At 32.5% G+C, this 55,198-nt stretch overlaps 5 protein-coding genes across 6 annotated transcripts in view; 3 read left to right on the top strand and 2 right to left on the bottom strand.

Moving 5' to 3' along the window:
- The first annotated feature begins 2,364 nt into the window (after positions 1–2,364).
- On the top strand, positions 2,365–28,534 carry LOC116771863 (titin). The gene is given in 6 exon segments (XM_061528196.1): positions 2,365–5,359; positions 5,436–5,695; positions 18,349–20,180; positions 20,380–22,828; positions 22,830–23,002; positions 23,005–28,534. Coding segments are annotated over 6 exon segments (11,922 nt in total). The 5' UTR covers positions 2,365–2,530; the 3' UTR covers positions 27,384–28,534.
- LOC133320283 (uncharacterized) lies at positions 27,560–28,534 on the top strand. Its single transcript, XM_061528197.1, has one exon. It carries the CDS (start codon positions 27,560–27,562, stop codon positions 28,277–28,279), a length of 720 nt encoding a protein of 239 aa, XP_061384181.1. The 3' UTR covers positions 28,280–28,534.
- A 651-nt stretch (positions 28,535–29,185) lies between these two features.
- Positions 29,186–32,063, bottom strand: LOC133320278 (uncharacterized). Its single transcript, XM_061528191.1, has 4 exons — positions 31,834–32,063; positions 31,675–31,753; positions 31,353–31,451; positions 29,186–31,214 (listed from the first exon to the last, which is right to left on the bottom strand). The coding sequence occupies exons 1-4, from the start codon at positions 31,932–31,934 to the stop codon at positions 30,378–30,380; spliced, it is 1,116 nt and encodes a 371-aa protein (XP_061384175.1). The 5' UTR covers positions 31,935–32,063; the 3' UTR covers positions 29,186–30,377.
- Positions 32,064–33,973: 1,910 nt separating this feature from the next.
- On the bottom strand, positions 33,974–48,730 carry LOC116771968 (CREB-regulated transcription coactivator 3). 2 transcript variants are annotated; one of them, XM_061528098.1, is made up of 13 exons: positions 48,527–48,730; positions 47,760–47,915; positions 46,244–46,413; positions 44,283–44,440; positions 43,375–43,474; positions 42,631–42,778; positions 40,715–40,858; positions 40,240–40,287; positions 39,021–39,128; positions 38,670–38,765; positions 36,511–36,603; positions 35,962–36,133; positions 33,974–35,396 (listed from the first exon to the last, which is right to left on the bottom strand). In XM_061528098.1, the coding sequence occupies exons 1-13, from the start codon at positions 48,638–48,640 to the stop codon at positions 35,233–35,235; spliced, it is 1,671 nt and encodes a 556-aa protein (XP_061384082.1). In that variant the 5' UTR covers positions 48,641–48,730; the 3' UTR covers positions 33,974–35,232. The 2 variants fall into 2 exon arrangements, with proteins under 2 accessions (XP_061384082.1, XP_061384083.1); XM_061528099.1 differs by lacking the exon at positions 47,760–47,915.
- A 527-nt stretch (positions 48,731–49,257) lies between these two features.
- The window catches only part of LOC133320291 (putative glycerol kinase 5), a 6,199-nt gene continuing 258 nt past the window's right edge, over positions 49,258–55,198 (top strand). Inside the window, exons 1-6 of the mRNA XM_061528231.1 lie at positions 49,258–49,466; positions 49,700–49,793; positions 50,094–50,263; positions 50,602–50,691; positions 54,473–54,587; positions 55,119–55,192. Of these exons, the coding sequence (XP_061384215.1) occupies positions 49,365–49,466; positions 49,700–49,793; positions 50,094–50,263; positions 50,602–50,691; positions 54,473–54,587; positions 55,119–55,192 (645 nt within the window). The 5' untranslated portion in view covers positions 49,258–49,364. The remainder of the gene's footprint in view (positions 49,467–49,699; positions 49,794–50,093; positions 50,264–50,601; positions 50,692–54,472; positions 54,588–55,118; positions 55,193–55,198) is intronic.

Here is a 55,198-nt window from a genome sequence, read left to right as displayed (position 1 = left end):
CTCATATGTAAAATTGTAGCTGAATAATATTTTAATTCGTAATACTATATTTATAAGTTGTTTATGAAAGTCTCTCGAGAAAGACCGTTACTTTCAATATGTGTACAATGTTTATGAAATTTTGTATACTCAGGCTAATAACTTAAGCGAAACGAAGAATGATGAATGAAATACATAGAAAAAGCCGACACATAACAACAATTGCTATATTATTCTAGAGAGTTCTATGTAGCACATTTATTTGATCAAGTATCTTTAATCGGACAACTGGTATACAAGGTTTAGTTTTTGTTATGGAAAATCATACTAATCCACTTATGTGAGTCATTTAAACGGTTTTTCATTCATAAAACGTCAGCGATACTTATCTGTCTGACGAAGGTTATAGGGCCTAACCGCAGTCAGTGATTTGAAGTTTGAATCAAAATGAAACCAACAAAATTTTATACTATTAGTAGTGATATTGTTATTATAGTATGCATCTGGCATTATGTTACATAAATGAGAGATTCTGTAGTGTCACACTGTTTAAATTCAATACCTTTATAATAATTATTTAAACAAAACAATACATATTTTTGATGAAAATATTACTTAATATAGTATCGACTATTTTTCTCGTCCATCCAATGCGTCCTATTACATACGAGCATGAAGAAGTATAACAACACAATACTTCTGTTAACATTTAAATAACTTTCTGACAACCAAGATCATGGAAGAAAGTAAATGATTTGGTCTGATACATTAGTGCTGTTATTTTTTATCCACATAAACGATATTATAATTTTATATGTATCTTATTGTTCTGTATGGGACGTATTGTACGATTCCTTTGTCCCTGTAATAACTTTCTTCTTGTGTCAATAGATGGTGTTAGATACGTAACAGTTGAAGAAAAATCTGCTAATTTGACGTCCTTAAATTAGGACAGAAGTTTCAACTTCGACGGTAGTTGTAAATTATAAAATTTTAGTCAGAACAAAAAAATGGAACATGCCTTAATATTAACATTGGCCAACAATAAATAAGATGCTTATAAAAGTGGGTCGTCTGCACCGTGTCGTAGATAGCTTGTACGGTTAGACCGGATTTAATTGAACATTACCAAAGACTTATGTAAATGCACCTCACACGTACTAGTTTCTAAAAGGATAATGTCCCTGTCATAAATATTTATTTTAAGGCCTTTTTTAAGATGCCGGGTCTTAAGGTGGTATATTTTTATCCCTCTAAAAGATTTTATTGACTTCTAAGAAATAAATGAAATAAGAGATTAGTAAAATATACATTTTTTGTCAGAATTATTTGAAATCTACATATTCCTGTAAAACTTTAAATGTTTTGCTTTAGTTTGTGACTATATTCCTATTCTTCTGATATTAAAAATTAATTTTAATTAATATGTATATATATTTAACATTATAATGTCTTTTCCTTTTAGCTTAACCGCGACTGAGTTCTCGCGATCGAATGTATGTCAAGGTAAGTTAAACTGAAAAATAAAACCCTATATGATTCGGTATATGTATATAACGAACCGTGAATGTAATATTTCTATATATTAAGATTGTTATTATAAATTTTTTTACCGTTTCTAATGCTAAAGGTCTCGTTATTTTATTGATTATCTATCAGTAAAAGTTATTCATTTTTTAATATAATCGAAATTAATACTTGATAAATGTACTTGAAATATTACTACTATACTATACTATGATATTAATTAATTTCATATGATATAGTCATATTTCCAATAAATTGCTAAAACATTTAAGTAATTCTTATAACATTTCATTTAAAATATTTAAGCAATAATAACTATTAGACTCTAATTAAGACGGATTTACTTAATTGACACTTAAATAATTATCAATTATTATTTTTCAGTAATGTAGTAATTAATGTACGGAATGATTTAAACAAATTTAATATTTGGTTTATTAAATTACTTACTCTTTTATTATATATCTACAATATCCTTATATATATTTATGATTTAATTTTACATCCACATTGATTTTTTTCTACGAAACCAAAGTATTTGTCAATAATGTTAAAATAAGTTTTTTTTCATTCAGATATTCAGCAATATGTTTAATGGATGCCGAGGGCAATTAGGTAACGAATAGCTGGAAATGTCTTTTGTTGTTCGTGTTCATTAAATAACATACAGTATTCCTATTTTGGTATGAGTCCAACAGCGAGATGTAAGCGCTTACGTGTCGCGAAGGTCTGGTGGGCGACAGTAGACGGCTACAGGGTGAAGGCGGTGAAGGGGGAGGAGGAGAGGGCCGGCACGAACAGAGGTGCGCACGCGCAGACTCCGCAAGACAGTCCGCCAGTGGCAAGCTGCGCGCACGACACGAACGACTCTCGCGAATTGTTTATCTCTATTTTTATTTACGTTACATGGCAATCGTTTAACTTTAGTGTTTTAATATAAGACTCGTGTTTAAGAATATTTAATCAATTTTTTAAGAAATATTTATTCAGATTATTTCGTATATAAATAAAATAAAGTGACAAAATGACTATAAAAAATAAAAAGACTAAGCAATCAAATGCTACCGAAGTGTCCACATCTAAAAGTGCATCGAGTAGTGTTCAGAAATCAAGCACGTCGACGTCTGTGCAGAAATCAAGCAATACCTTACAGAAGGTTAGCTCGGGTAAGAAGGTCCGCTACATTGACGTTAAGGTCGAAGAGGACGACCCGCTTATGATTACTGATATCACCGATCATGCATCTACGAGCGGTTCTATTATATCAGAACACTACAACAGCCACCCGCACTACATAATAACAGAGGCACCATCGATTTCCGACTTATCGCAAGTAAGATCTCATGAACATAATGTAAGCGACATGGCGCAAGTGAACACAGGTGAGTTTGTTTCGACTTCTGAGTTACAAGAGTCCTCTACATCTCACCAACAAAGCTCTAGAAGTGAAATTCATCAAACTTCATCAACATCTGTGCAACGCTCTGGTTCTAGTCACAGCCAGACATTTGATTCTACTGTTGACAACCAAACGCTTAATACCGCATTTATAGACAACTCCTCACAAAATGTTACAAGATCTAGTAACATCAGTAACAACAGTTTCTTGTCTAAATCCCAAGGAGCAAGTGCTACAGAATCTTTTATTGAATCAGAAAGAACGAATCTGATGAATACTCAAGGAAGAAGACAATTTCATTCCAATCGTGACAATCTTGCAAATAAAATTACTTCGTCCTCTTTTGATTCAAAAAATATGAATATTCGCGAGAATGAACGTTATAATTCGCCTGACTCTCGAAGGGCACAGACTGTTAAGTCTGACAGTTCAAATTTTTATGGTGGTCAAGGTACTCTTGATAAGAATGTTAAGTCGACAGAGTTTAGCACCACGTCTCATTCTAGTGAGACTAAAAGTAGTAACGTGACAAAGTCGTCATCGTCATCCTATGTTGTTGAAATTGTTGATGGAAAAGAACGGATAGTCGACAGTTCTAAAAGAGAGTGGGGTGATGCCCAAGAACACGCAACAAAAGAGGATTACGCTAGTATAAGCGGTACTAACATCAAGCCGGAGAGTGCATATAGTGTTCAAAATTATGATATGAAATCAAAGTATGATACTGGAAAACCTGGAATAAAACCAACAAGTGAAAAGACCGTTAAAGAAAATTCTAAATTTGTTAAGGATGGAACTCAGATCACGAGTCATGAGAGCCTTATTTCTCATAAAGATAATGCAATACAACAGCAGCATAGCTCAACTACTCACGAGGAATTAACTGCTAGGGATAATATTCAGTCAGATAGCGTGGATAGAAGACACATTTCTTTCCGTGACAACTCTCACTCCGATATATCCAACCAACATCAACAAATTATTTCAAATGAAAATCTACAGACTGATACTATTGACAAGAGTCATACTGTTTCAGAGAGTCGAGAAATTAATACTCAGTCTATGGAGAGTCAGAAAAATATAAGCAGCAAAGTAACAAGTGAAAATACCGTTAACACTAGACGTGATATGAATAAGACAGATTCATCAAATTTCTATGGATATGACTCCACAATACAAAATCAATTGAAAAAAGTAGGTGATATTCTACAAATAAGAGATACGGAAAACCTGAACTATTCCACTAAAATATTAAAAAGTAATACGAGCAGTGCACACCAAGAATCAACATCATCCTATGTCTTCGAGGTTGTGGATGGGAAGCAAAGAATTGTTGATAGCGCTCACAGAGAATGGGGTGATAGTAAAGATCATTCAACACATGAAAAGAGCCACTACATAAGTGGAACAAACATTAAACCAGAGCACGAATATACCCGACACGTTCTTGACAAAGAATCATTTTATGACACTGGAAAGGATGGCGTTCCTAAAAGTGGTTCATATGTAACAGAAGAATCTGCTTTATACAAAAATGGAAAGGAGATAGCGTCAACAAGTAACACATACGGTGGTGATTTTACAAGGAAACCTGCCATAACAGAGCATACTACCGACGGGGTCGATGTCTATGACCAACAAATACAACAACAACAAAAGACAACAACAACAAAAGAACAAAATCTGCAGTCTAATACAAATATATCTAAATCAACAGATACTCAAACACATATTCAGGATTCTGAAACCGTAAAGCAAAGCACCGATTTTATAACGAAAGAAAAACAAAATCTTACGAAAGAAACAACATCGTCCACTTCTCAATCTAAAGACACTCTAACAACGTATGAAAGGAGCACCGGTACTTGGAATGGTAAATTTATTTATGAAAATGAAGATGACAGACCGAAGCGCCCGAAACAAATGTCGCCTTTTGGGAAACCTGAGCAACCAAGGCATCATTTAAAGAGGCAAGATACGGAAGAAAATATCATATTATCATCAAAGGACATTAAAGATTTCACTTCCATAAGTGACCTTAGAAAAATTATTGAAACTTCACAGTCGAATAAAGACGTCAAAGTAAGCAATAAGAATATTGTTATCAGGAGAAATATTGATGACAAAGTTTTAAAGGAAATTATTGAAACTGTTAAGAAATATCCCTTCAAACGGATAGATAAAGTTACTTTCGGTACTAAAATTAACGAAGATGTTAAAGATTTATACGAAGGCATCGACACGGAAGAAACAACTATTATGCACACCACAACAGAGGGTGCATTAAAGAAGTCATTCGACATTGAGAAAACCAGGAGCCAGATTGAAGTGACGCGATACATAACTGAAAATGGTGTCACCAGAAAAGAAACAACCTATGAAGATGCAAAAGAAGATGAGAAGATTAAGACAGATGTTTTTGTCGACAATAGTGCGTTAGACATCAAAAATTTGGTAAGCGAATTGAACGTTTCAGTTGTTTTTAGATGAAAACTGTATTCTATGGTTGTTTTAATAATTAAATTTCTAGAAGGATGTCCGCACTACGAAAGATATACGCGAATACGACGTGGTTGACCGAGCTATAACGGACACTACGAGGGAGGACACCGTCGTCAGCACCGTCTACGATGAACATATCCTAGACGACAGAAAAACAGTGCGAGATGACAGGACCATCATCGAAGAGACTGTTCGTCGGGATGAGACCAGGCCAAAACAAGGTGGCCCCAAAAAACCTGAGAAAATCATAGAAAAGGAACAGTGCATCTGTGAAATCTGCACTTGTGGGTGAGTAAATATTTTTTATGACTTCATTTCGATGACTTCACCGTTTGCTCAAGGTTGAATTGCCATTTAGGTTTTTATTTATAAGCATCATACGTATAACTTGTATTGACTTAAGTTATTAGAATATATAGTGTAGGAACGGCGCCTAAATCATTACATTTAATAATCACAAATGCTGTTCGAGAAATAAAGAGTTAAAGTATTTAAATTTATTATTAAACAAAAATTAAAAACAATTTTTTTAAACGAGTTAAGAACAAAATATTTTAAGTGTCGTAATAATACATCCGTAACTACTTAATTTCTTGAATGTGTTTGAAAGTGAATATAATATATTACAACGTATTAATCACTTACATTTTTAGTGTTTTTTTTCATCAGAGCTCAGAACTGAAATTCTGTTTTTTTCATATAACTGAAATTGGAAATTTTTAATTAAAATTTTTGCGACTTTACAGAAGGTAACACAGAAGTTAGTTATTTGAATTAATAATAATATGTAGTGGATCGTAAATTGAAGACGTACTTATTGTGATGATTCCGTTCTTCAACTTATAAATTAGCATTTACGTAACTCTACATTTGACATTTCAAATGATAATAGCTTACGATGAGGTAGCAAAGTTCATTAACCTATCGTTTGTCTGTAGACACGATACGATTTTGGGAATCGTATAGTGATATGAAAACAATTTAATACACTCTAATTACGATTTCATACCTAAAATTAATATAAGCTAAATTCTATGAAACAGGAATACAACTTCAAATTTTTAATACGACCTTCTTTCGTAATGACAAAATGAGTCAAGTCTTATATAAGTTAGACGTAGGATGCTTTTAACAAACGTCATTTATCTTCAATTCAGAACTCGTTTAGATAGAAGACTGTTTAAATGAATACTGGAACGCTTAAAAAACAGCTGATAAAATACAGTGCACGAGAAATATTTTCCCCATGCGTCATCCAAAATACAGGAATTTTAATGTAACACAGTTAATAACTTTTGAAAATGAAGGCGTTTTTTTTTTAAATCTTCATATAAAAGTCTTGGTGATAGATAGATATAGGTATCCATATTTATTTAGAGAGTACCTATATAGCTACTGATGTCTTGCAGGATATTGCTTATACATATGAAGCACTTTAATTTTAATTTCTGCAATAACGATAGGAATCTAAAACTGTTACGTGATGGAATGTAAGAGGTAATTATTCACGGAAGATTTATTCGATTAATTATCTTCCTTTCATCTGGTCTTCAGATTTCCATCACATTTGTTTTTGAGAACTTTGTATAAACAAGTCTCTTTAAAAGGATTAATTCATGTTAATAGAGTGTGGATCAGGCATTAAAAATTCTATATCTTGTACTATTGACTAAATGACTGATAAAATTACACATATAAAGAAAGTAGCCTTCTAATCGCTCTATGCTATATATTTACAATTAACACGTTATCAGTGATCGAATTTTAAACATGGTTGTTTTAAATTACGTTATCGTATAATAGCTCTTTGTTACAAATAATATTTTTTTCAATATAATTTTCAGTAATGGCAACAAATGATCCGATTTCTAAATATAAATATGAAACAATATTGAACTGTAACTTAAGACTTTATATTTTTTTTTACTTTCACGTTCATATTAAAAGGAGAAACTTAATGATTTTAAATTCGAAAAAATTGCCGTAAGAAATAAAACTTTATTATTAGCTAATTTATTTTAGTAAGTTCGTTAGTTAATAAGTTACCAGTAAATAAATAGTTCTAGCAGCTCTACCGACTGTAGGGAAATATTCACAATTGTTGTCATAAACATCATTTATTTAAAGATATATAAATAAATGCAAAAACTGAATAACTATGCAAATATACGTATTGCGTTTGATATAACGTTTCCTTATAAAGGAAATGTTTATTATTGACATTTATATAAAGATTATTCGTAAAAGATATAGACTTTATATACTTAATAAAGGGATAATTCTTCAACTTTTCCGTAACCATTTAAGTTGAAATTTTTCTAAACCAGGATAATAACAATAAATTCTCGTTTGCGCTATTTAGATCGTTGACAACTTCTTAGTGGAATCGGAAGAAATCGCGAAACAAGTTTTAAAAACAAGTTAGGTTGAGAAAGTTGATATTTGAGATATATATATGTATATAAATATATAATAGAAAAGACAAGCAGAAAGATTTAATTAAAAGGAAACGTAATTTTTTAATATTTTGACGATAAACGTTAAAGAAAAAAAAGGGGTTAAAAAATTTGTTAGTTTGAATCCTTCAATAAATGCGAAATATTTATTTTTACTAATATACATGTGTTATCAGAGATAGGAATATATTTATATTATTCAGTTGATAACAGCTGTGTTAAAACAGTGCCATAATGTCGGATCTCCTATCTTTATGGGTACATCACATTAAAAATACTAACTTACTAAGCGATCATGAAATTTGATGGCACAGATATGGAATTCCACAGAGTAATGATTAGTTGATATAATACGATCATTATGTACAGAAACTATTGTTATATATATTGGTTATTGCAAAATTAATAATCAAAAATAAAACATCCTCTATTTTACTTAAAAAGTTGTACAATTTACGGCTGTATTCAATAGATAAAAGTCCGCTTTGTTATTTATTCATCCAAATGAACAAAGCAAAATATAAATATGCACTATATTTTATAGCACGACATCCAAAGTGAGTGTCTTCGAGATATCTCTGTCGCCATTTAATTGAGATACACTCAAATGACCTGACTGAATTTAATTACTTCTGATGTATACGTCTGTTGATTTGAACATTGCAAACTGGCTATTAATAAACATGCAGTAATAGATGACTAATTTAAACTTAAACATTCCCCCTCATTCAGATCGGCCTTTAATAGATGCAATGACGCAAAAAATTATACTCTCATTGTTTTTTTATCTCATTCTAGAACACATTTTGTTTCTCATTTAATAATAAATAAAGCAGATATATCAAATCTTAACACGTAATGTGATCTACACGAGTAAGTATTCTATGTCTTGGTTATAAAATACTCAGGAAGTTAAATCTATCAGACTAAAACAAAACGGTGATGCTATAACGAACACGTTGTAGGGATGATTGCCAAAGTTCTTTGAACTGATACCGAATACTTCAATAGCGAATGTAAATTATATTGCTATCGTAATATAAGTACCTTCTCTTGAATGTTAAAGTGTGATTACGAGAGATATTTTAAAATTTTTAGAATTATATCATTCGATAAATAAATTATCACCCGATTATAGAGCGAGATAAGTATATGATATATTTTTATTAAAGATAAAGATATAATTTATAGGGAAAGTTTCTTGGAAATGGTAGAATTCTGAAAGCAATTATTCGTGGGTCGACCCTTAATGCAATTATTGATCGTTTACATAGAAAACACAGGGAAAATTCTAGCCGTCTGATGTCTTGTAATGTACACGATAATGATTTTCTTTGCCCAAGTCAAGGTAGTTAGCATTTAAAAGGGTATTAGAAAAGCATAAAGTTCTATTTATTGGTAATTGATTAAAAAAAATGTACACATGTTTCTTCAAGGTAATCCGCTATTTAGCAATGCCCATTTTTTTATATACTTAAATATATTCAAAGGGTTACGAAGATTTTTATCAGCGAATGTGAACATTAGCAAGAATACAGGTTTAATACAAATTACCCCATTCTTTTTAAATTTATACATTGAAAATTACATCGTAAAAATCTTAAGGTTAAGGCACAATTTCATTTCCAATAAAATCTTTTAATTTTAATTGCAAACGTCATGATTAGGCATAGAATAAATATACGTAATACTTATAATAGTTTATAATTACAAGATGTACTCACAAACACATAAATAAAATGAAAACTATTTCTTCATGAACTGAGATAAGTACGAACGATTGTCATTGATAGAATTATTACGAGATAGAAGATATGATGCTGTGAAAAATAGGCCATTTCTTATCAAAATATAATAAGGAAAGAAAGAATATATAGACATCTTAAGTATTTGTTTGGGTAAACCACACCCATATTTGTATTAGATTAATATAAAAAGTATATCACCAATAGGTTATCCGCTACTGTTTCTAATCATTGATAATATAATTAATAAATCACTAGAATGCGTGTCGATAAAAATAGCAAATATTAATTTTTATACATTTAACAAATTTGTTTGGATGGCATTAACTCTGAAGGTCACTGGGCTGTGACAGGACTTGTGTTGATGGGTGTGCACTCATCGTGACAGTGTTTCGCCATTTTATATAAAGGTCTTTGTACTTTACAATTCCCTGGGTATAGAGGGATTGAGCAATGGTGTTGTTTAGTTGCATAGAAAATGTCATTTAAATTACCGGCATATCTTTATTTCATAGACTATGAAGGTATCATAAGGTGGGTTCTAGACAACCTAAATCTCAGGTGTCTATTGCGTGGGTATGTTTACGTCATTTCGAATAAAAGTAGGTGTAAGATTTAGTCAGAAAGGATAGTGTGAGGTTCTATTTGAGTTTATGTTTGCAATTTATATAACACTATGGCAATTTCCTAGTTTATATGAATGTTTAAATTTATTTCATATTTTATGATCGATATTATACGGATATAGCGCAACAGATATCCATAACGTGTGTCAAGAAATATAGAATTGTATTAAAAAAATGAAAAGTTTATATGTCTGTCTGTTATTCGTCACCCAACATAAACCAAATCATTTGAATAAAATTATATTATTATGTATTTATGACTACATCCATTTAATGGTTCACGGTACTTTCTGTTTCAAGGACCCTAAGACTTCAGAGTCAAAATTCTTGTTAGAGTCTAGTTACCAATATATATAGAATATATAATAATACATAAATATACCATTAACAATCTGTACGCATAATATAACATTATAAATTCATAGTACATACGAAGAGTAATTGTTTTTTAATTGGACTTCCATTACATCCTTACTTGATTGAACGATCAAAATCATTACCAGACACTTATATAACATATTTACTACTAAAACAAATGATTGTTTATAATGACTACAAAGGAGTATGTATCGTTTTATTTATCATCATTTTTGCTCATCTATCACTTAACAGCGATGTATCTTAAACATCATAATAAAACTATATTTAAATGTTAATTCATAGTTCAAAACACCGGCAGAATATTATTATTCCGTATACATATATAATGTTTTAATTTTATGAATAATTTCTTACAAAATACTAACGAATACAGCACTAGAACTTCCTTCAATATAAATATGATATGTTCAAAGTAATGTTGTCTATTGAAAACCCGTTAACTCTCCTATTATGTCAATAATAAATTGTATAGACTTTGTTTTAACTACGTGACTTTTAGGCGCCTAGGCGATAAAGCTAGACAGTGGGTATTCAAAACACGTACCAAAACGAGTTGATTCGACAGGCTGGATAGTCATACATGGTGTATATTATGTAAACAAAATAAGCGAGTTGTTAGCTGGAATATTTTTCCTTCGTATGTCAAAATGACATTAAAATTCACAACACTGATGGGATAGTTGACTAATGTGACGAAAAAAAAAAAATAACAAATTAAACCAACAATGTATAGTCAAATGTTATTCCGTTTTTTCTGTGTAGGTCAATAAGTCAGCTGATAATTTTCATACCGACGAGTTGTAGCCGCATACAAATACGTATGTCGTATGCAGTGTGTTCTGTAAATACATTTATATATAACTAAACAATTTACATAAAAGGTTTACATCCCTGTTTGCGTACTCTTTATCTTCCACAGAGCATATTATTTAACTATGCGCATAAAAATAGTATATATATAAAAGTTTAGTGGTAGGTAAATGTTAGCGAGTTTGTTAAACATCAAAAGCTATTATTAAGACTTTCTTTCCTATTAAATTTAATTTGTGAGATTAAAATAAATTGCTTCCTTTTTATAAAAGCAGTTAGGTTCGTTAGGAATAATTGTGACCAATGGATTTATGAGTTAATTTCCTTATAGAAACGTAACAAATTTGAAAAGTATACACATGTATTGTATAAAAGACATTTGTAACATTTCTGTGATCCTATTTTGAATACTACGAATATGTTATAGACAGGTTATCACAATTGTCACAAACATGACTGTGTTAGTCAAAGCCCAAATATAGAACGTAATTATTAGAACTATAATTACAGTAAATATTTTCTTTCCCAAAACATTTAGTGTATGCTCAACACAATCTTTCCCAGAAAATATTTCGCATCTTACATGCATTGTATGTTAATTGATTGGTGGGAGTGTTGACTTTTCAATAGCACACTTGAATAGTGATGTGTTGCCAAGCTAAAGAGTGGTTCGCTTTCATAGGCTTTGTATGGTTATTTGGTACTAAATTTTAGGGTATGTTCTGTCTTTGTAAAACCCATAATAATATAGGATAAATGCTCTAAATAATATAGAAAATTTACTTAACAGTTAGTATATTTTGACTGTAATTATACACCTGCTTTCATAACGTATTCAAATACATAAATTATGAGGCCGTTCTGAAGGACAAAACGGTCGTAAAATTTAGTCCGGAGCATTGTGTGTGAATAGTGAAAAAGTTAGATGAATTATATCCTGTATTATCCACGATTGTAACTGGGTTTATGATGAGGGTTTAACAAGTCTTGGTGATAGGAGTAATCAGAGTTACCGACATAAATACTAATAAGCCAAATGGCGTCGCCCACTCAGTCAATTGAGTTCGAGTGTTGAATTGACCTTTGCTGTGTCTTTGCCTGGTACTCTATCTCACTTATAAATATCTTAATTCCAAACTGCTTTGTTTGTTAAACAGATAACTTTATAACAAATGTCCTAATGTAGTCATCAAGACAGATCTATGCTCCCTTAGTCTTTACACTATTAACGTAATAATCACCTTTGATTTGTTTACATTTATTATCTGCTTATCTTTTGTAAAAGGAACTAGTTCCGTAATCTTTGTTAGTGTTATAAATGTGTAACAATAATATTTTGAGCCAATGTGCTAGATTATTTAATTTTATTCTTTTCCAAACAGCAAACAAAATATTGAACACCGTAAAAAACCGGTCTGCAGTATTTAATATTCATACCCAAAGTGTTATTTTAAGTAAAAGTTTTGTAGGTATGATTTTTTTTGACAGAAAGAAAACTCATTTGATGTTTAGAAATAAAACTTAGTTTGTCACCATCCAACACATGTTTTCAATAGCCATTTAGCGTCAGAGGAATAATAAAATCGACAAATTAGAAAGACGTGTCTGTCCGCCGACCTCAGGCTGGAGTTATTCGCGTCGGTGATCTCATCGCATCCAACCTCGCTTAAACTCGTTTCTTACTTGTTTACTCTATGTAAAACTTAACGTTTCAACTCACTCGGTTTTGCAGTCTGACGTAATTTTTACAACAATCAACTTTTTTTTTGCATTCCGAAACGTAATGGCTTGGAGTCCACAATTATAAGGCTTCTAGCGAGTATTATACGCCCTGGCTGGCAGAATACATTTAAACCGATTATTCTATATACGGAATTATAATCCCATTCCGTCAAATAATATATGGGATGACGTAATCATTTTATTATTCTATCTTATAGAATATGTATGTAGTATAATGTAAAATCATCATTACATACTTTCTTTTTATTGTAATATATTTTATCAAACTGCAAAACGTGAGGTATTAATATTATCAAATTTTCACATATCTCATAAAATTAAGGTGCACGCGGTAGATATGATATGATAAAACGAAATTCAATTCAATATTATAGCGATGTAAAAATCATTAATAAAATAAAATATAGGAGGTCAAAAGAAGTAGAAAATTGAATGCCAAGGTAGGCATAAAATATACATCTATAGGAAACTGGCTTCCAGTCCTGAAATAAAATGAATTGGTGTGTCCGAGCTCCGAGTATACATTATGTTCTTATAAGGATAGTAAAAAGAATCGGCCTCAATTTAATGCACAAGGAAAGTTGTGGCGACTACAGCCATATAGGGACTCGGGAGTATTTAGGTTTGTTTTAAATTTTTAATTCATAAGCCTTAAACAGTTACCTTTTTTTGCTATAAGGTAGCTTGGTGTACGAAAATGAATAAGAATAAAGGCGAGGGAACTTTTTAGTCCACAAAACAACGGGATTCCTCAATTTGTGAGCTGCGTAAGTTCCTCCATGAAGGATTTAAGATACTTATTCTTGAAATTTTTCTTGATAACTGGGTTGATGTTCCATCTGAAGGTTATGTAATATCAATTGGAGTTAAATGGTTTTATTATTCGTTTTGCCTTGCTAAGTGTTTACAGGAAGTTACGGACAGTCCTACACAGCTTTGTGTTGTTGAGATTTATCTAATAATAGAGAATTACATGCAGTGCAAACCGCACGCGGTTAAAAATGATATCCTGAGTGTGGCAATGATGTCATTGTTATGATTTTTTTTATAATATTTATTCATATAAGAGAAAAGGATTTGAATGAATTGTCACGATGATTAAGCTAAATACTATTGATAATACAATACAATTTTTTAATAAGAATTTCTTTTTTATATAATTACAAAATAAAAGTAACGTATACAATTAATTTAAGAGATTATGCAATAAGATCACGCCCAGTCGTTCTCTTATTTTTGCAATGGCCTATTAAGGTTATCGTTCCAAAAAGAGTGATATGTTGTGATAAGATTATGCGAGTAAATACTTTGTCTTAAACCATAAAAGTGTTCATATCACCGTGGTTTTGCCATAAGTAAATAGTTGGTATATTTCAAAATTATGCAGCATTTAAATTTGGAATTAGAGAAATAAATTAACAGGCGAACTCATTGTTGAATAATGTTTTTTTATTTGTTTAATTTAAAGCCAGTATCACTTCCTTTGATACAAAAAATTTTAACACGTGAAGGTGATTTTAATATCAAACAATAATAATCTGGTGAGAGTTGCTAAGATGAAGCGTGGGAGTAGCACACTTACCGTCATGGAAGGTCGTTGGCCATATGGTGTAGATTCATACCAAACAGCTCAGCCAAATCCGAGAAAGAAGTGACAGATGACATTTATTTATAATAGCGGTATTATTAATTTGGTTTTCATTTAAAAGGAAAAATTATACTCAAAATATACATACATCAATTCAAATGTGTTCTAAAAAAAATTGCTAAGAATATCAAATTTGATAAATTATTTTAATTGGACGGGTTCTTTTAGTTGTTCTCATCTAACTTTTCAGTTCATTAAATCTTGATAGAAATTAAAATTAAGACTGGAATTTCAAGGATTCTCGGTACCTATTGAAATAAGTCTCATGTTAGTGACATAAAAAGTTCGAAATATAAAACTAAGCAAGCAAATTCTTACTTTATTGATTGAGTGTCCATATACACGTTGTACAAAGACTTTAAATGGATTAATTTGCGCTTATATTCTTTATCTAATACAAAAATCTTTTGTTTTTTGTCTTCAATATTTATTCTAACCAATAAGGCCATTAGTTTGAATAGAGCCTTTGTCTTTGATAATAATTTAATTACGAAAGGTACGAATGCTACAGAAAATTTTTTTGTCGGTAAATTATTTTGCACTTAAAAGCAACAATAGGTCACCTTGAAAAATTTCGTGGGAGAATATTAGAATTCGTGTTTTTTCTTTTAAAATATTCGTGTTTTTTTACAATTAAAGTATTGTATATGAAAGTAAATGCTTTAATTACTTGTTTCTAAATAAAAAGAGATAGTTTATTATCGGTATCTTTTTACATGGTCCAATATCAAGTTAATTAAGTTTTTTTCTATATTTTATGTTTTATATAATCTGTGATAATGACTGGTTGCTGGATCTTAGTATTTTATTGCTCCGAGTCTTTGGCCGCAGCAGATCAACCTTAATAAAAAAATTCTGTGGAGAAGCAAATTAAATTTAATATTCTTTGTACAGTTTAGAACTTAGATGTGAGTTATCGTGAGGATGTCGTTTTTCATAATTTATTGTTATAGATTTATAGCTTGACAGAATCCTACTAAAGCTGCAAGCTGGACGGTGAGCTGTATAATTGATACGAAGTTGTTATTACCGCCAAGTATCTGTGATTAACAAACAGCCACATGCTCAAATTCCCTTCTTTTCTATAAGTATTACTTTTATATAACTGGAGATAAAATTACATCCGATGACGGCAATGTAACGTCAGATTGTAGTTCATCAAGAGCACAGCTTAACATATGAGTGAAATATGAAACATTATGAGAAATTAATTTAAAACAATATTGTAAGCGAAGGATAAATATTGCTATTGGATTCGCGGTAAGTGAGACAGCTAAATTCTAAAAACAAACAAATATAACAAATTCAGATATTCAAAGTTGAGTAATACTCCCGATATAGTGAGCGAGATCAGCTCCGTCATCCGACCCCTGTGAGTCAGGCTGCATTGGGTGAACATCTGCGATTGTGAAATCAAGTGCTTCTCAGGAAAGAGCAATGAATCCTTAATAATAAATATAGTAAAACAACGCCTACATTTCAAAGGATTTAATTATGTTTTTTTATTGCTAACGCCACTGAGATCATTTTTCCCAATTATTGGAACATCCAAACGATTTAATTTTGGATAACGCGAAACATTATAATTTTAACATTTCCTTTATCGAACAAAGAGAGTGAATATAGAGCGTCAGAAAAGACATGTTTAATGAAGCATATGAGGATATTTTCACAATATATGCCACGGTCGTCTTCTCTTAGAACTCGCTATCTGTTGCTAGTCACGTTATTTGTCCTTAACCGTCTCATACTTGTATTGTACAGAAGCCAACAAGTCATAATCTTTAACCGAAACCTAATAATTTTAAAATGAAAATCATATTCATATAACTGTTCATATAAATTTAAAACTAAGATTACTTTATACTTCTCAAAATTCTCTTCCCATGTCATCGAAATTCGTCGATTTATGACTTACTTGATCAGATTCATATATATTTTCTAACTATCACAACTATACCTATTTATTTAATATATAATTAAGTGACTGACGTAAAGTACTACCTACTATGTTTAGACATGAGTAAGTTCTGAAAAAAAGGTTTTAACATTTAAATTGATTGACGTAGAATCAATAGCATTATAATTTCCATATAACACAAAAAAAATATATTTAAAGCTTTCTATTTCTAATAGCAATAATAACTTCTATGTGCATTTTATTTCCTTATATTCCTATAAATAACCTTCAGAAGATACGAAATATGTTATTGAGACTGTAAGGACGATCGATCGATGGCCGGATTTTGGTTATGTTTGATTCCCATCGCTAGGCGACAAATTGGTTTCAGGCAAATACTTTCACAATTGTTGCTAAGCCAACCTTGATAAATTATTAAATCTTTTAGAGTTTATATCAAAGTATTCGAGAGTCCAGATAATTTTTAAATATAACATGTCAGGAAGCTTATTTTTTTGTGATTGTTGATGGGATGAAGGATGCCCTTTCTTTCACTCAGTGGATCCTTATAAGTTTCTGTGAGAGGATTGACTCATAACTATATTTGGACGAACAGCCGCCTACTCGAACTCTTCACTTCATAATTTAAATCGTAAATTTATATCACTTTATGTCTACCTTATTTTTGGTGTTTGTTATATTTGATAAATGTAGAGATTTTTCTTATTTCCTCTACTAGAAAACTGTAATGTTTCTTCTGATTTAATATATCAATTAGATATTAGTACAATAGTAATTTTAACTACACGCCAACTTGTCTTGTAAGGAACTTAGTAATGCGGATAAAATATTATATGTATATAAAACTTATATTAAAAAGTTTTTTAGAAAATATATATCTATCCTTTTATAGAACATTAAGTTACAATTAGAATAAATAAAGTAGCTAACTGAATTCCTAGGAATAGCAAACATAATCAAATGGAAACCCGTCAGTCTTTGATCTGATGTACGCTCGGCTGTGCGTTACTTCGGTTAGCGATCAACGTATTGTAAACCTGCAATAGAAAAATATAATATAGTTTTATTCATACAAAAACCCGAAAAGTATTAAACAAATCAAAGAATTCAGTAAATCATTGTGTAATCTATATCGGAAGTAATGAATTAAGAAATATTTTAACGCTACGATGTGTTCGGCAATAGTGTATATAATTAAATAAGAGGGACTTCAGAGTGCGAAGCGCAATGGACGCGTACGATGGCCAAACCTCTTGTTCTACCGCCTTTACCAAAACCAAGACGTTTTCCATTGTATTTGCATCCATATCGTTTAAGGTGACTGTTAGATACGAAGTTTTTATAATTTATACAACAAAAAACACGTAGTTTCACTTACTTTTCGATTTCAGAACGTTTAATATATAGATTCTACTTACTGACAATTTGTGTTAAATACTTGTAAAATATTTTTGATTAGATAACTTACAAACTTAACCGCCTTTTCAGAAAATAATAGGCACATAATTGAAAAAAAATATAACATTGATAAGTGAAAAACTACTATTGATTTAAACAGTTAGATTTTAAATTTTTAGAGTTTTAATTTTAATTTTTTGTTCATAAATTTAGGCGTCACCGCTGCCCACACAACGATGTCCCGGAGCCATTGTTCGATGTGGAGAAGCACACTACGAGCGTTGTCTCCGCATACCAACAAGACTACGACGAAAAGTACGTAAATCGTACAAGCGCAGTCTATCATGAAGATCATTTGAGACTTGAAGGGGAATTTATAGAACCTGAGCGACCGCACTGGCAGCCTGTCGAACGTCCCAAAGCCAAGAAACCAGAAGATAATCTGAGGCCTGAAGGTGATTTCGAAAAAAGACGTCCAGAAGAATGGCGTCCAGGTGAAAGAGCTCCTATTAAAAAACCAGAAGATAATTTAAAACCGGAGGGTGATTTTGCAAAGCGAAAACCCGAGGAATGGCGTCCGGGGGATAGAGCGCCTGTTCGCCGACCTGAGGATAACTTGAAACCTGAAGGGGACTTTGAAGACAGAAAACCACAGGAATGGCAACCAGGAGACAGGGCTCCCGTTAAAAGACCACAGGATAACCTCAAGCCAGAAGGTGAATTTGAACAGAGGCGGCCTGATGAATGGAGACCGGGTGATCGTGCTCCAACACGTCGCCCTCAAGATAATCTAAGACCGGAAGGTGAATTTACCACTCCTGAAAAAGACAGCTGGCGTCCCGCAGATCGACAGATACCGAAAAAACCAGAAGATAACTTACGACCTGAAGGAGAATTTGAAAGACCCAAACCGGAGGAATGGCGTCCAGGGGATAGAGCGCCTGTTCGCCGACCTGAGGATAACTTGAAACCTGAAGGGGACTTTGAAGACAGAAAACCACAAGAATGGCAACCAGGAGACAGGGCTCCCGTTAAAAGACCACAGGATAACCTCAAGCCAGAAGGTGAATTTGAACAGAGGCGGCCTGATGAATGGAGACCGGGTGATCGTGCTCCAACTCGTCGCCCTCAAGATAATTTAAGACCGGAAGGTGAATTTACCACTCCTGAAAAAGACAGCTGGCGTCCCGCAGATCGACAGATACCTAAAAAACCAGAAGATAACTTACGACCTGAAGGAGAATTTGAAAGACCCAAACCGGAGGAATGGCGTCCAGGAGACAGAGCGCCTGTTCGCCGACCTGAGGATAATTTGAAACCTGAAGGGGACTTTGAAGACAGAAAACCACAAGAATGGCAACCAGGAGACAGGGCTCCTGTTAAAAGACCACAGGATAACCTCAAACCGGAAGGTGAATTTGAACAGAGGCGACCTGATGAATGGAGACCGGGTGATCGTGCTCCAACTCGTCGCCCTCAAGATAATCTAAGACCGGAAGGTGAATTTACCACTCCTGAAAAAGACAGCTGGCGTCCCGCAGATCGACAGATACCTAAAAAACCAGAAGATAACTTAAGACCTGAAGGAGAATTTGAAAGACCCAAACCAGAAGAATGGCGTCCTGGTGATAGAGCACCTGTTCGTCGACCTGAGGATAACTTAAAACCAGAAGGTGATTTTGAGCGTCGAAAGCCGGAAGAATGGCAACCTGGAGATAGAGCTCCAGTACGGCGGCCACAGGATAACTTAAAACCTGAAGGAGATTTTACAACTCCAGAGAAAACTTCTTGGAAACCTTCTGAACGTCAAAAACCTATAAAACCGCAAGACAATCTCAAACCAGAAGGAGAATTTACAACTCCGAAAAAGGAAGACTGGAAACCTGCTGAAAGACCTCAACAGAAAAAGCCATTAGATAATCTAAAACCTGAAGGAGACTTCACATCGTCAAGCACAAAAACTGAAGATTTCAAAGTTGTTATTGGTGAAAGGGCAGAAATTGTTCGACGAACTGACAATATTATCACTGAAGGAGAGTTCATAGGTAATAATTTTATTTTTATAGTTTTAGGATGTGCAACACTCATAAAGTTTTTGTCTAAGGTACTAAGTGAAGAACCTTATTAAAAAGATTTTTTTATTAGTATAAATTAATTTCTTCTTCGATCCAATATAACAAATTTTTTTACACATGTTCTTGTCACCTTTTATCATTTATTAGTAATCAAATGTTATATTTATAGATTCCACCACATCGCGTTCTGAGTACACAGTAAAACCCGTGGAGAAGCTAAAACCTGTGAGGAGAAACACATGGACTAAAATTGAAGGGGAAATGATAACCGAAACAACATCACAATCTGAATACATTGATTATACTGACATCGTTGAAAGAACTTCTAAGATAACGAAAATGACAGATAATTTAATATGTGAAGGTGTTGTCGATTTTGTTACGTCCAATCAACAGGATTATGCTGAAAAAACAACGACCGTAGAACGTCCACAAAGACGTCGAACATGGACAAAAGAAGATTTTGAAAAGTTTCATTCAACAGAAAACGTAGAGACTTTAACAACTACACAAGAAGAGTATCGAACTTTGGAACAAAAAACGCCAAAGCGAATTAAACCTATGAAGCCTAAGGATAACCTTAGGCCTGAAGGAGACTTTGAAAAACCACAACAAGAAGAATGGTATCCTGCTGAACGACCGAAGCAAAAGAAACCCGAAGACAATTTACGTCCTGAGGGAGAATTTACAACTCCTGAAAAACAGCAATGGCGACCTGCTGAACGTCCTCAACAAAAGAAACCTGAGGATAATTTACGTCCTGAAGGTGATTTTGAACAAAGAAAACCAGATGAGTGGCAGCCTGCTGATCGTCCTGTTCAGAGAAAACCTAAGGATAACCTTAAACCAGAAGGTGAGTTTGAAACGCCAGAAAAAGAGCGATGGCGGCCTGCCGAAAGGCCCCAACAAAAGAAGCCTCAGGATAACTTACGTCCTGAAGGTGATTTTGAACAAAGAAAACCAGATGAATGGCAACCAGCTGACCGACCAGTTCAAAAGAAACCAAAAGACAATCTCAAACCGGAAGGTGAATTTGAAACCCCAGAAAAGGAGCGTTGGCGTCCTGCTGAACGACCACAACAGAAGAAACCTGAAGACAATCTACGTCCTGAAGGTGATTTTGAACAAAGAAAACCAGATAAGTGGCAGCCTGCTGAACGTCCTGTTCAAAAGAAACCAAAAGACAATCTTAAACCGGAAGGGGAATTTGAGACGCCAGAAAAAGAGCGATGGCAGCCTGCTGAAAGACCCAAACAAAAGAAGCCTCAGGATAACTTACGTCCTGAAGGTGATTTTGAACAAAGAAAACCAGATGAATGGCAACCAGCCGACCGTCCAGTTCAAAAGAAACCAAAAGACAACCTTAAACCGGAGGGTGAATTTGAAACTCCAGAAAAGCAGCGTTGGCGTCCTGCTGAACGACCTCAACAGAAGAAACCTGAAGACAATCTACGACCTGAAGGAGATTTTGAACAAAGAAAACCAGACGAGTGGCAGCCTGCTGATCGTCCTATCCAAAAGAAGCCAAAAGACAACCTTAAACCAGAAGGTGATTTTGAAACGCCAGAAAAAGAGCGATGGCGGCCTGCCGAAAGACCCCAACAAAGGAAACCTCAGGATAACTTACGTCCTGAAGGTGATTTTGAACAAAGAAAACCAGATGAATGGCAACCAGCCGACCGTCCAGTTCAAAAGAAACCAAAAGACAACCTTAAACCGGAGGGTGAATTTGAAACTCCAGAAAAGGAGCGTTGGCGTCCTGCTGAACGACCTCAACAGAAGAAACCTGAAGACAATTTACGACCTGAAGGAGATTTTGAACAAAGAAAACCAGATGAGTGGCAGCCTGCTGATCGTCCTGTACAGAGAAAACCTAAGGATAACCTAAAACCTGAAGGTGAATTTGAAACGCCGGAAAAAGAGCGATGGAGGCCTGCCGAAAGACCCCAACAAATGAAGCCTCAGGACAACTTACGTCCTGAAGGTGATTTTGAACAAAGAAAACCAGATGAATGGCAACCAGCCGACCGTCCAGTTCAAAAGAAACCAAAAGACAACCTTAAACCGGAGGGTGAATTTGAAACTCCAGAAAAGGAGCGTTGGCGTCCTGCTGAACGACCTCAACAGAAGAAACCTGAAGACAATTTACGACCTGAAGGAGATTTTGAACAAAGAAAACCAGATGAGTGGCAGCCTGCTGATCGTCCTGTACAGAGAAAACCTAAGGATAACCTAAAACCTGAAGGTGAATTTGAAACGCCGGAAAAAGAGCGATGGAGGCCTGCCGAAAGACCTCAACAAAAGAAGCCTCAGGACAACTTACGTCCTGAAGGTGATTTTGAACAAAGAAAACCAGATGAATGGCAACCAGCCGACCGACCAGTTCAAAAGAAACCAAAAGATAACCTTAAACCTGAAGGTGAATTTGAAACTCCAGAAAAGGAGCGTTGGCGTCCTGCTGAACGACCGCAACAAAAGAAACCTAAAGATAATCTACGTCCTGAAGGAGATTTTGAACAAAGAAAACCAGATGAGTGGCAGCCTGCTGATCGTCCCGTTCAGAGAAAACCAAAAGACAACCTTAAACCGGAAGGCGAATTCGAAACTCCAGAAAAGAGCGATGGCGTCCTGCCGAAAGACCCAACAAAAGAAGCCTCAGGATAACTTACGTCCGGAAGGTGATTTTGAACAAAGAAAACCAGATGAATGGCAACCAGCCGACCGCCCAGTTCAAAAGAAACCAAAAGACAATCTCAAACCAGAAGGTGAATTTGAAACTCCAGAAAAGAACGTTGGCGTCCTGCTGAACGACCGCAGCAGAAGAAACCTGAAGACAATCTACGTCCTGAAGGTGATTTTGAACAAAGAAAACCAGATGAATGGCATCCAGCCGACCGCCCAGTTCAAAAGAAACCAAAAGACAATCTTAAACCAGAAGGTGAATTTGAAACTCCAGAAAAGGAGCGTTGGCGTCCTGCTGAACGACCGCAACAGAAGAAACCGAAAGACAATCTACGTCCTGAAGGAGATTTTGAACAAAGAAAACCAGATGAGTGGCAGCCTGCTGATCGTCCCGTTCAGAGAAAACCAAAAGACAACCTTAAACCGGAAGGCGAATTCGAAACTCCAGAAAAAGAGCGATGGCGTCCTGCCGAAAGACCCCAACAAAAGAAGCCTCAGGATAACTTACGTCCTGAAGGAGATTTTGAACAAAGAAAACCAGATGATTGGCAACCAGCAGAGCGTCCTGTTCAAAAGAAACCAAAAGATAATCTTAAACCGGAAGGTGAATTTGAAACCCCTGAAAAGGAGCGTTGGCGTCCTGCAGAACGACCGCAACAGAAGAAACCTGAAGACAATCTACGTCCTGAAGGTGATTTTGAACAAAGAAAACCAGATGAGTGGCGTCCTGCTGATCGTCCTGTACAAAAGAAACCAAAAGATAATCTTAAACCGGAAGGTGAATTCGAAACTCCAGAAAAAGACAGATGGCGCCCTGCAGAACGTCCACAACCCAAAAAACCTCAAGATAATTTACGTCCTGAAGGAGATTTTGAACAAAGAAAACCAGATGAATGGCACCCAGCCGATCGTCCCGTTCAAAAGAAACCAAAAGATAATCTTAAACCGGAAGGTGAATTTGAAACCCCAGAAAAGGAGCGTTGGCGTCCTGCAGAACGACCGCAACAGAAGAAACCTGAAGACAATCTACGTCCTGAAGGTGATTTTGAACAAAGAAAACCAGATGAGTGGCGTCCTGCTGAACGACCTCAACAGAAGAAACCTAAGGACAATTTACGACCTGAAGGAGATTTTGAACAACGGAAACCAGATGAATGGCACCCAGCCGACCGTCCCGTGCAAAAGAAACCAAAAGATAATCTTAAACCGGAAGGTGATTTTGAAACTCCAGAAAAAGATCGTTGGCGTCCTGCTGAACGACCTCAACAGAAGAAACCTAAGGACAATTTACGACCTGAAGGAGATTTCGAACAACGGAAACCAGATGAATGGCACCCTGCCGACCGTCCCGTGCAAAAGAAACCAAAAGATAATCTAAAGCCTGAAGGGAAATTTGAAAAACCGAAACAACCTGAATGGCAACCCGCTGAACGGCCAAAGGCGAAAAAGCCAGAAGATAACCTAAAACCAGAGGGAGATTTCAATACTCCCAAAAGAGACAAATGGCAACCAGCTGAAAGGCCTGAAGTAAAGAAACCTAAGGATAACTTAAAACCTGAGGGTGAATTTGAAAAACCAAAACCTGAAGAATGGCAGCCAGCTGAGAAACAAACCCCTAAAAAACCACAAGATAATCTAAAGCCAGAAGGTAATATGGAAATTACTCGTCGTACTGATTATGTGGTTACAAAAGGTGATCGCGCTGATATCGTAAAACATGAGGATCACTTGAAAATGGAAGGTGTTATTGATACACGTCGTTCAAGAGATGATTACAAACGTATTGAAAGAACAGAGAAAGTAGTTATACAGAAGCATGAAGATAATTTAAGGACTGAAGGTAAATTTATTGATCTTCAGACTCGTGACGATTATAGAGCTACAAAGGGCGAGAGGGCGCCAGTAGTCAAACCTCAAGATAATCTTAAGACTGACGGTAAATTTTATACACCGGAAGTAGTTCCATCTCAACCTGCTGAGAAACGCAAGCCTTTTAAACATGTCGATAATATTACTCTTGAAAGAGAGACGGACACACGGTTTAAACAAAACGTTGATCGAGTGGATATTATCCGAAGAGAAGATAATCTTAAAATAGAAGGCGAATTTATAGATATGAAGCAACGAAATGATTATAGCTCAGTTAAAGGAGACAGAACTGCAATAGTTAAGCATGAGGACAATCTCAAAATGGAAGGGACAATGGAAAATACACGTTCTTCAGACACCTACAGGGTTGTAAAGGGTCAAAGAGTAAAATTGACAAGAAGAGAGGATAATCTTAAAATTGAAGGTGTTTTCGAAGATCATGTTAGAAGAAATGATTTTAATAAAACGACCAAGAATGTAAAGTCTTCTATAACATATGATACTAGTGATCAAAAAACTGTTAACGACAGGGTTCAAGGTTCTGTATATGACACTCGTTTACCGAAAGAACAATATGAAACTTCGCCAATAAACAAGATACCATCTAATAAAGATACAACATATCTTATTAACGAAAACGTTGATTCAGGATCTACAACTAAAGTCGTGCGGTACTATGAAAGTGACAATACACATCATGTAACATCTTCTGACTCTTCTAAATCTCAACGCACTGAGACCATGAAAACTACTGATATTAAAAAGACACAAAGAGGTCCTTATGATAAGGAAAAGCCAAAAGACGTCTATGATTCAGGTGATTTTGTACCTGAGAAGGTTTATCCAGAAGGTAGTGTCAAGCCAAAGGACGAATTGGGCCATCTGAAAAGACCGCAATTGCAAACAAATGAAATATCAAGCCCTATACAGCCAAGGGAAAGTAAACGTCCTGATGATGAGACTGATTCGTCAAAAATGTCACGAGGTGAAATTCACCGCCCTACGGGTTCACAATGGCAACCGGGCGATAGAAGCAGTCCGATTAGACCAAAAGATAGTTCTCCAATTGAAGACGGTAAAGACACTCCAAGAAAATCTGATAGTGAAACAGATTTTCCACAAAGACGAACCCAATGGCAGCCAGGCGACAGAGCAAGCCCCTTCCGACCAAAGGATAATTTACATATTCCAGATATTAAAGGAAGTTCAAGAAGACCCAATGGTGAGTCCGATCATCCTCAGAGAAGTCAATGGCAACCTAGTGACAGAGCGAGTCCTATTCGACCACAAGATAATTTGCATGTTCGAGATAGCAAAGACATCTTAACAAGGCCGGAAGATGGGTCAGATTATCCTCAAAACTCCCAATGGCAGCCTGGCCAAAGAGCTACTCCAATTCGGCCAAAAGATAATTTACATACTCCAGACAATAAAGACGTTACAAGAAAGTTTGAAGACCGATCAGATCATCCTCAAAGACCTCAATGGCAACCTGGTGAAAGAGCAAGTCCTATTCGACCAAAAGACAATTTACACACTCAAGACAATAAAGAATCACCGAAGAGACCCGAATACGAAACAGATTTAAGTAAACCAGAAAAAACAAGAGGAATTTCTGGACCAGGTCAAGTAAGGCACATTTCTGATATGAGTAAATACGATTCCAGGACTACTACTTCTACTGATGATATCCATAAGATTGATAGTAGCAATCAGACTTTACATACATCAAAAGTAAGCATGAGTGATGTACGTCAAGAGAGCAATGTGAAGACGACTCATTCGGAAATATCTTCTAAACATACTAATATTCGTAGTTCTAATGTAGAACATTTTGATCAATCTAAAACCGGAACACAAACACAACATTTCATAACAAACAGGGATAAGAATGAAAGTGGTAGATCAACTGATGTTTTAAAACAAACGGATAATTTATCACACCAAGACGTTAGCAGTCGTGATCATACTAATCGTATAATTTCGAAGAATACTACAGAACGCAACATTATAAAACAAGATGTAAAACAAAGCAAAACTATGTCATCGGTAACCAAAACAATGAAACAAGTGACGGAAAAGAAATTGATTGGAGGTAAATGGGTAAATGTAACAAGAAATGTAGAAGTTTCTAACACCAGTCTCGGCGACACACATTCAAATAGAAATGGTCACATTGTTAGTTCCTCTACACCAAATAAGCAGACAAACTCTATGGAAAAAATAGTTACCTCCGACAGCAGAAATAACTTACAAAATCAAACACATTCTTCAAATACAACGTATATTATAGAAGGTAAACATGATGTTAATCATAATGCAAACCAATCCACACAGCGGTCTGTTTCTGAAAAGCAATATGTAAATCAAAATCTTCAAGGAAAATCACGTAAAGCAATCATTTCAGAACAACATGTTGATTCCTCGTCAAGTCAAAATAAACAAATTGGACAAAATAGTTATGTGTCATCTGATGTTCGATCCAGCGAACACAGCTCCAAGTCGGTGCAACATGGAAGAGAAACAATTCATTCTAATACAAATATAAAACATGATAACACAAAATATACACCGAAGCAAATGCTAAAAGAAACCAATTTAATGAAAGTCATGACATTTTAAACCAAAATATAAATCAAACACATTACAACACTCAATCTGGTGGTAGTAATGTTGATGGAAGGTCAAGGAACGTGCTATCCAGTCACACAGAGAATAATATTTCAAGATCATCTTCAACTCACCATTCTCACACAGTAAATCGTAGCCATTTGAGCGATAGTGTGAATAAAACAAGTATGGAATTCCAACGAGCTATGCATGGTGGTGGAGAAGTTTTAGTTAGCTCCAATGAAAACACAGCACGTATTGGTCACCACAAACGTACTTCCGACTTGGTGTCAGATGCTTCTAGCACTAACGCGGTTCTACATAGGAAGGGAATAACCTCTACGACAGAAGCACAACATTCGATAAGTTCTACAGCTGCTGCTCAACGTAAAAGTATAATAAATCTCAGTGACCGCGGTGAATATATAAGCAATTCAACCCATAGTGCTGATAGAAAAAGTATTAGCTCCATGCACCGATCAGGTCGGGATAACGCTGTATCATCACACAGCTCTGAAAATGTCGATGTGAGACGTCAGCAAAAGAGAGATGGTGAATCTACTTTGATTATCGAGCGTCAACCTAGAGTGGTATCGAGAGACAATCTGCGAGTTGGTGGTGAATTTTATGGTCATTCTGAAGCCCGTTCCTACGGTAACTTTTCGAGGTCCGACCACACCGCGAGATCTGAACGCACAGAAAGAGTAGAGCGGCAGACGAGGACTGGTACAACATCGCATTTCGTATTAGGAGATGGCAGTTCAAGCTACAAGAGAGAATACACAACGCATGTCCATGGCACTTGTCCTGCCACACTGATTGAATCTCCCCGCACCCCGTTCAAGCATACACGCGATTCTCGCGAGCACAAATTTTATACGGCGAAAATAACTCAGCAAAAGTCATAAAAAGTACTATATATCTGAATAACTTTCCTAACAACAAGAAAATATCATTCCTCACTTATTATTGCTATAAAAATATAAAGATGTATTTATTAAAAGTTAACAATACTAGTCTTAAGAATTATATCGTTGTGCCTCCTAATTACATAATCGTTTATGCATAATATTGATAAAAAATGTAATATTCGTAACATTTATATGTATTGCTATATTTTTCTTTTTTTAAACATTGCCATGTAATAAATTTTATATTTAATACCTTTGACTTTTATTTATGTATCCTTATTTTTTTATTACTGTTTTATAACAATGTTTTACTTTGGAAATGAATGATAGTTAATTTTATTTATTATATATATCCCTCTGTGTAAAAATAGATGCTATATAATATAATCGTAAATAATCAATACGATGTTAGGGAAAAAACAAGATTTAAATGCGACCGTAATACGTTAGTACTAATCAAAATATGTATTATTTAATAAGTTAGCAATTTATCACTGCATATATTAAATCCAATCACTAATGTTGCAATAATCAAAATAATATATAGACGAGATATAGAACTCGTAAACAAAAATTTTGCAAATAATACAATGATTCTTTCAAAAGGATTACAGTACTTATAAAATAAAAAATAAGGAGTATTGTAATGGAAACTACAGCAGAATATTTTATCTACTTAAAAAAATAAACGGGACAAAGTGTAGACGCGTATATATGTGTACATATATATATTTATTCTAAATAGGAATAAACACCGACTTGTACCAGACGAATATTTTAGAAAAACTTTAAATTAATATTTGATAATTATTATATTACTCTTTTATAACAAATTGATGTTTTAAAATTAATCTTGTAGTTATTGCATCATTTCAGTTTTCTTCTCTAAATAATATATATGGAACTCGGGGTCTATAAAAATTTATAGTCTTTTATTCAAACAATTGATGTTTTAAGGAAATTCTATATTTTGTTGTTGTTTTTATTAAAGAATCTGTCTAAATAACCCAAAAAACAAAGACATACTAAAGAATATTTATTATCTAAAACATTAACTTTAACAGTCTAATTATCAAACAATGCTAAATTCTTATACAAACATTCCTTGTAATTTAAAACTATAAAACATTTATAAGCTAATATCGATTATTACAAATAGTATTAGTCTCGTTGTATTGGGGTGTCTTTAATTTGTCTTATCCTTTTAAAACGACTGTTATCTCCTTCATAATTACGTGAAATTGGTCCAAAAGCTTCCTCTTCGCCGTAATTATGTACGTTGATAGAATTATCTGTCACAGCATTGTTCGAGTCGTCCAACGACCCCGCAGTCCGACCATTCCTGTTTAATTGGACTTGGTGTGAATCATCTAAATCAGACGATACTTCGGTTCTCTTGTTCCGCAAGCCGCTGTTGTACATCAAGTTGTCGTCAATGCCTTCAACGCCTGAGAGAACGCTATCTGTATCTGAACCTAGACACGCTTTGCCTGTTTCAGCATTCATATCCTTTCCTGAATGTTCGATTGGATTGAATTTTAAATCTCTCCCGTTATTTCGGGGGTTTCGTGGAAGACTTTTTCTTGTCCATTATTATTTTCTTCGCTTCTCTCATAGTTTGAAGAGCGGTCGAGTATACCATAATCTTCTATTTCACTTCTTTCATCGTTCTCTGAACCTCCGCTTTCAACTGCTGGAGAAAATGGCACCTTCATGTTGGAGAGATTATTCGAATCCCTCTTATTACAGGAGTGATCTTTTTCAGTTCTCTTTACCCTAATTAAAGGCGACAAAGACTCTCCGGTAGTGTCGCTGCTAAAGGATTCTTCCAATGATTGTATCGAACCATTTAATTCTGAAGGGTTCTCATCACTGACTTCCCTTTTGTTTGCATTCGTTTTTATTTTGTCGCCTTTCTGTGGCAGCAGTTCATCATTTTCAATGCACGATTCGTCTTTCAAATCAGCATTTTCCACATTATCTGCACCATTTTCGTTGTCATTAGAGTATTCAGCCTGTACGATTTCACGTTTATTTTCACTTTTCACAGACTCTTCGTCTTTTAAATTATCGTCGCTAATAACGTATCCGACATTTAAATTGGGTTCTTTAGAGTTAATAAACAAAGATTTATCCTGCAATTTCCAGATTCATTTTCATTTTCTGAAGTTTTTGTGCTTTCAGCCTCTCCTATGTCCGTATGTTTACTAATATCTGTAGTGTCAGTGCTAGAAGAAAACGGTGGTTCTGAAGTAGTACTAGAGTCCAATAAAAAGCCTCCTTCATTTTTGCTGGTATCGGATTGACCGCCCTCTAAATAGTTTTCTTCTACAGCACCTGCCTTTTTTGTGATTTCTCTCTTTTCCATAATTTTCTTTAAAATATTCTTTTTATCTTCTGGTAAGGAATTTAGAAGTTCTTCTAAATCTTGCTCGGACAGTTTCTTTATGTTTTTAATGATAGATGATTCAGAATCACCTTTTGAATCGATGTCTTGCTTTTGGCTTGGCGTACTATTATTGTCAGTTACTTCAGCGTTCGGAGCTTGCCTTCGATTTCTATTAATTTCAAGGTCATATTTTTTACCTCTACAGCCGCTACTTCTCATTTTATGTGAGTTTTCGATTTCTTTTACTCTTCTCAACTGCTCGCGGGGTAATTGATCATTAATATATTCGATCCTGTCCGTGTTGTATCCCTCCTGCTTAACTTTAAAAAGCGGCTCGTCGACATAGTCAGAAGCAAAAGGTTTTTCTTTGATGTTAGTGTCGCCTAATTCGGTATTTTTTTTGTAATGCTCGGTATCTTTATTTATTTTTTCAGCATCTGCTTCTTCATTTGTTTCCTCGTTATCACTATCTGTTTTCAAATGTTCTAAATTCGCTATTGTTTTACGCTGTCTCTGCCTATCGGGATTTGATTTTCCAGATAACTGAAATCGAATTCATTCATTTGATTTGCCATTAAAATGTATTCAATCAAATGTCTTAGACGTGCAATAACTCTGTAAGACCATGTTTTTGGTCACCTAGTTTTCTGATTTGATAAATCAAGTGCTATATATACTTACTTCTTCGTATCTATTCCGAGCATGGCGACGATCGGGGACCAGTTTTAAATTACGCTTTAAGTCTTGACCTACGGGGACTTCATTTCTGTTTTGTGGCGCCTGAAGTTACATACAAGCGTTGTTTACACACAATTTCAAAGCTATTTTTATGGGGAAAAGTAGAAACTAGTATACTGACAAATGTGAGACTGACCAAATTCTTTGTCCTCTACACATTTATTCTCATGAATGTTACTTTTATTGCTAATATCATACATTATGGTACCAATAACTTGTTATTACAAGACTACACAGTGAAATGCGAGTCATCTTAAGCACCCACCTCATCTAATGCTTCATCTTCTTGATATTCATCTGATGCAGAGTCGTCGTTGCTATTGTAATCGGAATCGCCTATTTCACTGAAAGAATTGCGAATTATTTTTACGTTTTTTTTTTTTCTTAAATGTATAGGAAATTCAAAACATAAGCAAAATACAACCTATTGTTGTCCTCTTCGAGCTGCAACGGTTTGCTCGTCACGAAACATGAAATCCCTAACAGTATTAACAGTATTTTAAAGGTACAAATTTCCATTTTCATTCTTTCAAACACTTTCAATAATAATCATTATAAATGTCCGCTATCACGTGACATTTGTTAAGTTTGTTAGCGGTCAATATTAAATTTTTTTTTCATACAAAACTCTTTAGTTTACTTCCGTTGTAATCTACCGATTTTCATAGCATATACTTGATAATTATAAGTAAATGTAAGAAATAACACAATATTGTATTTAAGATTCTCGTCAGCGAGATGCGTGACAGATTATGCTTTAGCGGACGCAGAAGCTAGATTATAAATAGTTCGTCATAGTTGGTGCTAGATTATTTGAAGCAACTTATTCTAGACTCTAATGCTCCTTCTGTTCGCTGATCGCCCAGTCATGTATACGTTTACAAAAATTAGATAAAATATCTTCTTTGTTCCGATTCAAAATCCATACAAAATTTAAAAATCATATTTGCAATATAACAGCCGTATTAATTTTTTTATATTGAAATTTTAAAAGCTTACATATTTTTTCAATACCGAGAATCGTTATATGTGGTATTCTGTTTGGTAAATTTAATGAATCTCTTTATTAATAAATTATTTTCGTTTAAATAAAACCTCAAATCAAGAAAGCCTCATTGGTGCCGAGCTCGTCAGATTAAGAATAAATGAAAAACTATAATTCTTAAATATTAATATTTTTATTTAAATGAGACCGTTTCATCTCTATCACACATATTATTTACATTTGGTTTAAATAAAACAAACCATCGAAACATTCACATTAACAAGTTTGTGCAGATTTGAGAGAAAACATTCATATATATTTAGTTATTTATTTATTTATGTAAGTCATCCATGAATACATAGAAAAATTCTACACCCAACGATACTGAGGATGTCACTCCAACACATTATATCTCACACCTGAATTTAAATGGAAACGAGAATAGTAAGAAAATTTTATATTAATAGAATATACATAGAATTTTATAAATTGGTCAATAGAATTTTATATATAGGAAAACATATAATAAATTTCACTTTGTATAAAAATTATTTATTATTAGTTAATACGAAAAATTATTATATTCGACATTATACCTTTAGTTATCTTTGGTTAGTTATTAATGGCGAAAAAAAAAAGTTAGGCCTACTTAAAAAAAATAATCTTCCTTAGTATAACAATATCTTTTGTAAAAATTTATAGCAAAAGAGATTGGTAAAAAATATATATTCGATATATAAGACGAGCGGAAACCTAAGGCTTTAGGATTAAGAAACAAAATTGTTGACTACAGATAAAATAGTTGTAACAGGGTCGTCTGAATTAATTAGTTAATGAAAATATTTTATACTTCGATAGTTTTTTTTTTATTGATTTATTGATTGATTGTAATTGTTTGACTGATGTCCAAGTGTAAGCAAGTTAGGTGACAAAAATATATAAAAACTACTATGGAATGTAGCGTCAGCGTTGTTCGCCTAACTCTGTTTCTGGAACAGAATTATTAATTATGGAAAATACAGATAATAATGTTAAAAAAAAACTTAGGTTCCCGCCAATTCGTAATTGACATCCAATCTGCTTAGATCCATGCAGGTATGAGTTAAGGGCTAATATAAGAGAAATAAAAGTTAAAATCATTAGGCTTTAATAAAATTTATCTTGTGCTTTTTTTCCTTTATCACAAATATCATACATTTATACAAACTAAGACATCATACGCACCTGTGTGGAATATAAAACAATTAACCGTTTGTAGGCGAGCAACAAATCCATCAATTACGTCCACAGATAAATAAACCTTTAACATACATATATTGTACCTGTAGATCTTTATGTGCGTTATAGACTATACAACTTTTATATAATCTGTAATAAATTGTCACTGAATCTAATGAACAAAATATCTACTTATGATCATTCATTCATTGAGTTTACTTATGTTTTTTTATATATCCCGACAGATTTATATGTAAAAAAATATAGTTAAAAAATTATACATATCAAATATAGCAAAAGTTTAAACACATGGTATTAAGTTTAACAGATGTTCGTGATATATATATATATATATATATATATATATATATAAATTTTTTATAAGTAAACTCAAAATTAGATTCTAATAGTTTTCAATAAAATCTGTACATAAATGAACATACATAGATATAAACAGACGCTAAACAATTTCTATTCCCATTGATAATCATAACTTGATGACTAGACTTTTAAAACATAATAACTGAGCATTAACAAAAAAGAAAAACAAATATATTTAAACACAACTACGCGGCTGTCGCTGTGCCCGCAACCACGTGACCCTCACGCGTCGCGAGCACAGCGACCCACTTAAAACTAAATATTTCGATACTTACATAGTAAAGTTTAACTTCGGTTGTAGTTCCACTACAGAAAATGCAAAATTTTCGTCAACATCTATAGAGACTAACAGATTTTTTTTATAATATATATATATATAATTTCAATTATAACTCGCATTTGGACATTGAAAAAATTGACCACAGTACTCACGATCACACGCACGTTAGTACATAGATATGTTTGCGACAGAAGCTTATAAAAAAATTATTTATGTATCATATTTACAATAATAACATTACTTCCGTACGAAAACTGAACCGATTTCCGGTATGTCTGTGCTGAGAGATTATCAAATACAAAAAACGCGGCACGTGGCAACTGTAGGTGGTGATTAGGATCAAAGTACAGTCAATTGAGCAATCGATGAATAAGAAAATTAATTTGTAATATTTATAATGATTTCGGGAAAAAACTATACAATCGACACAACGACCGTATACACTAGCTTGCAACATTAGCGTTTTAAATGCGACCTTATAACGTGAACACTTTAGAGTTTTATTTACAATACAACCGACTCGGTCTCGTATAGAATTAAACTATCGAATCAGAAAAATATATATAAAAAAAATCTAATGATATTCGAGTACATATTTACAATACTTAATATTAAAAAATATATATATATAACTCTGTACAAGGATTTTCGATAGACTTATCGTAGACTATGTATAGAAAAATCTAAATCTAAACGTACCTATGCCACCGAGTTGAAAAAAAAACATGAGTAAAACATTTAAAACCACAATGAACACCAGCACTCGCAACGATACATCGTCCGTGGAGCGCTCACTCACACGCTGGGAATGTGTGTCGTTAGCGTCGCCGTCGCTAACATAGAAACGGGCGGCGACACGGTATAATCACTAGCTCAGACTTGAAACGAATTGTCATGAAGTATAGGGAGTCGAGCTCACCTCTGCCTCGCCTCTGGCCTCTGAGAGGATCGCCTCGGTACTACAAACGGTCGAGGCGGTCGAGGCGGAACTCGTGTTCCACGGACGAGTCCGGGAGTAACGAGCTCGGTTCCTCCAGCAACGTCAGGTCGTCCAGATCCAACCCAGCCCTCAGCTGAGCCTCCTCGCCGCCGAATATACCCGGGTCTAACTCGCCTGAGTAATCTGTCGGATGTAGTTATGTAACGATATCACTATACTGTTAAGATATAAAGACAATATTTTTATAAAAAATATGAATACGAGTTCTGAATTTCATAATAATATAGCAATATATGTTCACAACGTTGAAGGGAGACTCAAATTAAGATTATTGTGATAGTTATTACTTCAGCAAGCTTAGAAGAAATTTTCATAGTATACATAAACACAGTACAAACATTATGTAGACAATTACATATTAATAAAACAATGAAACTGTAAGTATTTATATTATGAAAATTGGAACTAAGACTTTTATATCACATACAATGTTTATTCTTCGATAATGTCTATATATTATTATATTAACACACATAGGGAAGGCTTCTAGAGCAGCTTCTGATGTATGAGAAATTATTCGTATATAATATAGGAATTAGTGCTGCATGATAACAAATATCATATTATTAAAATGCAGATATATCAATAACACTGGCAACACCGACAATTTTCACTCTTGATGTAACTTCGAGCAAGCTGGTATGTGTGGTATAAAATGTTTTAATGTTATATTGGATAAATTTATAACCTGTGAGTATGATGTCCGGTATGGAGGCGGGGGTGGCGGGTGTGGGTGGTTGTTGCGGGGAGGCGAGGGGCTGCAGCGGCTGCAGAGGGTACGCGCCCCCCGCCACAGGGTCCCGCGCACGTCTCGGCTCCACGGACGGCGACGAGTGACCGCTGTGACACGGCTGAGACGACTGGAATGTTACAAGGACACATGTATACATGATCACACAATGGAATATACGTATACACATTGTTACACGCACACCAGCACGCAGACATAAGCCAATACAGAAATATATATAGTCTCTGTCGGGTTTATAGCTAACAAATCGTCTTAGCTATAAACCCGATAATCGTCGTTCTTTGTCTAAAATAACAGCTCTTTATAATACATAATATGTATACAACCACACTGAAATGATTTTTTTTATTTTGTCTGTCTGTCTCTTTGTTCCGGCACATCTATAAAACGTCTTGATCGATTTTGTCAGGCCTTTAGCTAGGAGATAGCTGATAAAATATGTAATAATTAGGTTATTATTTTCTATTTTAGTTAATATGAAGTCACCTGTGTATATGTGTGCGTTGAATTCGTCGTCTGCTGCGAGTGTGAGCTGTGGTTGATGTACGTCGTGTTGTAGTTCGACGTCGGCGCGTCGAGCTGTGGATAATATTTAACAACAATTAATGACAAAAAAAGCTAGATATATAATAAAAAGGCTAGAACCATAACGAGACATCAACTAAATATATCGTGGAAACAAAGAAAGCGAATCAAAAATAAAATATTTTTTAAACGATACAAAATAAATTATCTGTATACAAATTTCGGCTGATTATAAAAAAAATGCATGCTGAGCCTAGGAGAAAAAATTAAAAAGAGGCCATGCTTCGTGTGCTCACAGCTTTATATCTAATCTATTATTGTATCGCCTGAACTTAAAGCGAAATACAATGGCGTAGCATGCTCAAAAGATTTACAATATTTACTTGTCTATAATTTATATTAATGAACGCTGAGACCTTGAAAATTACAATAGCCTGTTAGGACATATGTTCCTGAACTGAATGTATATTCTATCTAGTCTACTTATTTCAATGCTATAGCAATTTTCAAGATGCGAATACAAAATAATACAAAGAAAAAAAAATACATTAAAAAAATACGATTCACCGCAATAATAGTGCGTTTATAATAAACTATTGAAATGGTGCGACCTTCTAACGTTAGGCTTTAGTCTGATCGTTGATATGGAGTAGGGATGTCGTGGAACAACGATTAACAATACGATACTATTATAAGATTTTTTTAGATATTTAAAAAATTATTGTGAGAAAATTTCAAAACTTTATTGTATTTTTTATCAACAACACTCACTTTCTTATTTTTCATTTTAATATTATTATTTCTATCTTTTATACAATTACGTTTACAATTATAATTCTCCATAACATCCCTGTTATGAATTAAAAAAATAATTACAAATAATTTCTAACCGACTTCGAAATTGGAGTCACTCTTTAATCGGACTACATAGAACATGTGATAACATACAGACGATGAAAATATATAAAAAAAAACTTCTATACATAAATATGCATGATATTTTTTCTTATTCATCAATATCACAATATATATTTTATTTATTAAACTTGCTCATGAACATAAATAAAAATCCCTAACGCAAGTCATATTCCATCGATGCATTAAATAGTTTTTTTAATTATTTTTTTTTAATATGAAGTCGGTTATTTGTTATTTGGTGTACATCCTGTGATCCGATCAGACCAATCCTCTACCAAACTGGTATGTCAATATGCCGTACGTTATCCGGGACGTGGACGTGCGCGGTCCAGCCCGACTCCACGAGACTCTGCACCAGCTGCGCCCAATCCTTGGCCAACATCCACCAACGTTACACACACATAGTGGCACAAACCACCAATGTTGGGCTTACCGTTTATATGTTTCACATTGATTCATTAAATTCAAAGCCATAAATAGTAAACCCACACAATGGTTGATAGCACGATTCTTTTTAATAAATTAGGTAAATATATTTAATATTTTTTTGTTTCATTAAACATTATCGAAAGATTCAATTTACCTAATTTTGATTTGTTGCTTGTTTTACATGTATTTTTTTTTAATTTTCTATTATTATCTGTGCGCTTGATGACATTATCGACGTGCCTAAAACTATTTGCTGTCATGTGTTTGCTTTCTTTGAACTGCAAGTGCTGGTTCTCTAGTATATATAATTTCAATATTGTTTTTATATATCAACTATACTATATCATTTCTGTAAAGCCATTTAAATTCATATAAAACTAGTATTACTCACAACTCCTTGCTATTCCATTGAAGCATTGAAATTTTAAAACAATAAATAATATTGCAAATCCCCAGTGTAAATTTGCAATAATTAAATTTATAGCATCTAACGAATATTATGAGAATTAGAATTTAACCATTAAATTAAATTTCTATATTAAAAAGTTGAATCCTGAAAATTTCTTTTCCTTAACAATTATTATTTGACTTGATATTATCTAATCCATTTGTATTATTTATTGTAAAAGCAGCTATGGAACAGTTCCTTAACATTAAGTATACATTGAATCAATTTTTTTTTTTTTTGAGGAGAACCAGTTAAGATACAGTTCCTTAAACATCCCAATGGTTTGCATGAGGTGGTTTCTTATTGTCTATACAAATATTCTCACCATGGTGATCTGTTCAAAGGGCTGCAACAGCGCCTGGTGGAGATTGGTGTAGTCCGTCTGAGGTGACTCGCCAGGACTGCCAGGACTGTGTACCATCTGGAATAACATTATAGTCCACTATCAAAATAGATATTTATGGGTCATGTTATACTGGACAATGTTTAATATAAACATATTAAACATTAACAACTACAAGGCCATCATTGTATTTAAATAATATAATACAAATTATTACTAAACATTTTAACAAAAAAATAAAATGCACTCGTCTTAATTAAAAGACAAAATAAAAATATTTTGTATGCACTATGACTAATAGTTATCATTGGTTATTTATTTAAATACACTTACTGTAGGTGAGGGTATGTTTATATTTGAGGTGGAGGAATATTGTGACGGCGGACTACAGTGCGACTGATAGTTTGACGTCATCCAGCTGTGGTTCAACGGAGACATGTTCTGGGAACATATGGAATAAAATTATTTACATTCACTGTAGTTATATTAGCTTTCATTAAGTAGTATTAGTAAGCGTGATTATTGTTTTCGTTGGCTTGTTTTAAAAAAAACTGTGGTAGAAGACAGAAAAGTCGTAGAGAAGAGGATAATCCTGTTAATAGTTTTAGTTTATAAAGCCGTGTTCACACTGGAGATGCAGCTAAACTATAAAAGTTTTAATAATAATTTATCATTTTAAAAATGATACAGGCACTATCTTGTTGATCTCCGATGTATCCACAGCCTTATATAAAAGAGATTTTTCATACAGTAACACATTCTTTTGAATATATATTTTTAAATAAAAAAATATATATAAATTTAAAAAGCTGCATAATATCAAAAAATATATTTTATTAAAATATTTGAATCATGCAGTAATTAAATGAAAATCTATGCAATTATATTTATTGCAGTGACAGAATAAACGGATTTAGAAAATATAAGGCCAGATACACACTATGGGCACGAAAGCTAGTCATTATTCGTTTTTGTTTTGGTGAAAGTATAATTAATTCTTTAGTAATAAATGTATGCATTCTAACAATCCAGTCAAGTCTTTACGACAGTCCACCACAATATTTTATATGAATGCTATAATTTTACGCGCAGTTTCCGTATATATTTTACTGCCTCCAACATATCGCCCGCTTGTGTGAATCCGGCCTAAATGCCATGCCTGAATAAAAATGAGCCTCAATATAAAATTATAAAAATAACTCTATAAACCTTATATATTCAAAACATATAATATAAAATATTAAATTCTAAAAATCAAAATAAAATATTTATATGAAACGACCTACTGTAGACTTTTAGACGTTCTTATAAAAAGCTCCCATATTCAATAATTGCAAAGCTTTTATATTTATTAATTGCAAAAGCTGTTCATGCAAGTCCTTATACTTATATTAGTTATTTATATGGCGGGCGTTCATATTAAAAAAGTCAGCGTTCGTTTTATTGTGACGTTGCAAATCACAAAGACGGAAGCACCGAAGCGAGTTTCTGAACGAGATTGATGAATTAGAAAAAAAAATATTAAAAAAGGAGGTTACAAAAGAAAACGAACCTTATTATGATGAAGATAATTATTTGTGTTTGGTACAGATAAGTGACTCTGAAATAAACAAAAATGACTCGTGTTGAAAGCAAATAAACACAACGGAAAAAAAAAAAAGTAAATGTTAGACATCATAACGGGAAGCATTTCCACTATTATGTATTAAGTATTTGATTATTATTTAAAAATAAAAATCATCTCATACATTAATATAGTTACATTAAAATGACGTCACTATAATTCATATTTACATTTATAATGAATCTCAACGACTATACATCCGATATATGTTCGAATGACCTAACATTATATGACTTATTTATTTAGTTCATTTTGTGTCACCGCGTTTAAAACACTAAGTGCAGAACAGAACACAAAAAAAATAAAAATAAATAAAGCTACTTATATATCATACGCAAACACATCGCCTACGGACCTATGAGCCTATGAGCCTAACGTATGTATGAGCTATGTGATGACGTACTTGTGTTTCATATATAGGGTGTTCGTGCATCGTCGCTAGCGGCACAGTGGCTCCTACCGGGGAGCCGGACTGGGGGGACAGGCCCCCTGTGGCGGGGGACACGCTGCCACCTCCGGGGGACACCGCGCCCGGTGACGTAGGGCTCTGGTGACCACCAGCGGTTATAATCACCATGATACATAAATAACCTAATATATTCATAGATCGTTTCTTTTAAAATCGATTGGATAGTTCTTGACTATCATTCCACTCGATGGTACGTGAAAATGAACTGATAAGTAAGGAGGCGTTCCAGTATTACGTAACGGAATTTTAGAAGATTTTTGACCCCCCCCCTCCACCTCTTGTAACGCACAGTATCGGTTTTCTGTAACCCCCACTGCTCTTTTAAACGTTACCTAACACTCAAGTGACAATTCTTAGCCTAAGTCGCAAAAAGTTATTTTCACAATGGTCTAAACATGTACGTAATGACAGTGCATTTCAACACTTGTGAGATGGGAAATAGATCCCGCAGGTAGGACATACATTTTTCTTTATGTTGGATTGTTGACATGGACAATAGAATTCATAAGACATGTGTTTAAACCCTTTTAGAGCAGGTGACAGATCAACGGACAACCCAATCTAGAAATTCACCGTGAAATAAAAACGAAAAGGTTTGCCAACATGCGAGAACAATAAAAAAATGACGACCAGACTAATACTATGTAGGGCTTCAACGTAAAACGTAAATGAAAAGGGTTGCCAATTTGAGTTTCCATTCACAATTTTTTTTAACAATGTTACGTAACATGTTGTAAGAAAGACTCGTTCCCGCCCCTGTAACGCGTCGTAACGTTCCACCAGACACCCCCTCCCTGAAATTGCGTTACGTAGTACTTGAGCGCTCCCTAACGCACTAAACCCATTATAACCTATGTATACACTGTGGTCTTCTAAGAGAATGGAAACATAGACTTAGACAAACTTTTACAATACTTTTACGTATTGTATACACGAAGTGTATAATTTGATCCGGATCCTTAGAAGGTCTACAAAGTATGGATACCGCCGGCAATAGCTCATCCGAGAATATAGTAAGTATTGAGGAAATACATCGTATAATTCCCTGAATACACTCTTACAATAGAAGTATTTCATATAGATAGATAGATAGATACTATAGATTTAGTATCTAGAACGAGTAATTATTTCTATAGTATTTAAAGATTATATGTAAGTCATGGTACAGTAAAATTTTATAATTATCACATTAATATATGTTTGTTTCATTTGTCCAGCAAATGAAGTGTCACTGGCACTATATGGAAATTATGTAACATAGATAATTAAATTTCTAAGTTCATAATACTTTATATGTTACTCTAACCAAATTCTAATTAATTGTACTACGTACTACCTATATATATATATATATATATATATATATATATATATATATATATATATATATATATTTAGGTAAGTATATAATATTTTTGTAGATTCCACCATATACAAACATTGTCTGCCAACAGTCCATTGACATTACAAATACACATAGTATGCGTACATGGTTGTCTCAGACACAACCCACACATGAGACACTTATACATTACAATAAACCTTCTAGACCATACAGGAAAAACTTATATATAAATTCATATTAAGTCACGTGTCAATTTAGTTAGTTGAATTAAACACCCCATAATTATTCTTATCTCATTAACAAAACGTCCTAGCGACATAGTCTTAATAACTGTCATAATATTAGTGAAGAAGAGATACATTTGTTATATGTATTTAGTTATACATACAAGTGTATGTATAGCATATAGAGTTTTCACACTCAATATCCGAGCCTTTACTTTTATATTGTACATAATTATCACCAAACCGCTCTTGATATGTGTCATCAGTGTCAATGTACGTACATATCTCGGTTGGTAGTCGGGTGAAGCTCTCGTGAGGTAGTGGGGTGGCGGGTAATGCACTGAGGTGAGGTCCGGTAGTGACCCGCCAGGCACGGACAGCTCTCCGCAGGACAACGCACCGCTAGCATCGACACCGCTCTCGTACACACTGGAAAATACATTGTATATAAATAAATAAATTTTAATTTACTACATTTAACTTTGTACGTCATAAAATGTGCATGGTATCTATACACCAAAAAGATATATGTTTACAAGTTTTTTCTATCTGTTTTTTGTTCCGGCTAATCTCAGGAAAAGTTGTGGTATCTTGAAGGGAATTTCAATTGAATGCAGCTGCTGTAATTAGGATGATTTTAGCTTTTAATTTTTAAAATTGATTTTTATTTATTTAGAATTAACCAAAATAAATATTTTATTTATAAGTCGCGGGCATATCTAGTATATAATAATGACATACAGAATTTTACACACAGATTTCTTTGACGGTCTATAGTTGGTTTTATGATTTAATTCGAAACTGCATTTATCTCACCACTATATATGAATACGGTATTTTGCACATTCTCTGCACGTGAACCATTCACAGTATAATGATAATGTATTAAACATCCAGTTAATCACTTCAATAAAGACATCTCTTCATATTATATTAACGAGTTGTCGAAAATAATTTTGATTGTAATTATATATATTTAAACTTTAAAATTATATATATATATATATATATGTTATATAGCTTACTTGTTATTGTTAGGTATCCTAGGTATTTCACACGACGACCGCGGACGATTATTGGGGCTCATGCCTAACGTCGCTAATACATCTAGATTAATGTTGCCAGCTGAAAAAAATAAAAATAAAATTATAATCAAACAAAACCATCTACACAGAAAACAGTTCTTTATGTGCTGCGTTAAAATATTATTAACAAAATTAAATTTTCTTTAAAGGAATAATAAAAAAACCTATTTTTTTTTTCTAATAGAAACACTATAATAGTACATTGCATTTAACATGAACTAGTATTGGTATCATGACAAAGTCATATTAATTTAACAAGCTCCGAATATACTGTAACTAATGTAACTAATTGCTTTAACAGCGTCACGGTTGAAATGAAAATTAAGTCTATACTAAAGAAACTGTATACTCAAGATAAGAAATAGTTCATGAGGAATAAAAATTACTTATTAGAATTTATATTTTAGACTTCATTTCATTTGATTATATTGCTAGAGATGCCCTCATTGAGAAAAATGATATTTTTTGTTTAACAATTATTAATTTTACTAAGGTGCATCTGAGTCACATAACTGTTATGGGTAAATGACCTGCATTCAATGTTATAAGTGATTACATTTAAATTGGAAAAAAATAATAAAAAACACGCAATTTGCCTATAATAAGAGACTATTCTGACAAAGCAATATAACTGTGGATAAGATCAAATCTCAACACTATTTCAATGCTATAAAATACAAAATTGATTAATATACAATAATTATATAATAAAATAATAATACATAAAACAATTAACATAACATTATATTCAAATTTCATATTTGGAATAGATTCCATAACTGATACCAGAGAGGTAGTTGTAGTTGTAAGGCTCATTACGGTATACAGTATGTGTATATAATGTTAACCTCTCCGATGGTTCTGGTGTGGGTGCAGGTGAGGGTGTGCGTGTGAGTGTAGAGGGTGGTGCGGTGACAGCGGCGGCGCGGCCGTCTGCTGCTCGCCGCACGACTGGTGGAGGGCGGAGTCAGAGTTAGTCCGCCGCCAGTTGCTGTCGGGCGGCGGGCTGGAACGGACGTGTCACGTGGTTATATATACATGATAATAATTATTAAACGTAATTATAACTAACTATATGAAGGAATGTAAGAATTTTGTACTGCATGAAAACACTTGCATTGATTGATTTTTATAAAAGTAAAGTAATGAGTCGACTTTTAATTATATTTATACGTTATTAATAAAAAAATGTCGAACTCCTTCCGTTCAAGGATTTCTCGTTTGAATTAAAGATATATTAAATTTATATTTATCATCTACAATATTGGAAAAAATAAATAAAAACAACGCAGGTTCCGTATGAAAACTGTTAGTAACATATCAATAACACAAACACACTTTTTGTTAAATGTAAAAAACAATTATATAGTAATTTATGGCTAAAAACGATACAAGGTAATTTCCTCAAAATATAAAAAACAGCAAACGGTGACGTCACACTATTAAAAGTTCACCAACTTTCAAACCAGCATCACCAATGTCAATTTCAATATCCTGTTTGTGACCGATTTAATAGCGAACAATAAAATTATTAATTATGAATGAGGTTTCCAAGAATATATGATAATAAACTTGAATTAATTTTAGTATCGGTTCTATTGGTGGCGAACAATGTGCGCTGCGTCTTGATTATAACGTAACTTAACTTGTTTAAGGAGTTCTTTAATATACAACCTTACTTAAAAACTTTAAATAAATGAAAGGCAGAATGAATTTGCGAAATCTGACATTTTGGTAACAAACAAAAAAAAATACGTAAAAAATATACTATTTGCAATTAAGTTTACAATCGGAATTCGGAACACGGCGATTGTTCTGTCATTGTGTACCTTCAAATTTACGATTTTTTGTATAATTTTTTTAACCTGCACTAACTGTAGGGCATTGTTTATTACGAAATTGATATTAGTAATTTTTTTTTGTTAATATATTCGAAACAAAGAGACTGGTTATGTTTAAGATTATATTATATTACCGAACCGATGCCTGATGGTATTTGGTATAAAATTTTATTTTGACGGACCGTTGAAAATTTTGGACACATACGGAACTAAGAATAAATAAATCTTCATTTTCAAAATCCGCCTATTTAAATGTTTACAAATATTTAAAATTAATATATTACGTATAACTTCCAACAGAATTTATGTGTACAAGCACATGAAATAAACATATCTCTTATAATTATATATAATAATAGCTATTGTTGTAGTCTAGACTAGTTATAATGTTGTAGACTATGACTTATGAGACTATATACAGATATATAACGTTCAATACTCAGACTATTATATGATAACATTACTTTTGTATTAAGAATATATTACATACCATTTATAATATCGATATATGTATACTATAACATAATATTTTTTTATATACTATTGCATTATCATTTGTGGCATATTTTTTTTTATGTGGCATTGATAGAGCAACGGTTTAAATACATTCCTATAATAAAGTTAGCGTTACACCAGTACAATTTAAAATGTAATATAATGCCAGCAATAACACAAAAGTTTATTCAAATAGTTTGAACATTTTTAAACTACGCTTTAACGTAGCGTGGTGCAGATGAAATATTATTTTTGCATCGGTGAATTCACTTATCAGTACATTTCTGATCGCGATAGCACGGATATAATCTCATTGATCTAACTTCGTAGCTGAGAAATATATATATATTTTAACTTAATAGCAGTTTTTTTAACTAAACATTTTCGAAATTAAAACATTCACCGATATAATAATTCTATTTAATAAGAAATGTTATTTATTATGTAAAAGTTGTTTATGTCTTAATTCTCACCTTAAATATACAGTGCTTCCGTAAGGGCTGGTGTCGTGTTTCCGGTCTGCCGGTCGTCTCATCGGCCCCACAGACGAGGATGCCCGACCCCGACCGGGCGATCGAGGGGTTGGCGAGGCTCCCCCGCTCCTACCAAGCACGTACTGAGTGGCTAGAGTCGTTTCTTCGGGCTGTCAACATAATAAAAATTAATTAAAATGACAACTATTATAAATAATTCAATCTAAACTATAAAAAATTTGCAGTAATAAAATACAAAAAAATAATTCATCGATTTTAATGAAAGGGTTTGATTAGTTATAATAAAGAATTAATAACTCAAAATCACTATATAACAGACTGTAGATCACGTTAGTTATTTGAGGCATTTCCTTGTAATGCTTTTCCTCAACATAAATAAATGTGAACTATTGTGAACGATCAAATTCTTTAACTGATGTTTGCTGGATAAGAATACTGCATTAATTTATCACATTTAATCCTATAATTATTGATTAGTGATAAAAAAAACACACAGACACATATCTTAATTAGAAAATGATATATTGGCTAAACCAATAACTATATTCTATACAAATTGGGATATGAATCATGAAATTAAATCTTCTACAAAGCGAGGAATACAACACAATAGGATATCTATGTAATAAAACAATGATTCATCAACATTACCAGGCCGGTCATGCTTATGCAAAATTAATCATTTAAAAAAAATTAATAGTAAAACCAAATTATACGATAGATGCATCTTGTATAACGACTTCATCTTATTATTTACTACCGTTATAGAATATTAAAACGTTTTAATAAAACTTATATGTGAAATAAATAATTTGGTTCTAATTTTAAATACCTTCACATAACACAATATGCAAACATTAAACTTTAACAAAATACAAGAAAGGATCATTACAGTCTATAAAATATGGGAATGATTTACAGAAACACAATAAAAACTTATTTAATACAATAAAAACATAGTTTTTTTTTTTTCTAGCTAAAGTAGTAGTGTCTTAAACCATTCACTTCTATTAAAATCTATGTCATACTTATTTTAAATCTGGCTATAAAATAAACAAAACGTACTAGCAAGCACAAGTTGGTTGGCAGATGTTACACATTAACAAATTGCCTTACCGATGAATTCAGTCAAGGATCACTTGAACATTATTTCTATGTAATGCAGTTATCTTGTATTAAAGAATGGAAAACAAATCATTATATTTTATATACACTGGCTTAGCGGTTTGTCACATAATGTAAACCATGTGAATTACGATTCACTTTAAATGCCACTGCATAGTTTACGACATCTTGTCTCATTGAAAAATATATATATTTCAATTCTCTCGACTCACATTAAATTTATATGTTCCATGTTTATATAAACGATAACTAAACTACTTAATAATGTAGCATAATAAAAGTAATCTATGCACCTCTAATGTAAACTAAAATATAGCAAAGCCCACAACATAGAAGGGGTTTTGAACAAGTTGATTCCAAAACATGGAACCTTAGTAGTCTCCAGACTTGGTGGGGGTTCAGGAGCAGCAACATTTGGCAATGAACCACTCCTGTATGTGCCCAAGCTTTGTGTTGTGACTATTTGTTCAACAATCTCCGGTTCTGGCGGTGCTTTCATTTTCGAACGGCGATTGCTAGAGTTCACCTGTAAGGACTATCTTTCAACGACTTGTGATTTTGTATTTATTTACTTCTTGCTAATATACTTAATGCCAGTTTCTTTAACACCATTGTAGTCTCTATATTCATATTATCCTATGGTAGTAGAAATTTTAACTTTTGTGATACAAACTTCTTGAATAAAATTAGTTTATAATAAAATTAAATGTATGCCTAAAAGTTTGTATTGTAGTTTACGTATATAATGTAACATATAAAAATAATGTTAAATACAAGTTTGAAAACTTCCAAATATTTAACTTATTATTGGTGAATGAAATATTGTGTGAATATTTCGCAGATATTTTATATGATATGTTAACAGTAACCTTCGATCAATCAAATTATTAATCTCGGTATTGTTTTGTATGCACAAAGGATATAAAATAATAAAACATTCCGACAATGACATCTCTAATTATCACACAAACTGAATATTCCGAGACCGTACTGAGTATTTATTAATCATACAAGATTAATATTCATTTAATAATTAGAGTCGCAATAGGCGTATTGAAATCATGATTGTTTACGTCGGCTAGCACATTTGACGGCCAGGAAGCGATTGCCTGAGTAAATAGGCGACCCGCGACATACCTTATTGGTTGCGTCGGAAACTTCACGCATAATTTTCTCAAAAGCGGCCGTTTCCTCAGCCTGCTTTTGATTGTGAAGGGCAATCTTTTCACTAAATTTTCTAGGATTCGCCATGATAGTCAACAAACATTTATTCTTCTCTTTTTACATCACAATTTTCTGGGCTCATAGAACCAAAACGCGCCTGCCTGTCAGACAGCAGGTTAAGGTTGCCAACAAAAAAATGTAAATAAGTAATCAAAATATGCCAAAAATCTTATGGAACAAAAAATCTGACAAGTATTAGGTAAATATTAATAAATATAGTTATTTAATAAATAAACAAGTAATTATATAGTTGTAACATGCGTAATACAATTAATTTCTAAATATTAAATATAACGTCAGTTTCATTTTATAATTCATTGAGTTGTTAATTTTCACTGAAAAATTATTTGGAAATGTGGGTGAATTATAAATATTTAGTTTTACAATCAGAAAATAAATTGGAGCTAATTTTGTAATATAATAAATTTATTTCACCAATCTTAAATTATTATTTTAAAACATTTATTTTATTTATATAATTAACTTACATATAATATTTAAATATACATTTATGGGATTCATAGCAATCATTAACTACCAATATAGGTTCAAAATTCTTATGAATTGAATGAATCTGTTGCAAAGATAAATACCCTGTAAGATGATAACGTCAACACTCAAATGTTATTAGATTAGTTCTGTCATAACACCGTGTCAGAAGTGTTAACATTTTTAAATTAAAAAATGTTGTTTAGTGATATTTGCGACATAGAATCACAGTAAATTATTTTTTAGTAAATAAGTGTGCATCATGGGGGAAAAATATATTTTATCACTTGACATTGGAACTTCAACAATAAGATCCGTTATATACAATACTCAAACCGAAATTTTGGGAAAAGCTGTAGATCAAGTAGGATTTTTTTTTCTTTAAAATGTTGTATTATATTTTGATTTGTTTTATATAAATGTTGTTTTATTGTTTCTGGTTCTATTATTCCGGGACAATTTTTAAAAAACACTTGTTTCTCACGATTTCTCAGACGTGCCTGCTAACTTTCTAAATTTATTGACCTAATTTTTATACATTTACGGACGATATCATTGAGGTATTGTTTTCATTTTTATGTATAACGTATGTTTAAGGTAACACTCCATTATCCAAGTCCAGGATTTGTTGAAATTGATCCTGATGAGTTATGGAAGTCTGTTGTTGGTGTTGTCAACAAATCATTGCAAAGTAAGTTTAGTGAATTAACAGTTACATTATTATAATTGTTTACTTTAACTGAATTCATTAATAATCAGTGTCATTACTCTTTAAAATAATTTTTTAATAGCTATATCTAAATTAATTTATAGATAAGATAAAATTGTTGTTGCTCTGACATAAGTCTATACATAAAGTAAATGAATACATAATAATAAAATAAACATGATATAATTTCTTGGATAAAAGGTTGAATTAAACTTACAAAAAAAAAAAAATTATATGTGAAATAATTTCCACTCTTACAATAGTATAATTAAATATTTTTAGATGCAAATTTATCTGCCAATCAGATAACAGCCATGGGTATATCAACCCAAAGAAGTACCTTTATAACCTGGTCCCAGGACACAGGGAAACCATTCCATAGATTTATTACATGGAAGGATCTGAGGGCTGACGAATTAGTTAAGCAATGGAATGATTCTTATACTTGGAAGGTAACTTTTATACAAGTGATTTATAATTTTGTTTTCAAAAATTATTCATTTCAAAGTCTTAGATTTAAGTGTGAATCCTTTTAAAAAAAATGTTTTATTGAACATCCTGTATAATTAGAGTACTTTTCTATCTTCATCCATTCCAATGGTAAAGGATTCACAATTTTAAAATATAAATATATTTTGAGTATGAATTATTACATACATTTCATTTATAATAATATTGCTTTATAAGACCCAATCGATCGATCGTTTGATCGATTTTGTATTTCAAATAAACAAATATTTTAGTATTAATTAATTTAATATCATCATAGTATATAGGATATTTGTTCCAGTTTATAAAAATTAGTGCCTATGTTCTGTTCATGATATCAAGGAGCAAGAGATTCAGGGCGGGTAGTGTTTTCAAGTTCTCAAATAACCAGGTAAGTGATTTTAATTGCACTTTTAAGATATAATGATGATTTGACCAAACTTACAAAGATACTCATATCATAGAGAAGTATTATGGTATGTGTATGTCCATTTTAGTCAGTGCTCTAAACTACTAAACCAATTGTATGAGAAAAGATATGTATGTAATTTTTTTATTATTAACTGGTAGTAATACAAACATTTTGATTTGATTTTACATTTCTTTTGATTTAAAATACAATGGTTCTACATTTCAAATTTAATTAAACAATTACTTATAAACTCACATATAAATATGATTGTTCTTATTTTTACAACAGTACAGTACAGTACAGTACAGTGTTTTAAATACTGTATCTCCACTGATTGAAAAAAGGGACTTGATGACAATATATGTATATTAAATGCAACGACGTATAAAATAGAATCTATATTAAAAAATGTTTTATAAAATCTTAATAATATACTCGTCTCCGAACAAATGACTGAAATTATTTCGTAATAAATCCTTCTCATCAATATATATTTATCCATTGAAAACTAAAAATGTTTGATTTTATTCTTAAATATTGAGAAGTAATATAAATAAATCAATTTCTTTATTGTTTGGTTTCCGCCAATGTGTTTAGACTTTAGATGCATATATTAACTTAACCTGCGAAGCCAACGAAACGTAGGACATAATTAGATTTCCTTCAGTTCTAACACGAGTCATTCATCAAAACAATAGTGTTACAAAATACGTATTTGTTTTTATGCCCTTGCCAATTAAATTATCACTTGTTCTATTTATAATAATAAGTTAATATGTTGTTTACGCACTATATTTAGACTAATGGCGTTCGCGCCAAAATTAATTCTTTAGAATTTAGACGCTATGGAAGTGTCCATAGATTTTATTTAGCATATTAATAAATAACTGCGCTTAACGTAACGCCTAACAATAAGTTTACAATTCTTATACTTAGTGTTAATATTTAAAAAGATATATGAGATTTTGTGTTCTCTCATTGTTTTATTAGTTTTCAATACAGGTAATTGTCTACATTTAACGGAATGTTTTGATTTTTTTAACATAAAATATATAATTTGGTTTATTTTCGTATATCGTATATCTGTACAATATATATATTATTTACAATATAGTATGAAGAGATACATTCTCATAGTAATAGGTATTCTAGTTATAATAAAAACGTCATACATTGTTTGAATTAAATTGTTTGAGTATCATATGGTGGTTACTTCAATTATGTATAAGTATCGAGAAAAACACCACCAAAGGTCAATATTTAACTTTGTTATAAAAAGTTAACAAAACAAGTTATAATTATCTGTAGGCATTAATATTCAACGATCAAGATAATGTTGAGGTTTACTTACAACACGAGTCAAAGTTCGACGAAATTAAATATTGAATTTGGTACGAATAAATAATAAGCCGTACGTCGATTTCACTTTTAACACAACTTTCGAAATTTTCGGTTTTAACCAATGTATTCATATGTAAATATAATTACATACAGACGAGTACAAACACAATTACTATAGGTTTTTTTTTCTACTTTTCTCTTATACGATGTTATTCGTATTATACTATGAGATAAAATTTTAAATTTTATTTACAAAATAATAATTGTCTATATTCACAACACTAATACCTATTTTCATTAATATTTCATATAAAGAAATATGATATTGTTTGTGTAATAATAATAATGATATCAACTACACGTATATAAAATTATTATTCAAAAATTTGTACGAATTGATCGATATGCTTAATACAAAGACATGGCCGATGACCTTCATACTAATATTATCAAGAGAAAAGTAAAAATACGCTATGTTTGTTAATTTTTTTTTTTTTTTTTGTCGGAATCTTAATTAAATACTTCGTCAAAACACTTGATTCCCTTTTTCCACGTTTTTCCCTGTATAACATGTCAGGAGGTTTTTATTTGTATGAAACCACATAACAAAGATGTTGTTACGATTTTGTCTCTACAATTTCAATCAAAAATTTTCATCATGTCTCTGTTGGCTCAAATCTGAAGTCTACTCGGAGAAGACGCGGGTTAAAGCTTGTTATTTTTATTATGAAAGTTGTATAATAAAATATAGTGTATCTTTCTGTTTAAATTTCAAATTATTATTTTAAAAGCCAACAAAATCATAATAACTTCTTCACATAAAGATAAAAAAAAACCTTAATAGAACAAGTTATTTTATTATTTTTCATAAAGGTATTTAAGTTTAATTATCTGTTCAAGGTTCAAAGTCACAACTAATTATTAAAAGGCATTTATTTATTTTTTACCAACAACATGGCTTCCTTGTTCTTAAATAATATCCTTCATTTTTTTTTAATCGCTTAGTTTATGTATACTTACTTGCGATCGAGTTTTGATAGTTATTCCTGCTGTACTTACTACTTTGGGTAGTAAAATGTCATGTGTTGCCTACGTTAATATAAAGATACTTTTTAAAGACAATTACCATTTGTATTTATGTTCACCTATTTTATAATCCTACTTCTTTTTGTAAACAGAACAAAAGAACTAATTCTTATTAAGACTTGAGTAGCAAAGAGATAACTAATTGGTTATAATTGAATCATTTTAGATAAACATAAAAATAACACTGATACTTAAGTAGATATTGTTGTATTTTGTTACTGGATATTGGATCAAAAAAAAATTCTATTTGTAATATTGCAATCATTTAATTTTCTAGTTATTTCGTCCAGCGATGTCTGTGCATAAATACAATAGGATTAACAAACTTAGACACTTACTTTAACACGGTAATATTAATACAAGAGCTAAAAGCGACAAACTTCCATACATTCTATATATCTTACAGACAATAATGTATGTGTATAATATAATTATATGTAAAGCTTTCTTGCCTAGAATTGTATAAAAAAATATTTATAGATTATGCATGTATCAAGAATTCAAACAGATAATGAATGAAGACGTAAGGAGGTCCATTAGTTTGAAAAGGAATTTTACGTACGATTTTAAATAATAATTAAAAATAAACAGAAACATACTATATGTTATAGTATTTTAACTAGTTAACTGTCATTAATCTGATTTATACGAAAAAATAATTGTCATATAAAAATTATAATTTACTCATAAATTTTATGAATGAGCGTAAAATAACAGAAAAGAATAATAAAAAAAATATAGATTAAGTTGAAAACTTCCTCTTTTTTGAAATAATTCAAAAAGAATTTGTTCTCCGTGGAACCGTAACCAACAAACTTTGAGACTAATTAATAGTAATGAGATCTAAGATTTTCGCGAGTTTTATTCATTTAAATAAAACTAATATCTTTCGGATAAACGACGCGCATTTTTATTATTTAAAAAAGTAATTAATAGTGTTAATAATAAGTAAAAAGAAATATCGAAATCGGTTGACAGTAAATTATAATAAATAAGTAAGGCAAGTCTTGCTACTGGATGTTTTAAAAGTGGACATAGATTTTAATGTGACTTTGTATTGTCATATTAAAATATACATACGTTTAACATATTCTGTGCAATAAAATGTTGATTTAAAATACAATATTATGTATAAAATAACTTTATATAAAAACTTTACGTAGTTTTATATGCGTAACAAAAATTTTATCGTCTTTCCATCAACAGATTAAACTTTAGTTTATATTGGTATTACTTATCTGTGGCATAAATTGTGAATATTTTTTTTAAGGTTAACCAAAAACTATTCCTTCTAAAGTCGGTTGTTGAATGTGATACATTTTGTTCTTTTCAGACTACGTTAAGATTGTACTGGGCTCTCCATAACGTGCCGGCCCTGAAATCTGCTATAGAAAACAATGACGCTATGTTTGGGACATTGGACACGTGGTTGTTGTATAAAATGACAGGTAATTATAAATAAATACAGATAGTTCTAAATAAATGGCGTCCGCTTGGAAATTATGTATGATGATACATCGTGATGCTGATTACGTAAATGATATGAATTCATTATAAGTTTATAAGAACCGGTTTATATGTAAACGATGAGATGGTTTTTATGATTAAATATATTATGGTTTAAAAATTATTTCACGCAAGAGGGGAATCGTACTACAGCTTTTCTATCATTTCCAAACACGTTGTCCTTATTCTGTTAGTGTTGATGGATTTTTGTTTAACATAATTATTTGATTTCTTATATTATAAATATCGAAAACATAATTATAGAGATATTATATTTATATTGGAAAATGTAAAGAAGCAATATTTTAATTTTATAATTGAGTAAAAACTGTATTTTTAATTGAAAACTAAGTATTTAAGCTTAATGTAACCTTCATGTTTAATGATTTCTTGGATTCTTTGATATGATTAAAAAACTACATTAATTTTTTTTTTTTTTTTATTAATCCAATTAATAATTGTTTTGTATTAAGGTAACAGGATCCACATGACGGATGTTTCATCAGCGTCAGCGACGGGTTTCTTCGACCCTTACACCATGCAGTGGGCTGGG

The sequence above is a fragment of the Danaus plexippus genome (genome assembly GCF_018135715.1).
Source record: "Danaus plexippus chromosome 16 unlocalized genomic scaffold, MEX_DaPlex mxdp_23, whole genome shotgun sequence".
Lineage (NCBI taxonomy): Eukaryota > Metazoa > Arthropoda > Insecta > Lepidoptera > Nymphalidae > Danaus > Danaus plexippus.
This window is presented reverse-complemented; position numbering and strand designations above follow the sequence as displayed.

What these genes read in the sequence shown, in the direction of transcription:
- LOC116771968 (XM_061528098.1), bottom strand. Translation starts at nt 48,640, where the DNA reads ATGGCGAATCCTAGAAAATTTAGTGAAAAGATTGCCCTTCACAATCAA. An exon ending in AGGATACCTAACAATAACAA is followed by an intron (nt 42,779 to 43,374) that starts GTAAGCTATATA and finishes TGTATTTTCCAG; the next exon opens with TGTGTACGAGAGCGGTGTCG. An exon ending in ATTATCTTCATCATAATAAG is followed by an intron (nt 39,129 to 40,239) that starts GTTCGTTTTCTT and finishes ATATGTTCCCAG; the next exon opens with AACATGTCTCCGTTGAACCA.
- LOC133320278 (XM_061528191.1), bottom strand. Translation starts at nt 31,934, where the DNA reads ATGAAAATGGAAATTTGTACCTTTAAAATACTGTTAATACTGTTAGGG. An exon ending in CTCGAAGAGGACAACAATAG is followed by an intron (nt 31,754 to 31,833) that starts GTTGTATTTTGC and finishes CAATTCTTTCAG; the next exon opens with TGAAATAGGCGATTCCGATT. An exon ending in AAGATGAAGCATTAGATGAG is followed by an intron (nt 31,452 to 31,674) that starts GTGGGTGCTTAA and finishes ATGTAACTTCAG; the next exon opens with GCGCCACAAAACAGAAATGA.
- LOC133320283 (XM_061528197.1), top strand. Translation starts at nt 27,560, where the DNA reads ATGGAATTCCAACGAGCTATGCATGGTGGTGGAGAAGTTTTAGTTAGC.